General features: G+C 39.2%; 3 protein-coding genes across 4 annotated transcripts in view; 1 reads left to right on the forward strand and 2 right to left on the reverse strand.

Moving 5' to 3' along the window:
• Positions 1-14,855: 14,855 nt before the first annotated feature.
• ADAT2 (adenosine deaminase, tRNA-specific 2) lies at positions 14,856-32,581 on the reverse strand. The gene is made up of 6 exons (XM_004673906.2): positions 32,453-32,581; positions 24,733-24,837; positions 21,311-21,461; positions 20,102-20,208; positions 15,472-15,544; positions 14,856-15,373 (listed from the first exon to the last, which is right to left on the reverse strand). Exons 1-6 carry the CDS (start codon positions 32,546-32,548, stop codon positions 15,330-15,332), a joined length of 576 nt encoding a protein of 191 aa, XP_004673963.2. The 5' UTR covers positions 32,549-32,581; the 3' UTR covers positions 14,856-15,329.
• Positions 32,582-32,702: 121 nt separating this feature from the next.
• PEX3 (peroxisomal biogenesis factor 3) lies at positions 32,703-57,604 on the forward strand. Its single transcript, XM_004673907.2, has 12 exons — positions 32,703-32,979; positions 41,300-41,431; positions 44,985-45,066; positions 47,145-47,188; positions 48,351-48,475; positions 48,766-48,832; positions 48,938-48,992; positions 49,669-49,837; positions 51,491-51,561; positions 54,376-54,498; positions 56,818-56,914; positions 57,379-57,604. Exons 1-12 carry the CDS (start codon positions 32,907-32,909, stop codon positions 57,460-57,462), a joined length of 1,122 nt encoding a protein of 373 aa, XP_004673964.1. The 5' UTR covers positions 32,703-32,906; the 3' UTR covers positions 57,463-57,604.
• A 4,435-nt stretch (positions 57,605-62,039) lies between these two features.
• FUCA2 (fucosidase, alpha-L- 2, plasma) overlaps positions 62,040-72,089 on the reverse strand; it is an 18,157-nt gene continuing 8,107 nt past the window's right edge. Inside the window, exons 3-7 of one of the 2 annotated variants that reach the window (XM_012731457.1) lie at positions 69,560-69,899; positions 67,376-67,586; positions 66,961-67,151; positions 64,494-64,602; positions 62,040-63,153 (exon numbers count right to left, since the gene is read on the reverse strand). In XM_012731457.1, coding sequence (XP_012586911.1) covers positions 63,013-63,153; positions 64,494-64,602; positions 66,961-67,151; positions 67,376-67,586; positions 69,560-69,899 — 992 coding nt within the window. In that variant the 3' untranslated portion in view covers positions 62,040-63,012. The remainder of the gene's footprint in view (positions 63,154-64,493; positions 64,603-66,960; positions 67,152-67,375; positions 67,587-69,559; positions 69,900-72,089) is intronic. The other variant, XM_012731862.1, reaches the window with a different exon arrangement.

Raw genomic sequence — 72,089 nt, forward strand, 5'->3', positions numbered from 1 at the left:
GCTTCCAAATCTCCTTGCCCATGTCATGAGAAAGAGTCCAAAGTGATGGCTAAGTTTGCATGGTTCATAGTCAGAGCGATACGTCAAATGCCCTTCATTCACCCACCAATACTGTGAGCAGAGAAGTGATGTCCCTGCCTTAGACACCAACATTCCTCCTGTTTTGACTATTTATCTGTTTAATATAATGAAATCAACCACGAAAGCCTTAATCTACTCCAAGTATTTCTGCCTCCTCTAGAAAGATCTAGAAGAGAAGTTCAAAGAAACTTTAAACTCTCCTCTGTGGAGTGACTTCCCCAGTTGTTACACTCATATACTCCTGGTGTCAAAGAGAAGGTTATTTCACCCTCATGGGTGTTTAAGAATGCCTGCTTTTGTGGTCCCCCCTCCCCTCAAAAAAATAAAGCTGCTAAAATAGGTCAAGACATTGCACAGCCTAAAGCCACAGTCAGTCCCAATTCTCTTTCTCATCTCATGTACTACTCATCTAAGACATCCAACCAAGGGGGATGAACAATGAACACCAGATAAAAATATGGCCCAAATAATATGCCAACACTATAAAATTCCTGAAATTTATCATCACCTTATAAAATTTAGCAATATAAACTTGCTCCCATTATCAATTCAATCTGTTGCTCCCACAGAGAAATTTCAGTCTCAAATCTTCCCAGCCCCATTTCCTTCTCTGACTCAGATCCAGGCAGAAGAGATGGTATTTGAGCCTCAGGTAAGATCTGGGATCCTTCTTCAGCAGCTGCAACATAGGCTGTCTGCCAACATAACTGTAATAGAGCCTTGCACCTCCAAAGTTTGATTACTTCAATCCTAAAACTTTCATTTCCCTCTTGTCTAAAATATCTAAGAGTCAACAGAACACGTGAGAATATCCCAGCATCAACCTTAATCCCACAAAATTCAGAAGCACAAACAGACTCCCGGAAATATCTAAACATCAATTTCCAGCTGAGGGCAGTTCCCAAACAAAACATAGCATTTCCCAGAACCCATGTTCAATTCCAGACCCTTAATTCTAGTGCCAGCTACAGGCCATTGTAAAGAGCTGGTGCTACCCAGGTTGCCAGGAAGGAAACAAAGAGAGAGACTTTGCTCTAGATTTCAGGATGCCAGTAAATTTGTAGCAACTCTTGGAATGAAGGCCTGGGGAAGTCAAGTGCGCAGGGAGTTACCCTACATTGACATGAACTGTGCTACTTGCCATGTTTTGACCACACAGCTGAGCTGACATACACAATTAAAATGGCGAATTAAAAACAAAAAGGTGAAGAATGTATGGGGCGCTCACTGCTAACTCTGCTCTTGGTAGAGTGATCAGCAGTGAAAAGATAAAGCCATCAAATATTTGAATTTAAATGTCAAGATAATAATAAAGCCTACCATCTGCCCAAGGTTAGTTTATAATGAAAATAACTTCTTGATCCTGAAAACTTATCTGGTTTCTTTCCTCCCTCGTTCTCCACCTAATGACTGAAGTTATTATTTCCATGGTGGTCTCCAAACCACAGTTGGTTTCCATGTCGATTGGCATGTCACCTCCAACAATTTCACCAGCTGCTCTTTCCTCTCAGGAGAATATGATTAAAATATTAATCTAGCTTCTGGACTTATCTAGCAGGAAAGTTATATAAATCAATCTCCACACAACATTTTACTAGCTCCTAAATAGGCAATGTGTTCTCCCTATTAGGCATCATCCCTCCATAGAAAGTTTGATTTTAGCAAAGCAAATATAATTTTGTTGCCTCTTTGTCTCTCTGTTGCTTATTCATTCTGACTTTTCAACCTGAAAATGGGAAATTGGAAGCCCAAATTCAAACAGCGAGCTTCCAAGTGAGGAGAAACGAGCCGGAGGAAACAGCCAAGGTCCCAGTGGAGCTACCTGGTCACCCAGGTGTCCGGCAGAGACAACTCAAAGGTCCCCACAGCAAAGGGGCTGCTCTGGAAGCTGAGACAGCAGAGTCATCTCTGGGTACTGCCTTTGACCCGTGTGTCCTGCTGACTGGAAGCCATCCAGAACTGTACAGCCATCACTCCGCAAGCATTTGTGGAAACCGCCTCTGGGCCTAGCATTGGGCTACATCCTTGCTTTTGCGGAGCTTACAGCCTAATTACTGTAATTAAAGACCAAATGAGTATTAAACTCTGTGACATTGAGTAGGAGTTTGAAGAAAGCGATCATTGTGGGCTGGAAGTGTTGGAAAAGATTTCATGGAGATTGCAGGAGTTTGACGGGAAGAGCAAAAGAAGGCTTGAGGTTTAAGAAGTTGATAAATTGTGCTTAGGATAAAAAGAACACGGTGCAGTGTGCCCAGCTCACCTGCGAAGGAGACCTACCAAAGAAGGCAGATGTTGGCGTCCCTCTGGCATCCTGCCAAGGCAGCTTGTCACTAAGAAAATGGAATTTCTTTCAGGTCAAAAAGGAATTTTTTTAAGGAATTAATCTTGGCTGATTAATGAATTTGTTTAGCATTTGAATCCAGATGGTGGCATTGTCAGTAGAAGAATCAAGCTGATATCCTTGACTTATTTAGTCTTCCAATATAGAAATGTCATCGAAAGAAATAATTTTCCAGCTATTCCAGTAAAAGCTGAAACCACCACTAAAAGCTGAAAGCACTTTTCATGCAAAGTCAGGGTTACTGTGGGGCAATGGGTCATTCTCTTGTGACCATATTGAAAATTTTCTGGGGACCTCCCTCAACCTCTCCAACCACGACCCCCCCACACCACCACCATCTCGCTAAGCCACCTCTCCCTCCTCCACCCCCATGTAACAGGCAAGAGAGGAAAGCCATCTTCGTAGACTTAAAGTGTGAATAGACCTGTAGCCTATAAAGGAAATCTACTGTCTGAAGGTAAAACCAGGCTTTTCACACCCAGGATAACCAATATGCCAGATAAAGAAAATTTAACAATGGGCACCCAATCTTTGGAATGTTTTTCCAGGACATTCTTTAGAAAGAAAGAGGTTAAGTCTTACATTTCATTTGTCTTCTCTTCCATTAGCATATATTAAATCAGGCCAACTGAGAACCTGGAAACTCTCACTGTCAAGAATTATGACATTCTTAAAGACTCACTGTTCCTACCTATGTAAACTAAATTTGAAACTGTGTTCATTGGCACAGCTCTTATAGAGGAGAATCCATAGGACTGCTTTCCCCCGTCTGACCCCTCACTTTGATTATCTACTAAACCATCATTGAGACTTATCTCCAATGAACACACCAAAGGGCACCAACTAACCTTTGAGGATCAAGAAGTGAAAATGTGTTCCATTACTCATAAAAAGTCATATTGTAGGTTTTAGTTCAAGTAGTTAATGGAAATAGTAAGACTTTGTTTATTATCTTCCCTTAACGATTATCTCTGTACTTATCTGCCAATTTTAATTGACCTATATGTGTTTTGTAAGCCAAGCATCTCTGGAGAAACTACCTGGCCTCCAGCAATTCCCATGATTAATGACAAAACCAGTGGTCATGAGTGAAAGAATCTTTCAACACAACAAACTTGATTTTCCAAAAGAAAAACTTTCAAGACCCATTTTCTCCCACACATTGAGCTAAACTACTGAATGGATCACCTAGGACAGTGGATTAATTCTGACATCTTATTTCTAATCATTATGTTTAATTGAAATGGGCCATACCACTTCCTCTTTTAGGAGGGTTGGTGTTTTTTGTTATTGTTTGTTTCAAAGCACAAGAGAAATACTTGATTGTGTAATTCTCTTACATTAAATTGTGTTTTGGAAACAACTTCTTGTATTAACATTTTATTTCCAAACTATTGGGTTGGATGGAGATTTCTAATGTCTAATTTCTGTTTCTCTCAAAACTAGCTCTAAACCAATCACACTCTGATTGCTAGTCCCAGGACTGTGAATTCTTCAGTGTCACACACATTAATGTTATGATGAGCCTGAGTGATAGGAAAGGGGGAGCAATTATGATAGTGACCTAAGTTAGCAACAATTGTTTATGAAGATAAACGGCATGTGAATGGTAAGGACAGAGATTTACCCATCTGAATAGAGCCACCACCTAAACAAAAAATAACAGGTGGTCTTGAAAGGTGCCTCTGAGGAGTGCATAAATATAGGCACCAAAGTTGAGGAATTTGAGATGCTTATGGACTCATACCCCTAGCCCTGCAGCTTCTCCAGGAATTGGGGAGACCTATCAGGGACTCACCCTGTGAAGGGCTGCCCCTTCCTACCTGCAGAGAGGCAGACTGATTCCTCAAGCACACAAGACAGGTTCACTCGCTCTGAATCATCCTTCTCCCGAACTCTGCCAGGAGATTTGTTAGCTTCCCATCTTTAACCTGCCAATCTAATTGTAGCTTATCTTACCATAATGTGGATTCACCCCAACCAATTAATTCATAGTGTGGTTCTGTCCATTTGGCGTGAGTCCCAAGTGAAACCAACCTCCCTGCTTCTTGGAAGTTTGCACTCTGGAGATCCCAAACTTGATACAACATTCTGGGGCAGAGGGCTTTCAAAGCCCAGGATCCCTCACCTGGGGCTGGGCTCGGATATGCTACTGTCCCAGAGCCCAGGGTCACCAGGCAAGGAAGACTTCTAGGAACAATCCCAGGCCCTCCTGGCCAGTGGAGGAAAGGACTCCTAGACAATCTCAGGCCCGCTGAGCATGGGACATAGGAAAACTGGATCTGGACTTCGGTGCTTTTCCCAGGTGTTTTACAGCAAACCTTGGTACCCAGCTTCTGCGGATCCCTAATCAAGCCTAACACTAACGGAATTTCCTTCTATTTTAATTTAAGAAAGTGGCCTGGATAGTTTTCAAGATAAGATTTTTTTTCTCTTTTGGTGAAATAAAATAATCATAATTGAAAGCTGTACAAAGTAAAGGTGTAGTTTAACAAATTTACATAAAATAAAACCTAGACAGCTCCCTTTAATCCCCCAAGGTCATGACAGGAAACAATGTGAGCTTGTCAGAAGCCCTCTGACAACCACTGACAACCCCTCCTGGTCATTCTTGATCATAACCTGTATCCTCACTCCCAAATCACAGTCCCTCAGGGCGCAGCCCAAATGGATGTGTCTTCAGGGGCTTTGCCTAGTCTTCCCAGTCCCTGGCAGCTCAGAGCCACCACTCAGATCTTTCCTGGAGGTGAACAGCCTTTCGGGTTCCTAAGGCAAAGTGGTGGTGACGGTGATTGGTGACTGTCCAATCTTAGGGACACTGGACTCAGTCTCCCTCCCTCTCCACATCGGTCTGCATCATATTTCTGTACCTCCTATATCCCCTGCAACGAGTGATGCTCAGCTTTGTTTTTTAAAATTTACTTATTTATTTACTCATATAAGAGCTGGAAACAGGCCCGAGGTGCAGGGTGTAGAGGATTCACCAGAGAGTGGGGAGCAGAAGAGACAGATCTACTGAAATCCACTGCTGAGGGGAGCAGCGGGTATAAGGGGAGAGATCTACTGGGTCATGTGGGTCAGCTTCTGGCCAGGGATCAAATTCATGCCCAGTGGCTGCAGACAGCTTCATAGTGCAGAGTTAACCCTTTGAGCCAACTAGGAGGTCCCTCATTCCCCTTGTAATGAAACTTTTTTTAGCTTTTCTCTGTGTGTCTGCTCTTGAGTCTGGTTGTGCATTCTTAAGCACACCAGTGAGGACTCATACCCAAGGCACCCCATTTTCTCTGGGGTTACCCTGCAGCAAGACCGTATCAGAAGTTCGCAAGTATGGGCAGAGGCTGCAGACTCTAAGAAGTTGTTTCTCGGCCACCACCATCTGGGGAGTGAGTTTGGAGTGTGACCTGCAACCTAGGACTTCTCTGGCCAGTGACTCCAGCTCTGTGCAGCAAACAGTCGTGATCTATGGTGTGTGTGCGCACACAGGCCCATGGGTGTTCCCTGCTGGTGCACAATTCCGTATTTCACCCCACACTTCCAAAGCAAATGGGCAAGGCAGATTATTAGATGAGCACAAGAGGAGGATTGTATGTTTTCTTTTTTTTTAAAGATTTATTTATTTATGCTTACAAAGTTGGGGTACAAGTCAGCGGTGCAGGGGTAGTGAGAGGCTTCACAAGAGACAGAGTGGGGAGCAGAACAGGCAGGTTGATGAAGCACACTGCTGAGGGGGACGGCGGGCGGGCCAGGAGAGATCTGCAGCACCATGTGGGTCACCTCCAAGGCAGGGGATCAAACTCACACTGAAGAGGCAGCAGCCAGCTTGCAGTACTGCGTCCTAACCCATTGCACCACCAGGGAGGGCCTGATTGTATCATTTCTAATGTATGCTTTGGGCAAAAATAAGTAATTCATAGATGTTGGCACATTATTATTTCAAAAATGAAGTGAGACAATTCACAAAATTGTGGCACCATGTCCCGCCTCCGATACTATGGTGCCTGAGACCCCTGATGCCAGTGGCTACCCGGCTGGCTGGCTGTCAAGCAGGGCTGTTGCCATCTGGCTGCCCTGCTCAATGGAGACTGGATCGACACCTATGACAGTATAGAGCAATGATGAACAGCATACTCAAGGAGAGCTTGCCCGGATTCAAAACCTAGCTCTGAATCCAGGTGCAAGAGAAATCTTACTATACCCTTCTGGGTCCTATGAGGCTAGCAAAAAACCAAACAAGCATCTGATTAATAGGAGAGGAAACCAAAAAGAAGTTTAATAATAACATGAATTCCTCCTGTAGACATGTGTTAACTAGAAAGAAACCCTCGATGATAGTTAGGCGAAGAGTTTATTAGATAATTAAAGTGAGGATTTGAGCCAGCAAAGCAGTTCGACAGATTTTACTCTGTGTGAACTGTTCCAACAAACACAAGTTTGAATTTAGTTTATATAGATAGGCACAGTGAGTCACTGACATAAAAATATAATTTTCTTGGGGGGTTAGGGGGCTTCTAGATAAATTGAACTGAGCTAAAGATATGCTGATGGTCTTTATCCATGCACAGAAAAATTAATATGGGATTTCATCTTTTCCTTTAAAATAAAATGTATTTTAGAGAGCCAGAAGCTGGTATCCATGATCAGATCTTTATCGGACTCCTTGGTCAGCAGTGGGAGTGAAAAGTCTGGTTTTTCAGCCAGTTTCAGGCTTCACGTCTCTTCAAATGATCCTACTCTCTCTCCTATTACCAAGGGATGTGTCATTTTCCCCAAACATATTACAGGATGCTTACACATGGGAGAGACCCCATAAGACTGGGTGACTTGCCCATGGCTTCTGTCACCATCTTAAGTCACCTCAGCTAAGAAAAAACTTTGGGGGGAGGAGGCCAGTTATGGAGGCCCTCAGGAGAAGCATAATAAACAGAAGTATAACTTACTCAGTTCTGCCTTCTCCACTGGTAAGCAAAAATTAGGACATCCCAAAATAGTGAGAGACTCCCTTAGAGAGATTTTCCTTTACACATGTAAATGTCTTACTAGGAACAACCTCTACCCAGCCTTCAGAGTCCCAGCTCTACATGAAATAATCCTTTTGCCAAAGACATATTTGAGCATGGCAGATTTTGTTCCTCCACATTCAGAATTTGGCTTTTTGGGCCCTCCCTGGTGGTGCAGCAGGTTAAAGCATAGCACTAAGAAGGTAAAGCCACTTCAGCATGAGTTCTATCCCCACCATGGTGGTGACCCACAGGGTGCGGCAGACGTCTCCTCACCAGCCCACTGCTCGCCTCAGCAGTGCACTTCGTCAATCGGCCTGTACTTCAAATCGGCCCCACTCTAAATCTGGTGAATCCTCTCTGCCCCTGCACCTCTGGCCTGAACCCCAGCTCTGTATGCATAAATAAGTAAATTTTTTTTAATATTTTATTTATGCTTACAGAACTGGGCTAAAGGCCAGAGTTGTGGTGGATGAGAGAGACAGAGTGGGGAGCAGAACAGGTAGATCTACTGAAATACACTGCTGAGGGGAGCAGAGGGGAGACAGGAGAGGTCTGCCGCGCCATGTGGGTCAGCTCACCCTCCACATCTCTGGTCTGTACCCCAGTTCTGTATGAATAAATAAATAAATCTTTAAAAAAAATTTTATTTAGCTTACAGAACTGGGGTACAGGCCAGAGTTGTGGTGGATGAGAGGATTCACCAGAGACAGAGTGGGGAGCAGAACAGGTAGATCTACTGAAATACACTGCTGAGGGGAGCAGCGGGCGGGTCAGGAGAGGTCTGCCACACCATGTGGTCACCTCCGGGGCAGGCGGGTATCGAACTCATGCAGAAGCGGCTTTAGATTCTCAGTGCTGTGCTTTAACCCGCTGCACCACCAGGGAGGGCCGGGAGAACCCCTTTTTTTATTTAAAAAAAAAAAACTGTTCTTAAAGATAATAACATATTAACATACTGATAATTAAAATGTAACATTTATCCTACAAATGAAATTAGATATCTTCTCCTTGTTATTCTTTTAAGGAAACAAAATATTCTAAACTGGAAGAAATATTTTAATGTCCTGGGTCTCTTTCATATGTATAAACCTGAGACAGCCTAGGTGATGAAATTCCTAGCTGCTCTCATCCTACTAGTCCACTGGTGCCAGTGGACTAAATTGTAAGACGGTGATCCCGTCTAAATTATTTGGCCCATCACACTGACCATGAGGCACCATGACAGACAAAACATGCTAGATCCTGACTAGCAATTAACTCACAATTTGCTGGAGGGAGAAGGCTGAGAAACTGCACGTGTGACTGTAATGTGACCCATCTGTGTACGCCTGGGTAGCACCCAACACAGCACAAGCTGGGATACCACCTTTTAAGTATAAAGCCGCCTCCTAACTTCCTTCTCACCGCCAGGCTAATTCTCCTGCCCAGCACTGGTAGCCTTGCCTGTGCACCCTGCCTGGTTCTTTCCATTATACCTAGCACTTTCTGGTGAATTCCTTCTCCAGAGTGCGAAAGACTCCCTCTTTTAGAATGGGTCTGCAGCAAATCAACCAAAACAGAACTAAACACAGTACTTAAGCAGTTCAACACAACTACTCAATAAACTACATTCTTCAGTTCAAAAGTTCCAGCAATTAACAAGCTCCTTAGAGATCCAACCTCAACATTTTATATCTAGCATGGCATCCTCTTAAAGGGCCAGACAGTAACAATTTTAGTCTCTAGCAGCTAAAAGTTTCTATCACTACTCGAATTCTGCCATCTAGCACAAAGCAGTTACAGATGTCAAATAGGCCAGGGCTGTGTTCCAATAAAATGTAATTTATGGACATTGATATGGATTATATGTAAGACTCACAGGCCACTAAATTCCACTGATTATTTTCAACTATTTAAAAATACAAAATCAGGGCTCTCCCTGGTGGTGCAATGGGTTAAAGCACCGCACTATGAAGATCTCCAAAGCCACTCTATCATGAGTTCGAACCCCTGCCAGGGATCTGACCCACAGGGCATGGCAAACCTCTCCTGTCTCACCTGCTACTCCCCTCAGCAGTGTACTTCGTCTATTTGCCCCCCACTCTGTCTCTAGTGAATCCTATCACTGCACCTCTGGCATGTACCCCAACTCTGCACGCATAAATAAATAAATCTTTTTAAATATATATATATAATCATTTTTAATTTGTGAGTGGTACCAAAATAGGCAGCATGGTGTTTAGCCCGCAGGCCATAATTTGCCAATTCCTGCTCTAGACGCTCAAGTTCCTGCTTTTACAACAGCATCGAGCAGTTTCAGCTACATGGTGTATAAACCAATATTCATTTAAACTCAGGTGAGAGGGCCCTCCTTGGTGGTGTAAGGCTTAAGTCTCAGCACTATAAAGCTATCAGCAGCCACAGCAGAAAAAGCTCTATAGCTGGCCAGAGAGCTGACCCACATGGTGCAGCAGACCTCTCCAGTCTCACCCATTACTCCCTTCAACAATGTATTTTAGGAGATCAGCCTGTTCTACTCCCCACTCTGTCTCCGGTGAATTCTCTCAACCCCCCACCTCTGACTACCCCAGTTCTTGTATGCATAAATAAATAAATCCTTTAAAAACTTAAAACATAAACTCAGGTGAGAAATAATCCCATGAGCTTATTTTTATTAGCTTAACTTGTAAAACTTAGATGTCAAACTTCCACCAGAATTTCTGACAATCCTACCGGTGAAAATAACATCATCCATCACCCCTTTCCTCACCACACACAATTAACAATTTATGGAGTAAGAAAATAGTTGGCAGTTGTCTTCATAGATGAAGTCAATGCAGCCTCATTCTTTGGCCAAAAGGCAAGGGATCCCAGTTCCTGATGCCTCTTCTCCCCGAGGCTATTCAAGGCCAGTTGATACAAAAACCACTGGGAAGGACAAGCTCTGGCTTCCTCATGGACTTTTAACCAGGAATCTCATTACTTAAAATAAAAAGGAAAAATATATAAAAAAAATAAAAAGGAAAGAAAGTGTGTGTGTGTGTGTGTGTGTTTTAAGGAAACTTGGCTTCTACTATTTCTACTGACACTCATTTTGGAAGAGGCAGTGTTTAACACATTTTAAGTTTAGATGTCTCTATGGAAACCCAAGAGAATTCATTTTATGGCCAAATGACTACCTACCTAGCAATATACATCCTATAGGTCAGCCTGTATTACCAGAAATATCCTAGTCCTGTTTTTGCAAAACTCCATCGTATTGGGTATAATTAAACAGATGTAATTATTACTCTCAGAGAAGAGATCAGGAGAGAAAGAATGTATTTCTGATATTGTCCTTTAATTTGTATAAGGCATTTTATTTAATGTATTCTCATTAAGTAAAATATTGTAAATATTATCAGACATCATGGAAAAAGAAAGCTTAGTCAAATAATTGAATAATTGCTGTGAAATTTATATCATTAATTTTCTTCTCCTTCCCATCAGTGTGTAATAAACTCTCTTATAAAAATGTGGTAAAGTTCCTTTCCCTGATCTGCTTATTTGTTGCAAAGGAGAAAAAAAAAGTCAGCAGCAATTATATAGTAGAAAAACAGACAACATCTTCACCAAGTGACCAAAATTACTATCACCAGTGAGGGAAGGAACAGCTGGCTTTTGGGTGCCTCTAAAGGTGACATTAAGAAACACCTATGGGCCCTCCCTGGTGGCGCTGTGGGTTAAAGCACAGCACTGAGAAGCTAAAGCCACTTCCGCATGAGTTCGATTCCCACCTGCCCCAGAGGTGACCACATGGTGTGGCAGACCTCTCCTGGCCCGACCGCTGCTCCCCTCAGCAGTGTACTTCGTAGATCTGCCTGTTCTGTTCCCCACTCTGTCTCTGGTGAAGCCTCTCACTGCCCCCTGAGCCTCTGGCCTGTACCCCAGCTCTGTATGCACAAATAAATAAATCTTTAAAAAAAAGAAAGAAAGAAAGAAAGAAACACCTATCATCACCTGGAACACACAGACTGAATCTCATAGTGAGAAAAATGCCATAAAAAAGAAAAAGTAGGAGAGCAGGTTGGCACATTTATTTTTTAAATGCCAATGTCATACAATCAAAAAAACACTGTGGAAGTGTTCTAACATAAAGAAGCTAAAGATACATAACAACTAAATACAATAAGGCTCTTCGATGGGTTGGGAATTGCAGGAGAATAGGGGGAAATTATCTACAGACCATTACTGGGTCAACAGACAAAATGAAAGTACAAATACTAACTTAGATGAAAGTACCACTCCAGTGTCAAGTTTACTGCATTGTGATTAAAATATATATATGTGTGTGTGTGTGTGTGTGTGTGTGTATATATATATATATATATATATATATATATATATATATATATATATATATATATGCGCTTTGGAAATACTGAACTTTTTTCAAGGAAAAATTCATGACATAATGACATGTAACTACATATATACATACACAGAATAAGACAAAGGATAAAGCTGACAATATAACATGTTAACAGGTTTAAAGAATAATAGATATGGGTCTCCCTGGTGGTGCAAGGGGTTAGCACTATGAAAGAATCTGCATCACTGCAGCACAAGTTCAAGCCCCAGCCAGGGCGCTGACCCACGTGGCACGGCAGATCTCTCCTGTCTGCTGTTCCCTTCAGCCTGTTCTGCTTCTACTCTGTGTCTAGTGAATCATCTCACCTCCCTCATCTCTGACCTACGCCCTAGTTCTTGTGTGCATAAATAAAATAAATCTTTCCAAAAAAAAAAAAAGAATAAGAGATAGGTGGGTATTTTTGCAACTTTTCAGTAAGTCTGAAATTTTCCAAATAGAGAATTCAAACAAAAAAATGAATAGTTCTTGCCTATACTGGAGTTCTTGGCTATTTTTGTTCCATGATATTCCAATTACAACACAGGAAGAAAGAGATGCTTGTGCCAAGTAACAAAGAAGTGCAAAGATATTTTAACATGTTTTATCAGTGATTGAAGTCTTCCAAAGCACCACATACCACCATGTCTCCGTTGTAAAAATCAGCAAGCACTGGCGACTCTAGCAGTTTAGATACAATCATTCCCTACTAATTTCTCTAGACAGGACAGTGATTCTGAAAACTTGTTCTTATCCCACAAATTGTAGAATTATCTCATATGCAAAACAGGTCTTTCAACTGGTCCCTTAGACAGGCACCATTACAGCAATTGATCAATTCCATGTTTTGAACTGGGCATCTTCCTAATTTAAGCCTGTCAAAGTACCTGGAAGCGGGTCTCCTCACTGTGCATCCATAACTCGTTGCCAACACTTCACACTGCTGTCAGAATCCTGCAGCCTTTGTGTTCCTGACCGCACACTGGACCTACATTGGAACTAAAGGCACCGACTTCCAATCTGAACACACTGTCTAAACTGATTTTTCTCACAAAGTAATGGAGGAAACTGCCCACAACCAAAAATTTAGAAGCTACCTATTTCTCTAAGTCAGTCACTGGAGAGACACTCAAAAAGGTCATAAACCAAAATTGAAGTTTTCAGCCATACACAGGAATGTGGCAATTCCCCTGCTCCAAAGCTCTACAAGGAACATGTGTCTATTGATAAATATGTGCAGTCCCTTCCCTGTCCCAAGATATTTTCTTGATCCCTTATTAGTGACTGTGACTTAAAATACCCATGTACTATTTTTGGCTTTTTATCTTATTACTCACTTTCTTTCATATGTCAACTAATAATTGTCTTTAACAAATATTGACAAAGAAACTACTTGGTATAAAATGCTTACTAAGTGGTAGCCTCCAAGGAAAAGATTCCAGGTTGTTTGTCTACAAATCATCCCTAAGAAAATGATATAAAGACCATCAATGTGATGAAATCTGCTTGCAGGATGGCATAGGAGCCAGAAATGAATTATGAGCAACTGCAAAGAGGGATAAACTAGTCAAAGCACTAAAATTTAATGAGAAGCTAATTTTTAAAGTAGGTGAAATTGAAAAGAAGGCACGTGGAACATCATTATAGATTTAAAATCATGCATATTCTTCTCCATAAAACTTCTCAAATGCAGTTAAAAACACACACGTACAAAACCAAGCAATTATAAATCCTCTGAAGCATGTAACTGTGATTAGCTGCTACTCTCAGCAATATAAAAATACTTTCACCACAATTACATTCCAGCCTGTAATGTAATTCAAAACAAACAAGTCGGAGACAGCGCTCAAATGGCAGAACCAACAAATACAGATGCTTTCCATCAAGGAAATGAATCCACTGAAGAAATGCACCCCAGGAGGAGCAGCCCTGCAGGGAGCCGGGCCGGTTTCCCATGGAGCCGTGAGGCCCCCTTCTGGACAGAGGTGGTGCACCCCAGCCTGGCTGGCCAGTGAGCACTGGTCACCCCTTCCCGCTGTCAAGCGCAAACACCAGCACTCCTGCCGCTGAAAATCTTTTCCAGGGCTGTGTTCACATAGGAAAACTTTAGATTTGAAATTCTTCTTAAAAGTTGTCATCTGTAAAGCCACTTTGAAATGGAACCAGGGAGCTAGTGCAAAGAAACGGCAATGCTGTCTCATTGAACCGGGCAAAGACACTGGACTGGACCCAAACTAATTGTGTTAAAAACCAGCAAGAAAACCACTGGCTAGCAGTGATAATTATGGACGTATAACTAAAAGGTTGAATCAATCAATCAATTTCCCTCTTCATCCTTTCTACAGAATCAGAACCAATCACGTAGTCAGGAATTAACTTCACTTTAACCCCTTATCTCATTTTTCTCCTTTTCCCATTAACACCCCTGACCTGCCTCCTCCACGAACCCCCCCCAACCCCCCCACACACACACACTATGTCTTTCCAGGAGGCAAATCTGTGTGCTCCCAGATGCAATTCTTTGATCCTATGTACTTTGCTTTTTCAATTGCCATCTGAGTTTTTGTAAAAAGAAATCATTACCCAATTTCAGATTAAACTAGCCCTTTTATTTAATTCTGCAACCAGCATTTGCAACCCTGAAGGGACACCCACCCTTTTAACCTGATCTTTTTCTTTTTGCCATAATTATCACTAACATACTGTGTACCTAGTATGTTTGTTATGTCTCCCTGCTGGAATACAAGCACCATGAGGGCAGGACTCTTTGTTGGTTCACTAATTCAATGAACCAACAGAGCTGGGCACACACTGTCCAGCTGTTCAATAAGAAAGGAGGAATGGCCCCACTCAAACACTTGTATCTTCTAAGATTATTATCTTCAAAGAAGACATAAACGAGATTGTATGATAGCAATATGCTATCATTTTAGAATGACAGTAAAGCACTGGTTTTTATAGTATAAGTTTTCTCCAGACTTTCTAAAGAAAGTGAAACTGAAGCCAAAAAAATAGTTTCCAAAGGCTCATGTAATTATGGTTTATATTAAATAATTCATATGCAATATCCAAGGAAGTCATAGGCCCCTGACACCTTGGATGAAAATAGCTGCTTCAAAAATGAAGAATTTGATTCTAAAATACCAAGCCCAAAGCAGGTGTCCACAGCGTGGCGCACGCCAGTCCAGACGCACACACCAGGACACCAATTCCAGACATAGTCTCAAAAAGTCAGCCCTTTCCTGGGCTGGATTTAAAAGTTGGAGTAAAAAGAGCATCGACTGCTTACTCATTTCTAAAACCTCAATGTTTAATTTTTCCCCTTCTTAAAATGTTTTTTCAGGCTGTGGAAAAGCTAACAGGTGTATAAACTTGTCAAACTTTCAGAAAGTGTTCATTTCTTCCTTTACAAGAGCAAATGATGAGAGACCACTTTCCCACAGGTTAAGAACAGCATATATATATATTTGCTTCAATGATATCCACAGCTTTCAGTCCAAGAATTTCATTCCAGGAGCATCAGTCTTTCATCAGAACAAATTCAAGACTTTTGACATTCCTTTTTCCGAACTTTTGATTTTGGTGCTGTGAAAAGAATAAAGAAAATGAAGAGACAGGTTCATGTCAGACACTCTTTAAGCTGTTTTAAGTGACCTGTGTCATGTACAGTAGGGGAAACTGACCGTTGGGGTTTTCTTGTTTGTAGAAGGTCTTTAGCATGGCCACAGCTTCCTCAGCCCGATATCCTGGAATGCACTGGAGAAATGAGAAATCTAAGAATGAATGCAGACCTATAAAATATGTACTGACTCCATAAAAACAAAAACACATGAAGAATTTGTAAACATACGTGAGATAATGTTAGCACACTGTGGAGATTTTTCTAACACAGGCAGAGAACTGCATTTCCAAAGGAGTATGGATATACAGCATGTACTAATGACATCAATACAAAACTATTATTAAACAAAAGGACATATAACACCAGGTCCCTGAGCTTCATTCATTGGTAGGGATTTCTTTTTAAAGAAGTAAATGGGGCCCTCCCTGGTGGCACAACGGGTTAGGACACAGCACTGCAAGCTGGCCACAGCCCTTCCATGTGAGTTCCATCCCCACCCCAGAGGTGACCACATGGCGCAGCAGACCTCTCCTGTCTCTCCCACTGCTCCCCTCAGCAGTGTACTTCTTCCACCTGCCTGTTCTGCTCCCCACTCTGTCTCTGGTGAAGCCTCTCACCACCCCTACACCTCTGGCTTGTACCCCAGTTCTGTATATGAATAAATAAATAAATCTTTAAAAAAAAGAAAGAAAGAAATGTGCTAAAACAAGGTCATTTTAAGATCTGCTGTATTGCCGTAGACAGATGTAACTGTCAAACCACCAATTGTTTCTCAATCAACTATTATTAGTTATTAATTATTAGCTATGTGATCTTTGAGAAGATGCTTGATAAAACTTTCTATGCCTGTTTCTTCATATGTAAAGTCACGCTAATTACAGCACTTCCCTTCAGAGGAATTTTGTGAGGATTAAATGAGATTAAATAAAATACCTGTTGAAGAGCTGGCCCATCCTAATTGTTCATTAAGCATTAGCTACTTTTATTGCTATTATTTACTGGTGGCCCAATAATTGTTTGCTGCTATAGAGCTAGGGTTGCCATTCCATAACTAAAAATGATATTATATTTCTTTTAAAAGTTGTTGAAATATATATATGACAGAGCTGTAAGAGACTCATGAAGGTTAAACAATTTACTAGCATGTCTTAATATTATTTTTTAAAAATGTGTCTATCCTGACTATAGAGGTTTCGTTTAAGTATTCACTTTATTCTACTTTGGTATCTAACTGGAGAGAAGAGATTGACACATATGGAAAAATAAGAAATTGTGTCAACACTCAGGATAAATAATATATGAAACATTACATGGAGAAGATGAAACTTGAACTTGTCCTAAAGGTAGAGGACATCTAGAGAAGCTGAGCACAGCAGGTCAGAGAACAGTAGGAATAAACTTGGGTTGTGTAGAAGGAAGCCCCAAGATATGGGAACTAGAAAGGCCTTACTCTGGGCCTTGGTTCTGGGCCTTTGTCTTCTGCCTTCAGTCTGATCTTGTCCATATCTACAAAACGCTTGCAGAGACCTTCCCCATCAAGCAATGAGGGAATTTATCTTTCTCTATCTTAATACAATGCCCTAAAGGTCAAGTCATGTTATCCCAAGCACTTACTGCCTTTTCTGTAGCTGAGTAATATTCCACTGTGTGTGTGTGTATGTGTGTGTGTGTGTCCACACACACATTTTCTTTATAGAAAGAGTGTAGCTGGCAGCTGTATTTGGGAGCCACACAGGATGGGAGGAGCAGGGAGAATGATCGCAAGGTATGAAGGTCCAATAATTAGATGAGTAAAGTCAGGTGCTGTACAGCATGGTGCATATAGTGTGTGGATACTATAAGCATTGGAACTTGGTATGAAAGCAGAACCTAAATTTGCTTACCATAACAACAAGTTGGTAACTATGTGAGATGAAGGATAGGGTAACTAACCTAATTCTTAACATTGGTATTGTAAACCACAAAACATGTGTACCAAATCATCACAATGTGCCTCTTAAACTTACAAAAGGTTATAAGTCTATTATATCTCAATAAAGCTATAGGAAAAGCAAACGAAAAACTACCTTCCACTTTACCCTCCAGACAAGCTTTAACCCTAGTCTTCCCTGAGAACGTTGCAGACTCAAAGTTATAAGTGTGGTTCTCATTTCTTCTTCAACCTCATCCCTCACTGCTTGTGCTCCCAGGATATCACCACAGCTGCCCTGTCAGGACCCCATAACCCCCTACAGACCAAGCCTCTGGTCTCCTTTCCATCCTCCTCAATTCTGTGTAGTCACAGTAATTACTGACCATCCTTCTTGCAAGTTGGCTCCCTGGGCTGCTAGTCCTTAATCCTTCCCAACAGTCCCTTCTCTTGCTGCCAAGTGAAGTATGTGTTGCCCAGGGGGCCCCATCTCTCCCCTTACTCTTTCATAGCACTCACGTGCCAGGTCCCAGTGTTCACTTCCATGGCTCTCAACCTGGCTGCCCAATACAATGGTCTAAAGGATTGCCTCCTTCCCGCCCCACCCCCATCCTGCAGATGCACTGGTCCAGGAAGGGGTCAAGTGCAGGTGTGTTTAAAAGCTCTCCAGGTGAGTCTTATGCACAGTCAGGGACAAGGGATGCTGAGTTTTAGGGGAAGAAAGAAACAGCATCTCTCTGAGATATCAAGATAAGATTTTCAAGCATCCATAGGGAATTTATGGCTTTAACAGAGAGCACATTTATTTATTAAATAAATTTTTAATGGAACAGGTTAAACAATATAAATTAATCACCATCATTGCTGAAAAGAATGGTTCAGAAGGTTTCCTCTATGAACTTTAATGCTACCTGTAACATAGTATTAAAAGAATTTATAGCTGCATTATAAAAACAGCAGTCCACCGCCCACAAACCCAGTCCTCACTCTTCCTCTTTGACCCAGTCAAATAATAAGAAGAAAATATAGCCTTCAGAAGTCTGAAGCATCAATGGTTTCTTGAGCATGTCAAAATTCAAAATAGCTCACAGCATCACAGCTGGAAATAGCACTTCAAACCATGGCCATTCTTTTCAATGAGTCCATGTGGCCAGATGTGCGTACCGCAAATGAACTTAGTGACTAGCCAGATCCATCCTGTGTGGAGATGAGTCCCACAGGACTGTTAGTGCCCTTGATGTCACTGACACATAGGGGAGAAACAGTCTAATCCCACCTGGTAACTAAGGGCTCATCTTTGTTCTTTCTCCAAAGTTTTGTGAAATTCTTTAAAAAAAAAAAAAAAAAAAAGATTAAGCCCTCCCTGGGGCACAGCGGGTTAAAGCACAGCACTAAGAAGTTGAAGCCACTTCAGCATGAGCTCGATCCCCAGCCCTGGAGGTGTTCCACATGGCATGGCAGACCTCTCCAGGCCCACTTGCTAATCCCTCAGTGGTATACTTCATTGATCTGCCCGTTCTACTTCCCAACTCTGTCTCCGGTGAATCCTCTCACCACCCCTGCAACTCTGGCTTGTACACCAGTTCTGTATGCACAAATAAAAAATCTTTTAAAAAAAAAAAGATTTATTTATGTACACAGAAACTGGGGTACAAGCCAGAGGTGTGGGGGTGGGGGATGATGGTGAGAGGATTTATCAGAGACAGAGTGGAGAACAGAACAGGCAGATGTACTGAAGCACACTGCTGAGGGGAGCAGCAGGGAGACAGGAGAAGTCTGCTGCTCCATGTGGGTCAGCTCTCTGGCTCACATTGCAGTGGCTGCGGAGAGCCTCATAGTGCTGCACTTTAACTAGCTGCACCACCAGAGAGGGCCAGTTCTGAAAAATTCTTTACCTCTTTCTTATCAATGAAAAACCGTCAAGAGTGATCTGCAAAGTATCACATAGAGGTGAATGAAGCTCACTGTATTGCTTACTCTCCATCATTCTAATATAATTTCTTTTCTGACAATGTTAAAATCATCTATTCTAAAATATTCAGAACTGGCTAGGACAGGTAATATACAGCTGGTAACACTCAAAACAGGATGTCTTCAAAAACTTATTCTCTTTGGAATTCAGTCTAATTTAGTCCTTACTTATTTAATATCTGCAGTCTTTGACGTTAACTGCCTCTACTCACGTGCTTTTCTTATGAAGCATAATACTTTTAGAGTTACTCTTATATCATGAAAAGAAAAATAACCAAACAAGCTGATGAAAATTGATATGCATCTATAGTTCAAACTATGAAAAACAAATTCATACTGCTCATAACCCTAAACAAACATAAAACTAGGACAAATGACAAGATTAAAATAAAGTACAATTTCTAAGAGAAGATGAAAGAAATGTGGTCTATTCTATCTGGTGGAAATTACAACAATGAAGTGGTAGGGGAAAAAATAATGAAAATATAGGTTTAATGGCCAGGTACTAAATGACTTTATGTGAATGGTGGGAGTGGTTTCACACCTACCTGAAGGCCTTGGTGATGACAGAGGCAACTCATTAGGCTAGGGACTCTCCTTCAGGACAGTCACTTAATTAAGATCGCAAGGCATTCACCAACCAACCACTACCTGTTGTCATTTACGGAGGTTTAAATGAACTTGACTAGAGATCATGGGAGCCTTACTGGTTCCATGCTGGCTTCTCGATACACTGATCACACACTAACTGTTCACAAGCTCATAATGAGATGAAAGCAATTAGAATGAGAGGAAAAGCAAGTCAACTTACCTGAAATGGTCTCCCAGTGTTTGGTAAATCAGCAGAGGCAATATTCAGAATAGAGCCACAACCACCAAAGCGTTCGTTCTGACAGCCGTATACAACCAGTGGGATTTATAGGAAAGAATTAAGGTTCTACAGAGAATGTGCCATTCAAGTGTGTATCACGACACATGAGGTGGGCTTTTGTTTATTCCAGCTGCAGAGTAAAGTTCGTGCCATTCTTAAAAGCCATTACGCTTACGCTGAGTGTTAAAAACACGCAATCCAGTTCCACAAAAGAAAAAGATTTTAAAGGATGTATAACCAGCATCTTGTTATTGCAAATAGAATAAGACCAAACATGCAGCAGATAAAAGTTCAGCTTGGCGCATTCACTGGTCTCTCCCACATCACTTTTTCAGAATCATTAGAGAATTGGAGCCAGAAAAGAGGAAGAAATTTAATCCAGGGTTTTTCACCTTTAAAAAACAACAAATGGCTCCCTGTTTTTCTCCAGATAGAGTATTATCCTGCATCCCAACACAAAACAGATGAAAGCTGAGCTGAGAGGCAGCATGGGAAGAGAATTCTGAGGTGATCATAATCCCCTTTTTAAAGAGTATACACATTATCAGAATCAAAAACTTCCATATTATTTTTAACATGATGAAGTGATTCACACATACCCAGTAAAGTACATAAAGAATATGAAAGTGTGAAACTAAGTTTTTGAACTACCAAATAATTTTTTTAAAGATCTGAGACTAACTTGTTACAGTCAATATTTGTTACCACTTATTCTACTCAAGGCACACTTCAAGGAGCTATGACCTTTCAATTTCCCGTTTCCTTCCAATTATACTATGAATTATTTGTTTATTGCACCATGATTATTTCTGACTAAAACTTTTCACACTTTGTCACAGGTAGTCATGGCAAAAATAAACAAATACATATAAATAAAAAAAATTCAAATCAGCTATAACTATTGTCAAAAGGCAAATATTCTTCATACCTTTTCCAAAACAAAGTTTTATCACCTACCATAGGATTTACTTTTACCTAACAAGTTAGTTGGATGCTTTTTTCCTCTAATGTACTTAATAATTGCAGGTTTGTTAATATACTTTATAATACACATTTTCTATAATGGGCTTGATAAATCGGCTTTCCTACTCTAGAAGGTAGCCACTGTCCAGTTCACGGGCAGAGGACAAAGATGACGTCAAAGGATACTCATCAGGCGCAGAGCGGCCGCACACATGACGCACGGCTCCACCGTGACGTACAGCACCGTGTGCTCAAACACCTCAGCCGCGCTCCTCCCGCAGCCCTGGCACCAGGCGAGGACCTGATCGATGGCCACCATTTCTGCATGTCGAGTAGCCTGAAAAGAAAGATTTGCTGGCACTGATATTGTTTGCAGCATGTGACTGTTCTACAATTTTCAAAAGTAAGTACAAAGCAATGGGCTGTTTTTGCCAAGGTTTTGATGAGTAAAGGTTTCTGGACACCTTAGGAACGGACAATGCACCCTTAGCTCAAGGTCACAGCCTCGCTAACTCCAGATGTTGTGAGATGTCACACGGAGGAAGCTCTTTTTATATGTAAGTACCGATTACAGTGGGAACACTCGATGATAATGCCATAGCGATGCTCAATCTCAAAAAAAAAAAAAAAATCCAAAAAGATGAGGCAATGGTTTCTGAATATTTTATAAAAAGTTTGAAACTTTTCTAAGCTTGTGCTCCAGTTTCCAATGGCAGTCAATGACCTCACTCTAAGCAAATCTATATTTAGTTTACTAAGATGTCATCACTTACATTTTCTTTGGGATCAGATTTAATACTCTGGCTGGCTGTAGAGAGAATCAACCTATCTAAATGTGAATCCTGACCATGATTTCCAATTATGTGGCCTTTAACAAATTACCTCGGTTCTCTAAGCCTTGGTTTTCTGCATGGACCGTGGGGTATACTGCTATCTATAGCTCATAAGGCAATCTGAATTACATAAAGCACCCTGCTGAATTTTACTATTTGTGATCACTGCCTCCATCAGCAAACTTAACACTGAATGCAAGCTATGTATAAACCACCACATGAAAAAAAAAATCTCAGTCTTCATTAACAAACAGAAAAATGCTCTTTTACCTGGGACTTGAAGCAGGGTGTGGAATAGGCTGCAACAGTGGCCCCAGATGACTGGAGGCCAGAGAGGGAGGGGAGGGACACTGCCCCAGAATTACAAACTCAAAGCTGGAAAGTACTTTAGAGAAGAGATCCCAAGCCCAGCTGCATCCAGAACCAACTAGAAAATTAAAAAAAGCTTCCCCTAGTCGAACACTTAAAAATAAAAGAATTATCAAATCCAATCTCCCCACTGAAGAGTTCTCAATGAATAACTGGGATGAGCTGAATCATCTCAATCAGCGCCCTCTGCTACTGCTGCAGAACCAGAAACTAAGCCATGTCAGGATGGATTGACACAGCCAGGCAACAAGGCAGTGGGGGAGGCATGAATGGAGCCCAGCGTGGAGACATGAATGGAGCCCAGCAGAACTCAAGTCTCCTCACTTGGGGCTGAGTCCGTCTATATTATGTTTATATAGTAATCTTCTTAGGATACATATGCCAAAATAAATCCAGGTTAATATCAAGGTATTGAAGAAGCCAAGTCATTAAGCATGGTTAGAAGGCTCTCATTAGGAAAAAGTTCTCATGTTAAAGCTATAGAACCAAACCATCAAATACAAATAGGGAGATAAGACAAATATTTAAAATACCCAATTTCTGCACTACCTAGCATTAAACCAACTCATTGGAAATGGAAAAAAAAAATCACAGACTTCTACTACCACATAAGCATCTGTATATTCACTAACTGCTGCTCTATATGTTTATTTCATGAATATTCACACAATAGCTGCTTTGTGAATCTGGCTTTCTATTTTGCATGTGTTTTCCTAACTATTTCCTTTTTGATAGATGTGATGGATGAACTTTAAAATCCCATAACACTAAAACCAACATCAGCTTTTTATATGGCTTTCAAGATTGAAGTCTCTGAGAGGTGGTTTTCACTACCCTTGAGTCCACTACTATAATCATAAAATTTAACACTTCAAACTTACCATTAAATACGGTTGTGCTATGTTCTAGAAGCACTGCATTAATTCATGGACTTCTTAGCCATAATAAATTAAAAATTACATAACTATTCAGTTATTACATAACTATTCTTTGTTTCCTTTACACTACCACAGATTATAATTGAGGCTTTAAAACATTTTATTGATATGTTTTTACATCATTGTGCACTTTTGTACAATCTTTGATTTCTCCTTTCAGGTGTACTCCCCATAAAAGTCCCTCCACCAAGACACCCGCGAATCTTCACCATAGACTCTTACATGCTCTTCCCTCCCATTTTGATCCTTCACCCACCTGAATGTCACCGATTTATAGTTTGCCTATTAGTCTTATCTATCTTTCCCCTCTTGTATGGTTTCCCTATATTCCTCCTATAAGTGAAATCAGACATTATTTCTCTTTTTCCTTCTGACTGACTTCACTGACTATAATCCCTTCCAGCTGTGAATGGCATGAGTTTATCTTTCTGATTGCAGAGTAATATTCCACTAGGTATATATATATCACATCTCCTTGATCCAGTCACCTGATTTTGGGCAGTGAGGTCCTTCCCATATCTTAGCTATTGTAAACAGTGCTGCAAGGAACATAGGTGTGCAGGTTTCCTTTTGAATTAATGTTTTTGTTTCCTTTGGGTAGATTCATAGGAGAGGAATTATTGAGTCTTCCACATAGGTTTCCAGAGTGGCTGGACCAATTTGCATTCCCCCAGTCAGCGTCAAAATGCTGAAAATTGAAGATGATTTCTTACTTTGAGGAACACATTATTTAAAGAATTATTAAGAATGCCATACAAGTTAAAATGAAGTTCTAAAAATCAAAACTTGTGTATATGAGTTTGTTTAAAATGACACTGTGAGGTTATTAAACTCTTCCTTACATTTCACTCAAGTCTTAAAGCAAAACTCCATGAAAAGGAAATTAGTCCTGAAGATCTAACTGCTTCATTACATATTTCTGAATTTCCAAAGGTAAAAGGATAAACACATGCCACTTTCAGAATAAAGAAAATAAAAGGCACACAAAAAAGTAAACAATGGAGGCCCTCCCTGGTGGCCCTCAGCAGGTGAAAGCACAGCACTAAGAAGCTAAAGCCACTCCAGCAGGAGTTTGATCCCCAGCCCCGGAGGAGATCCACATGGCGCGGCAGACCTCTCCTGACACACCTGCTGCTCCCCTCAGCAGTGGACTTTATCGATCTGCCTGTTCTGCTCCCCGCTCTGTCTCTGGTGAATCCTCTCGCCACCCCTGCACCTCTCGCCTGTACCCCAGCTCTGTATGCATAAATAAATAAATCTTAAAAAAATGCAAACAATGCACAAAAATGAACAATGGAGTAAAATATATATAAATAAATTATATTATTTTTTAAAAAAGAGCTGCTACAGGAAAGCCCTTCATGGGACTGGGGCTCTCTACGAGGTCGGATTCCCACCAACCAGTAAGCTGACTCCACCCTCACTGTCACTGCCACATGCTTGCCATTACACCATGCAAGTCACTCACATTTTTGGTCTGATTAACTTCATTTCTTCCCTTCCCGACAACTTCATTGTTATAGACCATCAGGCAGCCAACAGGAACCTCGGTATTTTCTAGGGCATCTTTCGCCTGAAAGACAAAGTGAAAAATCTAACATGTAATGTTCACTACTTGAGAAGACCACTGGAAAGAAAGAAACACAGATGAGCATGGATAGAGCTAAGGAAAAAGTAACACAAGCAGCAAGACTGCATTCCTCAGGCCTAATCACAAACTACCCATAGCCTCATTCGGTCCCGGTTCTATAAAAACCATTAAAGCATTCCCAGTGGATGCAAAGGTAGAAAGTCTGAAACACACGAAGGTTTGCAAATACATAAAAATAATTTGCAAATGCACCATAGTCTACTATAGAAAGGAAGGCCAGGAGGAAGAGTGACAGCTAGGGAGGCGGGAAAGCTAATCAGCAGAGCAGTTCAGGCCATCATCCCACTCAGGAAGTTATTTAAGGTAAGTTTAGGATGGCACATCACCCCAGGTACACAAGTCATTTACTCAGCCAACAAATATTTGTTGAAGATTTTGAGATCAGAAAATTATCTGAGATTAGTCAAGTGGTCCTCAATGCAATAACAAGTGTCCTTATGAGAGAGGCAGAATGAACTTGGACAACGAAAATTGAAAGCAATGTGACAATGAAACAGACAGCACGATCTGAGGATGCTACACTGGTGGATTTGAAGGCAGAGGAAGGGGACCTGGGCCAAGCAAGGAATTGACTCTGGAGCAGGAAAAGGTGAGGGGCCATACTCCTCTGCACCCCCAAAGGAATGCAGTCTTGCAGTCGCGCTGGCCCAGATGAACGGACTCCCGACTCCTGGCCTCCAGACTATGAGAGCATGAGCTTGTGTTGTTTTTTCTTTTAAAGACTTGTTTATTTATGCATACAGAACTGGGGTACAGGACAGAGATGCAGGGGTGATGACAGGATTCCCCAGAGATAGAGTGGGGAGCAGAACAGGCAGATCAATGAAGTAAACTGCTGAGGGGAGCAGCGAGCAAGACAGGAGAGGTCTGCTGTGCCATGTGGGTCACCTCCAGGGCCAGGGATTGAACTTGCACTGAAGCGGTTGCAGCTTGCTTTCAGTGTTGAGTCCTAACCCGCTGCGCCATGAGGGAGGGCCAAGCTTGTGTTGTTTTAAGCAACTAACTGGGTGGGAATTTGTTCACAGGAAGCTAATACTCTCTGCTAAGAGGAAGAAAGGACAAACTAAATAGGATGTTTGCAAACTTCCTGTCAGTCACATCAGTCAGTGTCCACTGCCATAGTACTGCAGGCCCAATGTGAAGTCATGGGCAACCCAGCTCCTCCTCTAGGATGCCCTCCTGAATTGCCATGCCAGTGACACACAGAAGTACTGCATGGAGAGTACCATGCTTTTGAGATTTTGCTTGTTTTGATAATGTTCTGAGACAGCCACCTTCCTTTGATTGGTTTCTGCATACCAATAACAAAGTGGTGTTTCTCCCACCAAACACTACCTCTTTTTTTCACATGGATCAGGTAGTTAAAGCAACATGGAAAGCCCACCACCAGAGGGGAACTCTGCCAGACCAGTGCTGCCACTGAGGTACTGCTGCTCTTTTGGATTTCAAGCCTCTGTGTACCAAAAACCTTACTTAGGCTCGAGGTGATGTCATCAGGCCTAGGTGGCAGCATCTGAGAGAAGATGCTCAGGAGGTTTGTGCGTGACCTAAAGGATTTGCCAAGGCTGAGCAGCATGTCTGTGGTTGAGATGGTGAACAACTGGCAGCCGGGCTAGATGAGGAAGCCCTGGAGGAATTGCAAGAGGTAGTTCCTGAGGAAATGACCAATGAGAAGTGGTTGGAACTGGACAGGCATGCCTAATGAAACAAGAGAAAAAGAAAGTGCAGGAGAAAAAGAACCCCAAAGAAATTTCCCAAGAAAGGGGTTAGCAGCAGCTTTTACTGACCTCAAGTGTGAAAACAAGGCCCTCCTTGTTGGCACAATGGGTTAAAGTGCAGCACTATGTAGTGATCCACAGCCACTGCAGCACGAGTTTGATCCTCAGCCACAGCCAGGGAGATGACCCACATGGCTCAGCAGGCCTCCCCTGACCCGCCCACTGCTCCCCTCAGCAGGGTATTTCACTAGCCTAGATCTGCCTGCTCTGCTCCCCACTCTGTCTCTGGTGAAGCCTCTCACCCCCTACACCTCTGGCCTGTACCCCAGTTCTTGTATGCATAAATAAGTAAATCGTTTAAGAAAAAGTTTAAAAATTAAATATATATGCATATATATGTATGAGTGCAAGTATGTCTATATACATTCTATCAAGGTCAAAATAGATTTAACTATGCTGAAAATATTTTCATTCCATCCCGTTTCATACTTTCCAATGATGCCACCAACACTTTTGTAAACTCTGATCATTTCTTTATGACGCAAAAGGACTTCGGCAAAATGGATCTGAAATGTGTGCAGTTGGGATTAAGCTATCCTGTCTCTAGAGGGAGAGCCTAAGGCCCAGTTACTATTTAAGATATCAACTTGGTCTTACGTAAGTTAACAAATAATCACCGTTCAAAATCAAGGAATGAAACCTCTCTAGCCCATCCAAACTACAGTCTTTGCTGTCTGTAAATGCCATTTCTTTCCCTCTAGCCAGGGCCCGCCTGTCCCAGATGATGGCAGTTCTAGGAGAGAAGAGACTGTCACTTCTCCGGAGCCATCAGTCCCATAAATTACTTTCTTATGATGTGGTGATAAGGGGAAGAATGGCAGACAGCTTGCACTCTGCACCAACCCTTAAAGAGTTCCCAGATAAATTTCCTATGAAAAACAAAACAAAACAGTGGAAAATGGGCCCTCCCCGGTGGCGCAGCGGGTTAAAGCACAGCACTAAGAAGCTTAAGCCACTTCCACATGAGTTTGATCCCCACCTGCCCTGGAGGTGACCACAACTGCCCCAGAGGTGACCACATGACACGGCAGACCTCTCCTGTCTGCCCACTGCTCCCCTCAGCGGTATACTTCGTCGATCTGCCTGTTCTGCTCCCCACTCTGTCTCTGGTGAATCCTCTCACCTCCGCATCTCTGGCCTATACCCCAGTTCTGTACGAATAAATAAATAAATCTAAAAAAAAAAAAAAAAAACAGTGGAAAAGACATATTTAACACTTCTGAGGGAAAAAAATAACATCCAAAAAGTTAAATCCAAGCTCTAACTGTTACTATTAATGGCAATTTGTCCTCCATCTATTTATTTTATTTATGCATACTAGAACTGGGTTGTTAGCCAGAGGTGTAGGGGGGTGAGAGGATTCACCAGAGTCAAAGTGGGGAGCACAACACAGATCAACTGAAATATACTGTTGAGGGGAGCAGTTGGTAAGACAGGAGAGGTCTGCCAGCCATGTGGGTCAGCCTTGACCAGGGATCAAATCATGCTAGAGGCTGCTGATAGTGTGATAGTGCTGAAATGTTAACCCCTAAACCACCAGGGCGTCCCCCTCCATCAATTTAAATTGCTCAACCTACAATGAGAGCCTCCCACTACTGCCCACTCCACCCCCACCCCTGGCTCTTTGAAACATGGTCATGTTCGTTTTTTCTTGTAGGTCTCAGCCTTTTTGGAGCCAAAATCCCTTTCAAGAATCCCTTTCAAAGCTATATACTTTCTATAAGTCTGCAAATCTAAAAGGTGCACACACAACTACTTTTCTAGATCCCCTAAAACTTGGATGCCTAATTAGTAGAGGAGACATGTAGACACTTAAAAGAAACACGTGGATGAGATATTCTCCTTAATATTTTGGTGTCCTTGGGTGCCCACTGGTCATAGACTATGAATATCCATAATGATTTTAATAACAGCACCTTATCCTACACAGTGATACGCTCCAATTTCATTATTTATTTCCCTTTATGGGAAGTTTGGAACGTTTCCTGGTTTTCACCCATATACAACTCAAATAACACTGAAATAACAATGACTACTTGTATCTTTTCAACTGTTTCCTTAAGATATATACCACCGCACCATATTGCTGAGTCAAATGATACCATATTTTTATTGTGACTGCTAATTAACTATATTATGCCAGGATGACTTCCAAACATATTGTACCTATCAGATGAGTAGGGTTGTGTTCATATTTTCACAAAACCTGGTTAACTTTAGTAATAACTCCTTATGTCTGTATTGTAAAAGCAATGATTAGGACAGAAATTCTAGTGTAATCCCTTTCTTTTAAACATCAAGAAAGTAAGGCCCAGAAACTGTTCAATTCCCTGGTCACATGAGAGCCAGACATTCTAGTTATTTATACTGGAAACATAAATACGCCTACTCTGTACAAATGCAATGAGGATGTTAGTATTCTCCTTATGACATAGCCACTGATCACGTGAGTTTCAGATTCTTCAACATACACCCAAGAGTAACTTGCTGCCTCCAGATACGCCTCTAACCATGCTTCTGCGCTAACCTTAAACTCCTCTCAGAAGTACAAGTACACTTGTAGATACTCCAACAATTCTAATTTCTTTAGGTACAAGGGCATGGTCAACAAAGCACAAGATTTATGACAAACATATTTTTCCCTTTGTTTAAGGCCTGGAAGAAACACATACAAACCCAAATGAACAAAATATGCTAAAGGTCTCCTAAAGTCTGTGCAGGAATAGATAAACTACATTATCACACTTACATGTCTGTAATCCATTCAGAGACAAAACTGTCAACGTTAGCAGCTCCTGTCCCAAGATTCTCTGCCTGTGTCCATGTGGGTGTCTCTTTTAACAAACTTTTCCCTTCCAAAAGCAGAGCAGCAGCACTTATATCTATGCAGATGCCTCTTTTTTCCTTTCTCTTTTTCCTAAGAAATCTGTCCCGTTCAATTAGGAAAAAAAAAAAAGGTGAAGGTTACAGAGATCTTAGAAACTATTTGGAGATTTGGAGTTCAGCTATCTCATTTTATAGGATAGGAGTCACAGCCTTAGGGGGAGAAGTGACTTATCCAAGGTCACCTCTGAAGGAAGTAAAAGGATCTTGGCTTCTTTAGCTCACAGATCTGCAGAACTTGACAGAAGTGAGTGGATGAAATGTTCCAAGGTATTAGAATGGATGCATGAGGGGGAAAAAAGTCTCAAAATAAGAGGTTAAAAAGAAAAGTGTCTGATCCTTAAGTAGAAAAGCTCAATGCCTGATTAAATCTGTTTTTCAAACCACTGAATCCTATGAAGGAGCAGGTCTGAAAATTTCATTTAGGCAAGTTCCACATATAAATACTTTGGAGTGAATTCCTGAAGAAAAGGGAAAATGGAACAGATCACAGATAGTGAATTTCCAGTATTCAGCCATGTCTTCTACAGATGCCTCACCCATAGATGGAAATGAATGCAGCTCTCTAAGATATCTTAGCTTCCAGGTGCCTTTATTATTTCATCATCCTACTATTTAGTAAGAAGAAGCTGTCTGGCATATATTATTGAAGTGCATTGGGGTGGGATATTGATATCACATGAAAACTCACCTCCAACTTGGAGACTTTGGTAACATAAGAGGACTTCAAGACACACAAACCCATGTAACAAATGACACAGTTTTATGCATAAGTGAATTTTTTAACTTTATATATTTTTCACATCATTTTTCATTTTGTACAATGTATGCTCTTTCATGTCAGTTGTAGTTTGGTGGTATTCCCACTGTAACTGGGGGGCCCCCAGGAAAAGGGGAAGTTCCAGGTTCACTGCCCCACCTAGAAGGAGCCTGGAGCTGCGCAGAGAAGGGATCTGAAGAAGGAAGCAGGATGGAGAGCCAGAAGGAGACCTGAGGAAGCCACATGGAATAAAGAGAGACATGTAAAGGAACCATGCTTGTTTCTTGGCCCTGGACTGGTTGAAAGAGATATGGGTGAGAGACCCATGGGGAGGTTGACTATGATTTTGATTGTGCTCTTTATATTGATTTTGTGTTTATATTGATTTTGTTGTGCTCTTTTCCTCCCAGACTTGTCTGGTCATATCTGACCCTTTTCTATGGGTCCCGGCCAGAAGGTACTTTAGGCTTGGGGAGGCTTTCAGGCCTTGCTCTGGGTCAATCCCTTTTGGGTGGATTTTTACCCACGAGGGGATGGGTCACTTCAGGTATTTGATTTAGAAATTATATTCTTTGTCCTCTGTATTTTACCCTCATTGTATTAAAGTTCCTTTCCATTAAAGCTCTTATGCCTTGTATTGATGTGGCAGATGGCAGAACCTATTTAGTGCAGGCAGGTTTGCAGACTCTCTGTCTTGTAATACCACCACCAATTCACCCATATGCCATCACCATAGTCCCTTGTGCTCTTCCCACCCTTGTTTTGATCTTACTCTCCTCTCCCCATGCAAACTGGTAAGTATCAGATAGAAGATTATGAATTCCATGTTTATGGAGGAAATAAATTTTAAAGTGGACTTTAAAAATAAGTCATGATGTCATGAAATCAAGTTAGTGAGTCATGACCAAATTTTTTTTTAATGAAATAAAAAACATACCAGGAAAACTTCATAGGGAGAATGAATACTGTTGCATGAGATTTTTGCTTCAGTTATAAGTGTGCATGTATTACCCAGTAAGGTTATAACATAAAATAGAATTTTTTTTAACTGAGTCACTTTCAAAAAGGCATGAGAATCAACTTTGAAAGAACATTATGTCAGTAACAAAAACTGACCTAATGCGTAATAACTTAGAGGAAAATATTTGGCTGTAATATGAATGAATGCAGGTGAAATAAGGAGAACAGAAGGAACATACAGTGTCCGTTTGAATGCTGATTCCCCGAAGCAAAGCACAGCGCACTCAACAAATATTTGTGGAACGAATAAATGAAAAGATGATTTAGATTTAATGAACTAAGTTAATTAACAGAGACCACTGAGGAAGGACATGATTTAAAAAAAAAAAGCTTGAAAAATTTTACAGTCGCATTAGAGAAATGTAAAACTGTAGGACATTTCATAGCTGCATGAGTCTGTATTCGTATACATATATACACACATACACGCGCCAAACTGCATGTGTATATATGCAAATGCACACGTTTATCCCTATTAGGGAGCTCGTTGGCACATACAAATTAGTAACGCTCGGATTATACACAAATCTGATCAGAGACCTTAACCAGAATTACTGATGGGATAGAAAGAAGGAAATAAAAGGGCAGAGAGCAAGAGGGTGGATGAATGAATGGTAGAAACTGTACAGGGACTTGTTTTTAAGCCTGCTGTCTACCAGAAAGACATCCTCGATGTTTTCCTGCCTTCCTTCCACCACCAGGTATGTTCAGGGGTCGGAAACAGAACACATTAGTTCGCTGATTTGCTAGTGTGTCCAGGACGCAAGAGGACGCAGCTCGTACGTGCCTGCGTGCGCCGAACAGGGTCAAGTTTGGACACACTCCTTGCCTGTGAAAAATAAATCTTGTCTGTATTTCTTCTTCCTTCCTCCTAAGTCACCGTGAGAACTCAGTGAAGAACATTTCAGGGCAGTAAAGGCAGCTGTTAACCCGGGGCATTTTAGTGTCCATGAGATGGGGTGCGGGGGCGGGGGTGGGGGGGTGGCGAAGGAGGGGAGCGAGAACGCACCCCCTAGGCGTTTGCGCGAATGATCAGCTGGGGGATGAGGGCGGGAAAAAGTTCTCACCCCCGGCAGCCACGGCCCCAGCTCCTCACCATGTGCATAGCCTCCTCCATCCACTTTTCGATCTCCTCCGCCGACACAGATCGCGCATCTCGGGTCACCAGCGCGGACTCTGCCTTCGCCTCCATGCAACCCCTCAGGCCGCGGCGCACGGCGGCCAGAAGCGGAACGCAGCGGTGCGGGCTGCTGTTTCCGGGGGGAGTGAAACAGCGAGGCACCCGGGAGCGAATTCTGGACGGACCTGGGTGCCCGGGACCAGTGAGCGGCGGCGGCGGCCGCGGCAGAAAGCGCAGCTGCTCGGCTGTAGTCCACGCCCCCTTCCCGCTCGGTGACAGTCTCTGCGGAAAGTCGCGTTTGTGGTTTCTGGAGCGCACCCAGCGGGACAACGGCGCTCCAGTTGGGTCGTCCGGGCCAGGTGACGAAGAAGCGGTTTCCTGGTGAGCCACCCTCCTACCTCTACACAGCCCGCACCTCCGGGATCTAAAGATGCTGAGAGCTATGTGGAATTTTCTGAAACGTCACAAAAAGAAGTGCATCTTCCTGGGCACAGTCCTCGGAGGTGGGTGACATCGTTCTTGGGAAGGAGCAGTGGGAGAAGGCAGTGGGAGAGAGGTGACTGGCTCCTAGTGGGGGAGGGGGGGTGCAGGCAACCACAGCCCGGGAATAAAGAGAGGTTTTGTTCAACCTTAGAAAGAGAAGCAAGCAGGGTGACACCTCCAATCTTCTTTAAGTCTCTGCAATATAGTATCTCTGCCCATGGCTCCGACACTGCCCCTTTCCTCGGTTTCTCTCCTGTCCATTCTTCTCACGGACCTTGAAGGACCCGCCACAATTAGGCTTCTGTTTCAAGACACCATTTTCTTACACACGTTTTGTAACACACGTCTGTTGTTTTTCCGTGAGGTTCTTCGTTTCTATTTGGCACTCCCGCACTTAGGCTGGCTGTCACCTTTGGCAGGAGTTTCATAATATCCCAGGAGAGTTCCTATGCACACACTTCGCGTGTTCTTTAAAGTAAATGTGAATTATTTTAAAACAGCACAATTTGTACAGGACCGAAAGAGACACACCAAACAAACACAAATCAGTGTTTTGATTCTGTTTCTGCTCCTTCAGAAGTCTAACTATGAGTCAATTATGCTGTAAGAAAGTGCTTGCAGGCGGTTGTGCAATCATTCTTTCTTGGGATCCTCAAGCCTGTCTAGCTGACACAACTTAGTTGCACCAAGCTGAGAGATTTAGAAACAGATAACAATCTTGAGAGCCTTTCCCCTCCTTTGACATCAGGGTATTATATTCAGGGATTTCAATTAGAAAAGGAAAAAAGCTGTGAGTAGTAGAAGAAAGAAATGGAGAAATGTAAAGAGAGAATTTTTAGAACTAGAGTTTTTGAGAAATACAGACAAAAAGACAAGTTTCCCAAAGAATTTGGTTGCTTGTCTCTTGCGACCACATTCTATTCTATCCACCATCACTATCACCTCCAACAATTTGAAATTAAAATACTCTTTCGCATCAATTCAAATTTGATTTCTGAAAAGTTTGAAATATCTGAGGTCTATTACAAATTAATGGTGATCATGTGTATATTTTTTTTAATTCTTTGAGAAGTTCCTTATAGATTAAAAAAGTGTTCTGATCGCTTCAGCCACTGAGTACTGATATCTATTATATAGTTAAAGTTTGATAAGACTACCAAGTCCATTTTATTTGTAGAAATGTTAAAATACACGTGATTAGAATAAATATATTTTTGCTGTTGCAGAAGGAAGGAAAATAGCTCTTTAGCAACTTCAGAAAGAAAGTGTAGCCCTTCAAACTTATGCCACAACCTAATGGTAGCTAAAAAATGACCACAGGGGGAAGCAAAAGAATATACTTAGAGGTAATTGTAAATAATTTTTTTAATCTATTAGAGCTTTATATTACAAATTAAAAGGAATGCAAAAAAAGGGGAGGAGGGATTCAGAGGGACAGAAAGATAAATCCTTGCAAGGAAAAGATAAGAGTAGAAGGCCATGACTGGCTTAAATTGAACCTTATGAAAGATCCTATATGTTACATTTTAGTTAATCTAACTTAAGAAGTATTTATTTTGAGGCTGTACATTGAAGATAATATGGTTGGAGACACAAGATTTACAGATTTTAACATATTGCCTCCCATTTAGTGGGTGCCCACTGTACATTGGACTAAGTTATTTCTGATAAATGAACATGATAACTGGGTAATTATTCTTACCCTTGTTCAAACACATGGGTGACACACCTCAAAACATCTCTCAAAATATAAGAAACTTGCCCAGAGTATCAGAATTAGTAATGAAGCAGCTAGACTTCAAACCTAAGTGTGTTCATCCCAGACACATTACATTACACCACTGCAACCACAGTTTATTTCTCACAGTTACAGAGGCTGGAAGCCAAGATCAGGTGTCAGCATAGTCAGATCAGATGGAGAGAGGCTGGGATGTAGACTTTGGTTATAGCCTCACATGGTAGAAGAAGCTAAAGAGCTCCATCCCTTTTACAAGAGTACTAATCCCATCCATGAGGGTTCCACTCTCATCACATTCACAACTCCAAAGACCTCACCTCCTAATAACATTTAGTATTAAGATGTCAACATAGAATTTTGGGAGAACAAACATTCACACCATAGCAACAAATGTACAAGTAATTAAATTACAAAATAAAGGGAGCTGGAATAAATGTTACAGATCAAACTGGCAGATAACACAAGCAATTGTAAAAATTTAGGAAGAACTAGTGGATGAAATAGCATATTTTGACAGGCCTGGAAGCTAAAAAATATATCAGCATGCATACTCAAAGAAGTATGGCCATTCATACTTTCCCCATTCATGATGGGGAAAAACACAAGTGAAAACTCTGAGTTACAGATCTTCTTAAGTAGCCATTTCATGCATTTTGGATGAGTAATTGCTTTAGATCATTTTGTACAATTTGACCAATTTACCTAAAGACAAAAGTAGTGGTTCTCAATTCTTTAGGTCTGAGGTTTCCTTTACACTTTTAAAAATAAAAGAGCTAAGGAACTTTTGAAAATTTATATCTGTTAATAGTTACCATGTTGGAAATTAAAACTAAGAAAAATTTGTTAATTTTAGAATAATAATCAACCTGTAAATATAAGCATAAATAACATTTTTTAAGTGTGAGAAGTCTGGATTTCTTACACTTTTGCACATCTCTCTATTATGTGGCTTAATTAAAGGAAACTGGTTTCTACTTTCACTCACATTAGGTACCACATCACGTGGCCTCTAGAATACCCCACTCTACACTCAGGAGAGTGAGAGTGAAAAAGGCAAGTGATGTTTAGTATTATTATACATATAGTTTTGTCTCACAATTGCCCTAAAACAGAGTTTTGAAGACTTCTAAGAGCATCTCAGCTATACTTTGAGAGCCACTACACCAGAAAAAGTGTTGCAGAGCAGATAACAATCATATTCATAGTTACCTTGTTACCTGGTCTTAAAAGCCCAGAGTATGAAATTATCATTTGTATCGTATCCCTGTAATTTCTGGTCTCCAGACTTATCATCTGTCCATTCTCTTATTCAGCGAACATCTGAATGAGTAAGTGTCTAGAGTCTTACTGTATTATATTCTAGGAATACAAAAAAAAAAAAATAAGACACAGCTCTGGCTTTGAGAAAGTCCTGCTGCAGTCTGAAAAAAATGAAATAAAAATATAGAAGTGGAACATTGATGGTATTATAGGACCATAATAGAGCAGTGTGATATGGGAGCAGAGTGGAGAGGAAAAAGGTGAAGTTGCAAGTTTAGAGGAAGAACATTCCCTTGAGGTAAGTGACAAAGCTAGCAAAGGAGAAGTCACAGCAGGGAAAGGGACTGTTGCTGCCAGTGTAGAGACAGTGCTTTTGATGAATCAAAGCTAAGCACAGAGGAACAAATGTGAGTTGGTAAATGATGAATTTGGATAAATACTAGAGCTCAAATTATGAAGGGTATTCCTTGTTATTTTACATTATTTTATATATACATATATATACTGTCGGAGACCCTTTGTCCCTGATCACGGGTCATTGGGGGACAGAACAGGCAGGGTCTCAAGGTGGGAGCTGCGTCGGAGAGTGGAGATTCCTAGAAAAGGGGAAAAGGGCACGAGGAAGACAGGTGAATCAGAGTTGGGTACAAGTCTTCCTGCTCTGCCTTCAGCAGAGGTTTATTTTATACATTTCAAGCTAGCAGTGGGATGACATTAGCATATGAAATGGGCTGAGATCAGTGTCACCTTTTTTCTAAAATAGTCTGGGGTCCTTTTGACCTTTAGTTGATATTGCAACATTTTTAAAATCTATCAAGGATAATCAGGTACATAGATTTACAAAGTTTAAGACTATTATTACTATATTTACTACAGTGAAGATTAACCAAAATAAAGTACCTTAAACCTTATCTACTACTTATCTACTACTTTTATTCTCTTTGAGATATCCTAGGGGGTAAAGTAAAGTGAGGGCTGGAAGAGGAAATTTTCTTGTAAATCAAATTACAAGAAAGTTCTTTTGAAAACTAGTTAGTTTAAGTGAATATCCTTGAAGTCTAGACAATAGAAAACTTAATTAGCTCTGAATAGGAGACTTGGGTGAATTTCCTTATCTAAAGACTAGATTGTAGAAAGTTTGAGTGATTCTTTAGAAACTGAAATAGAAGGCTGTGTGGAATAGTAGAATGATGAGACTTGGGTTTTCCTCCATCCAGGCTATAAGAGAGTATATGCTAGTACTGCCTTAATATTGACTTTGCTATAATAGCCAATTGCTTTTATTAATCAGCTAATTGTAAGATCACTTTTGTGGACTTCAAGAGGAATTTCTCAACCTGGTGTGGTGCTTGCCTATCTGGGCAAGGTAGCTCCTTATGAGGCTAAGGCAATCCAGTTGTAAATTGAAGGTTGTTCAGAATATTTTGATATTATGATTAAACAAGAAAGGGAGGTCATAACATAAGTAAGCGTGGAAAGTCTGATTTTTCAGACCATTTGCCCTCCATCCGGAACCGTGTCTGATGACAGAAGTTGCATAGCTCTTGTCAACATATGCTTCTCTGACTTTAGTGTGGATTTTTTAAATAATGCAAAGAACTGAACTTGCTAAAAACATAGAATCCTTTTAATCAGACTATGGTTCTTTAAGTCCAAATTGCAGTTCATTAATTCATGCATTAAGTGTTTATTAAATGCCTACTCTGTAGCAGTAGGTACAATATCATACAAGACCAGACATTTGAGGATGTCTTCAAGAAAGTTCTTTACTGGCTACATTTTAACAATTACACCCAAGTGATTCTGATGTAAGTGGAACAGGGGATCCAGTTAAGAAGTAATGGCAGAGTATTAAAGGATTCTAAACACAGGAATGATGCAGTCTGATTGACATTTTTTTTGAAAATCACTTTGCATATAAAAGGTGGATTAGAAGATTCTGAAACCAGAAGTGTAAGAGAGTTGGTAAGCTGTTAAACCACTTCCAGAGTATGAATATTCAAGATGGAAATGAAGACAGAGTAAAGGGTTTGGAGTAAAGTGGAAAAACTTTAGAAAATACTTATAAAATAGAATCCAAATAGGAGATGGTTATATACTTGATTGGAAGAAATCTTAATTTCTTAATTTCAAACTTACTGAAATTATTAACTTAGTAAAACAGTTGTATTGCAAGGATTCAAATTTGATAATATGATAAGACTAAAAGGTATTTTGCTTTACCAGCATAGCACAGTAAGGAAATGTTTAAACATTTTACATTTCTTTCTTGAGGTGTTTAGTAATGATTTCGTCATTCATAAAGTCATAGCTACAGAAGAAATTTTAAAGCTCTTGTAAACCCTTTCATTTAATAAATAAATAAATTTGGGCCCAGAAAGAAGAAGAAAATTGCTCAAAGTCACTGAACTTTGAGCCATCAATATATCTCCTGTCTTCCAGGCCAGAATTCAGCTCCATATTTTATATGAATTTTCTGCCCATATTCTTATTTCCCTAGGAAGAAAATCTGACTCAATTAGAGCTTAGGAATTTTGGAAATGAGAACCGGGGTAAATTAGACTTTCTAAGGAATTTATTTAAGTGCTAATGCAACAAAAAAAAAAGTGGATTGTGAATTTTAGCCTTAATTCCATGTATTATTTGCTAGGGCTGCCATGACAAAGTACCACAGGCTGAATGCTTAAGAACAGAAATTTATTGCCTCACAATTATGGAAGCCCGACATCCAAAATCCAGATGTTGGCAGGGTTTACTTATTCTTTCTGAAGGCTTTTATAAAGTATCTGTTCCAGATCTTTCTCCTTAGCTTGCAGGTGGCCACTTCCTCCTTTGCTGCTACATCTTCCCAGAATGCCTGTCTGTATCTAGATTTCCTCGTCTTATAAGGAAACCAGCCATGGACCCTAAGGACTTCTTTTTAATTGGATTATCTCTGTAAAGACCTTGTCTTTGAAATAAGATCACATTCTGAGGTACTAGGGCTTCAAGATGTGATGTTTGCTGGGCAAATTAAAGTAGGAGGTTGGGTAGGACACAATTCAATAGTTTTCTTCCTTTAGCATTAGTTGGAACATGCTACACTTATCAAACATATATAGTAGTTCCTTTAAAAAAATTAAGACATTGTGAAGAATCTTATGGAAGCAGTGAAATTTCTCCCTAGGAAAATACATATACCAGTCAAATTTACTGCTATCATGAAACATGCCCAGCTGTGCAAAGAGCATTTTTTCAGTGTTTCATTTCAGGAAGAATAATCATTTTACACAAAAGTTTAGACTCTGTTGTGCAAATAAAATATAAGCTATTTTTAAAAGTTGCTATGTTGGTGAGGCCTGTCGACAGGTTACTTTGTCAAAGTCACTTTCTTTATACTGTTGTTACTATGGCATTGTCATCAATTTATTGAGGATGTATTACCAAAAAAGCTGTGAAACCATTTATATGAACTTTTATTTTTCTTTAAGTGTGAGAATCATACACATTTATTTGTATATAAACATAACAACAGTAATTATATTTTATATGTAATTATTTGTAGCACACAACCTTATACTGAATTTTTTTTTAAGATTTATTTATTTATTCATACAGAACCAGGGGACAGGCCAGAGATACAGGGGTGATGAGAGGCTTCACCAGAGACAGAGTGAGGAGCAGAACAGGCAGATCAAACGAAGTACACTGCTGAGGGGAGCAGCAGGCGGGTCAGGAAAGGTCTGCCTAGCCATGTGGGTCACCTCCAGGGAGGGGCATGGAAGCGGCTGCAGATAGCTTGCAGTGTTGCACCTTAACCTGCTGCGCCACCAGGGAGGGCCCTGAACTATTATTTTTAAGAGTATTTAACATACCATCATTTCATCTATAGAGCCTGTATTAATTAAAATAATTCAGGATGTGTTTACTTTGCAGGTTCTAGAGGGCTACATTCTCCCTTGTAAAAAGCCAAATCTAATCATTTAGATAATGCAATGTTCTTAGGTTCTTTTTGGTTGAGAGATGAAGGTAGATAAAGATTAGCTATTCCCCTACAATCATGTTGCCAAGTTATAACAACATAAACTCTGCAACACATGAAAACATGTTCACAAGCATAGTTAAAACAGTATCATAACCTGTTGGATAAGCTCATTGAAGTTCCAGTACTCAGTCCTTTTTTTGGTCATACAACAAAGTTAATCATAAAGATTTACTGGAAGCAAATGTAGCAGCAAACTAGTGGTAGGATTTTGCTGGCTGACTCCCTTGAGTAACTTCTTTGACTAAGAATCCTTTGACCTAGTAGCTGAGAATCCAAAGTTGAGTCATTCTGAAAAGTGAAGGAATTTCAAGGTTCATATATACTTGTTCATGTGAATATATAATCAAATATCTTAAACACCATTTACATCATCTGTGAAAATCCATTTTTTATATTCGTGGTGCTAAAAAAAAAAGTGTTGAAATGCGTGGAGTGTGATTTTTTGCTCTACAGACAACTAATAACACTGAAGTGTTCACCTGACTCTATAGGGTATTGACCAAAATGTGCACATTTATATCCTCTTGTCTATGCTGAAAGTAAATCACAGGCTGCATGACCTCATTGGTATTTTATAGTTTAGGAACTATACTTCTGTGCCTGCATCCCCTTCATTTCCACATTAGTTGCTAATTACAGATGTCTGCTGAACTACCTTCCTTTCTTTCATTCCTTTTTAAAATATTTACCTTAGATATTTTTTAGGTTCTTATGCTGATTGAAACAAAAAAAATAGCCCCTGCTATTCTTCTATGCTCATTATTTATTTTTTTTTTCATTATTTATTTTGTTAGAAATTAAAATCCTTCTGTTTTTCTGTGTATCTACACTAAAAAGCAAAACTTCTGGGATCTGATTTTATCATCTTAACAATATAAGGTTGAGATTTCCTTTAGTCATTGCCTATTTAGCAGTGTGACTTGCAAGGGCAACTGTGATTCCATTGTATGGATGGACCATCATTTCCTTAAACAGTTTCCTGCTGTTGGACATTTAGAATATCTCCAGTTCACTATGAAAGGCATTGGCTGGCTCCATAGCCTTAATTTCTCATTCTTCAGATACACTCCTTATCTGCCTATTTGTCATTGCTGTTAAAATGTCACTCTCTCTTTTCCTCTCTTTAGTTCACAATTTTTCTAATCACTTTATATTTTTTATGTAACATTTCTTATGCAATTTTCAAGTTAGGTTTTTAAATGTTTTGATTTTGATATCACTGTTATATTGAGATAAAGGCATTTAAAATCACTACTTGGAATTTTAATATATAATTAATAGAATTAATATACTAGCTTGTTTTTTAAACTTATGTTAGGTGTATATATCCTGGGAAAATATGGACAGAAGAAAATCAGAGAAATTCAGGAAAGAGAGGCAGCAGAATACATTGCCCAAGCACGACGACAGTATCATTTTGAAAGTAATCAGAGGACTTGTAACATGACAGGTAAGGCAAAGAAAACTACATATATATGTGTATATGCATTTATACATATGTAGAAAGTTACAGGACTGAAGAAATTAAAGATGAAGGCAAAGTACGATAAGTCCAGCAAATAATTGATATGATTTAACTGAAATAATATTATTCAGTGTGAATTTTAAATATCACTGCACATCAATGTACAATATACTTTTTTATTCATTTTATTTATGCATTCTGCAAATACTTGAAATACCCAGCACTAAGAAAACAGAATGTGATCAATTAAAAACCCTTACCTTCAGAATTTATATGTCAGTAAGAGAAAAAGATGATAAATGACAAGTGAATAACTTCCAGCAGTGATTACTTGCCATAAGAGTAAAACTGAAGGGTGAGGATGCGCTTCAAGATGTGGCAATAAAAGAGTCAAGCCTCTTTGAGGAGGTCACATTGGAAGAGAATCAACAGTACTGGAGGTGGCGATGCAAAATGTTTGCGGTGGAAGGAGTTTGGCACATTCAGGAAGTGTCCTAAAGGTTATGTGTGTGACTAGAGAAGAATGAACAAAAGCAGAAGAATAGAAAGTAAAGCTGCTGGGGCAGACCTGATCCCACTGGGCCTTGAAGTCAGGAGAGCGCTAAGCTCGTTAAATTTTATAGTAGGTGACCACATATCTGTAAGTTTAACGCAGTGACATATACTCAATTGATGTTAACTCTAGGTAATCATTTAGCCTCCAGAGCTAGCAACTGCTAACTGCCCTATTTGAAGAGAAGGTGTTATGTGACGATTGGTATAGTTCTTGAAGAATTAGTTCTCAAATCTATGTCAACCTGTTTTCTTTATTTTATTGTTTAAACCTTAATTCTTTAACATTCTTTTCGATAACAGCTAATTTGGAAAGAATTTGTAAAAGTAAATTCTCTTTGTTCAATTTAAATGTAGAACTTTCTTCAGCTGAAAGGAATTTATTATTAGCTCAACCCATTTAACAGATAAAAAAAAACTGATATCAAGAAAGTTAAGAAAATACATCCAAAGTTACATTTGGAGTATGATTTTTAACATTGGAAGGAATAATGCTTAGAAAACTACCTTCCTTCTATAAAGCAAATAGTAATCATAAATAGGTGCATAGAATGGCAGCGGGATAAGACACAGTGAATGAGATCAGAGGCTCAAGGATGAGGAGGCTCTGCTTCAATTCCCAGTTTTGCCTCCTGTCTTACTTGTACATCTTTGAGCAAATCTAAATTTCAATTTCCTCCAGAAAATGAAATGTCGTAGAACCCAATTTGCAAATGTTTCATGAACATTTGATAAAATAATGGATATAAAATACTGGATGCATAACAATCAAGGAATAGTGACTTTTTTATAATTGCATGACTCCTTAAATTGATATTCAGTACAGAGTAGTGGTGCTATGAAGACAAGATCATGAATTTTTAGAGACTGAAATAGCCCATTTCTAGGATTATTATTTGGATTTCCAGAAAACAGATGGCTTTTAAAATATATCTCAGTCTGGCATAGGCCATTGTATGCTCTGCAAAGCAGATTCTCAGAGGGCATTAGGGGTGCACAAAACTTAAGAGGGGAGGAGGGACCTATGAAGAAGAAAGGAAAGAGCAAAGTGTACACAAAAAGCTTTGGGGCCACAGAGCACTTTGACAGGAATGAAAAGGAAGAAGGAAGGAAGACTAGGTAGGAAGAATCTCAACACAGTTCTTGGTTAAACCTACAACATAGTTTTAAGAAGTTCCATAGACAGTGGGGAGTCTACATACCAAAGGTCCCTGGTGGAGTACAAGGCCCATCCCCGAGGAGTGGGTCTGCGTCAGTGTCCCCACTGAGTACTGTCACTGCTAAGATCAGTGCATTATCCGTATTGGACACAGAAAGAGGCAGCTGAGCTCTCAGTTGGCTGTGTTCTTCCCAGGCAAAGTCATGAATGGCACAACCCTAGGTAAATAAATAGCTTTTCTGCTAATTAAATAATCATAACAGTGATCACAAGGATCCAAAATACAGGTTCCTATAAAGTTTCCCAATTCAACCTCTGACATGTTTACTTACAAACTGGAACATACAAGGGTAATAATGATGATACTAATAACTAATGCTTACAGAACATTTCCATGTACAAAGAAACACTGCTCTAAGGTGTATCTTAAACCTTAATAGTGATCCTATAAGGTAAATCCTGTGTTTCCTCAGTTTACGTATGTGTAAACTGAAGCACAGAATGGTTAAGTGACCTGCCCACATTCACACAGATTCAAGGCTGGTGAAAATGTCATAGTCTGATTTGTGGGGAAGTTTTTATCATGAACACCAGCTAGCTAAAGAAAAACCTGACTGCTGTCTTCACTAGCCAGGAGGAAAGTGGACTTATTTTTGGTTGAATAGGTTTAAGTGGAAAGTGAAAAGCTCTTGTATCTCAGAATTATTGACAGACTCTTCTCATATCGTGTTGTTATAATACATCATCTTTGAGTTTCATGTTACCTCCACTTTCTGAATGTAGCATTCTAGTTTGCTTTTTCCTGGTAAGGTACCATGCTGTGATTGGGCTACATACACATGTTAAGCACACTAGAGGTGAGCCATCTTTCACATGGTCTCCGAACTGCCACTTTAGTTAATGGTTTGAATAACTCAGGCATTGAATCAGACAGCTTGAATACGGTGAAGCTGTGTAATGCAACATTGAAATATATGTGAACAATAGTTTAAAAATAATTTTCTATAGATAAAAATAATACGAGTTTGTAATTAAGGTCTTACCAAATCAAAAGTAAACGTTATGCACTTAGGTTTTCCTTTTTAGAATGCAGCGTTTATAGTCAATTGATAGGTTTTCATTTTGTTATCATCACTTATTTAGTATTAAAAACTCACTTTACATTTGCACAAGTACATTTCTCTAACATTTCTTATACCTTGTACAGAACCATAAATAAATTAACTACTATAAATCTCATGCAGTCTTTGTTCCATAATATTCTAAATCTCATTTTATCTTTGAGTTATTCTTAGGTGTTTCAAATAATAACCATTGGAAAAAACAGAACTAAAATTCCTAGTCTGCCACTCTTTTTATCTTGATTATAATAAATGCATATGAGTTTGTGTTATCTATAAAATTTTTCTAAAATTAGATATAAAATGCAAAGATAAAAATACTCGACCATTTTTATTATATTAGAAATAAGTATTTATTTTAAAAATTTGGAGAGTGCATAAAAAAAGCAATCAACTATAATCTGTAACTTAAAGATCACTAATGTTAGCATTGGTACTAATTCTTCTTGGTCTTCATTCTATGTGTAATTGCTACATTGCTCTGACCATGATATATGTATAATTTTTGTTAACATAGGCAGATAAATGATGTGTTAATTTATAATTGCTTATTGTTACTCATAGTAAATACACGAATATGCTACCTGTGAACTTTCCTCCCACACCTGCAAGATGCTAGTCCTGTCGCCACGTCTAAGACAATGGCACTTCTAAGTGAGGTCAGTCAGACCAGCTCATAGCCTCTTCATTTTCTTTGTTTCCACAGTGCTCTCTATGCTTCCAACCCTCAGAGAGGCCCTAATGCAGCAACTCAATTCTGAAAGCCTCACAGCCCTGCTAAAAAACAGGTAAATACAAGTTACAATGTGTTTAGTTTGCTCACTATCCTGAAAGTTTATAGGATGAGCTGAAATACCTTTCAAAATCTGTATTTGCCTTCTAAGGACATCTTATATAGGCTCATTTACAAAAAAAAATAAATAGTAACTATATCACTTAACTCAATTTTTCTTTGATATTTTTTAATGCTCTATCATATGTACAAAGAATTTAGGACAACAATATTTGTATGTATTCTGGATTTCATATAAATAGACCCTATATTGCTTTGACATTACTAAGAAATGTAGTTCTTGAGCGCTTGTGGAATGCATTCATAAACCAGATGTTCGACAACTGACAAAGTTACATTAACTCTGCTTCTTGAAAAACTTATGATGTAGTAAAGGCTGTGAACATACATTTCAAGTAAATAAGATATATGAACTTGTACTTTATATTATGAACAAAATGAAGTACAAATCTAACATGAGCATACTGTAATGATAATCTACTTACCTTGACAGCTCAGTGTGGACTTCACACTATGGCCTGTATGTGGAGTGTAGCAAGGGCTGGGGTATTGTTAGTTTGTTTTACTTTTAATTTTAGTCTGGAAAGACTTCAGAAGGAAATGGCTTGTTATTTTAGTGAGCAAGATAGAGAGAAGGGGTCCATTCACTATGTAAATTTTAATCATTTTCTGTACTAAACTGCTCACTTTCCTTGTAGTCACCTTCCAATAACGTGGGAAAGGAAATGTTATTTCTCGAGTGTGTCTCTGCTGGGGCAAATGCTATGTGCCTATATATTTCCAGTTCTCATAGTGTCATTGTGAACTAGATACTATCATCTCTATTATGCAAGTAGGACATTAGGCCATTTGTGCTCAGACAGGTTAAATAAATGACTGAAAATTTTCTTTAATTACATATTCTTTATTCAGAGATTACATACCAAAATAATAATGGATATGTGTGCCTGAGGTTTTAAAAAAGTCTAATTAAAGTATAATGCTTGCGATAAGGATTTATTCCCCTAAATCTAAAATTTTTAGAAGTTGCTTCACTTTCATAGTTACTTACAGATAATAAGATTTAGCTTAAATATTCCTTATAATTATATGAAGAATAAGCATATGAGTAGGCTTTTCTCAAATACAGAATTCCCACCTATATATACATAAGTAGGGGATAAAAAATACATAAATTTTAATATCTTACATTTGAAGCTTATTGGGGAAATATGACAAAGGAGATAAGAGAACAGCACTTCTATAAAAGCAACATAATAACAAATACAATAAGCATGTTTCCAGGGATGTTTCCCTTTTTTTATGTCAGAAAGTAAGAAAACTACTAAAGACTAATAGGGCATGTCAAAAGAACCCAGGAGCTAATCTCAGTAGCCCCCCAGTGGACCTCCCTAGTGGTGCCAGGGATTAAGTCTCAGCACTGTGAGGCTGTCAGCAGCCACTGCAGCACAAGTTAGACCCCCAGCCCAGGAGCTAACCCACATGGCGCAGCAGACCTCTCTTGTCTCGCCCACTGCTCAGCAGTGTATTTTAGTCGATCTGCCTGTCTCTGGTGAATCCTCTCATCCCCTGCTCCTCTGGCCTGTACCCCAGTTATTAGATGCATAAATAAATTTTTTAAATAGTCCCCCAGTGCGCAAAGATGAGCAATTTGAACATCAATAAGAATAACTACCATGGTTGGTTGAAATACAATTTAAACATATTTAAACTCAGGTATTTATACTCATACTTGAAAATAAAAAATATATCCTTAGAAGCATTACACAACCTACCTTATTTGGAAAACAGTAAATATGGGAGTGGGGATGGGTAAGAAATATTTCTCCTGTTTTTCCTAGTGATTTTATGCACATGTACATCTGCCCAGAGGGAGAAATAGACTGCAAAGATTTATATAGATATATATTCCTGGAGATTATTGTAATTAATTACGGAAATTTATTGTTTTTATTTTATTTTATTTTGTGGTCTTTGTTTTTTGTAGTAACCTATAACTAGAGCTATAAATTCAAAGTTTATCTATTTGATTATCTAGATTATTATATATCTTCTGATTTTCTTTTTCTTTAGGCCTTCAAACAAACTAGAGATATGGGAGGATCTGAAGATAATAAGTAAGCCTACATATTCTGTTAACAGCACCTTCTTTAAGTATTTATGAAAAAATGTTTCTACTCCATTATGTGGATGACTCTTCTTTGCCCACCTCAGAGTCATCAGGATTAAATAATTCTTAAAAAGCAAGTAGATCAATGTCTATAGAAAACACTCAGTAAATGTTGGTAGGATTATGACTACTTGTAACTTCCTATGTCTTTATTAGTTACTGATATCTGTAATAGCTTTGAGGACAGTTTTCCCTTCAACACAGATAGTAACTGTACTTTTATATTATATGCAAACTTTGATGACAGTTAAAAATTTGAACAGAGAGCTGCCCTGGCTAAGTGTAGACAGAAGGATGGATGGATGCATACATGTCAGAGTTTCATATTCTCAGTTGTCTTGTTTTCCTGATCTTCAGTTGATCCTTGCAGCTGAACCATACTTAAGCGTTGTCCTATTGAACTTAAATGAAACTTTTCTTGTTTCCTTTCAGCAATTGGACTTTCTCAAGTCCCTTATACTTAATACCAGAGATTTTACATTCCTTTCTACTCTTACTCACTCCCACATGTTCTTGTACATACTATAAACTGGCTTCCATTCCTGTCTCCACCCAAGTATATCTCACAGCATTAATAGTAACTTCTGTATTGCTAAGTCCATGGAACATTCTGCTCCTACTAAACCTCTCATCAATAGTAAACACCTCCCCCATATTACCTGATGATAAGGTATTACCCTATCTTGTTATACCTTCTTCCAGCACTTTAATCAACTTATACTCCTTTATCTGCCCTTGAAACTCAATTCTTCCCCACTCAGCCTTCTTTTATTTTGAGCTATCTCCTCAACATATCGTAGTTCTGAGGCTACAGCTCTTCCCAGTCACCTCTAGTTTTCTTTTCTAAGCTAATATAAAACATTTCACTCAATTTATGGTTATGGGTTTAATTGGTTATTGTGTCAATAAAGAGTCCATAGTTAATTTATATTAAATAAGTTTTAAGGAGATCAACTAAAAAATAGTATGAATTGATATTTTTTTGTACTGAAAATGGTTATAATTATTTCTTTAAAGTCATCGTATGAAAAAATCATAGTATAGATCATGATTTTACACATTTGTTTCTGTTTTAATAGTACCAAATGGCTTTCTTTTTCTCTATGAAGGTTTCACAAGAAGTATCGTAGCTGTATATAGTACTTGTATGCTGGTTGTTCTTTTGCGAGTCCAGTTAAACATAATTGGTGGCTATATTTACCTGGATAATGCAGCAGTTGGCAAAAATGGCACCGTAAGTTTTACTAGACTTAAATAGGTATTGCCTTGTCTTTCGAAAGGCTTGAAATTAAACAAATATGATTTATCGAGATAATTTCTATAAAGTTACTATCTTTGTATTTCATGTGACTATTAACTATTAGTGATTTTATTTTTCATAGTTTAAAACTAGGTCTTTTGTTATATTAAAGAATATTACTTTTCCTGTCACTCCAGGTCCTGAAAAATTTCAGCTCAAGTTATACTGAAAATATTTATTTACTACTAATATCAAATAATTTGACTTTTTTCTATTTCATACAGACAACTCTTGCACCCCCAGATGTCCAACAGCAATATTTGTCAAGTATTCAGCACCTCCTTGGAGATGGTAAGATTTTATCTCTGACCTATAGACTAATTTTAATTCATTCATTTATATTATTGGGGAATTCAAACAGTAAACAGGATTTTATGTTTGTTTTTCTTTTCACAGGTCTTACAGAACTAATCACTGTCATTAAACAAGCTGTGCAGAAGATTTTAGGAAGGTAAGGCATTTTGCTTTGGCTGTTTCTTTACTTCCTAGTTCTGATGAATGAAGGAAAATAAGAGTCCTTCTAGTGAAACTAGTGACTTGGCAAATGGTGGTTTGTAAAATTCTTTGTAACCTGATGCAGTTTACAAAGCCTTTGGTGGGGGAGGGTAGGCTGAGAGGGTAGTATTGCTTTGTGGAATCCATTTTCTTCATCAGTATCAACCACTTGATACTAAAGGAAAAGTTTTCATGTTTCACTGTTCATTCATTGATTTCTTAACAAACCAGAAATATTTGGATAACCATATAAAAAACGTACATCTGCCTCTGAAGTTCCTTATCTCCTGTTAATGCTTCACTGTTCATTCATTGATTTCTTAACAAACCAGAAATATTTGGATAACCATATAAAAAACGTGCATCTGCCTCTGAAGTTCCTTATCTCCTGTTAATGCTGGTAATATAATTGCAATGGAAATTTGTGAAATCTGCTGCAATGTTTTTCTTTACTTTATATTAAGCACCCAAACTGGTAGGTGATTTCTTAGTCTATGCTAGTGATTTCACAGGTAGCAGTTTCAGGTTTGACTAGATGAAACAGGATCACAAATGGTAACCTGTTAAGAGTGTACGTACGATATGTTGTGTAGTTTCAGTTTATCCCAGTTCCCTCTCTCTCCCTTTTTCAGTGTTTCTCTTAAACATTCTTTATCCCTTTTGGACTTGGAACAAAAACTGAAAGAAATCAGAAGCCTTGTAGAGCAGCATCAGCCTTCTTCTTTGATAAATAAAGATGAATCCAGATCTTTGTTATGCCATTACATGATGCCAGATGAAGAAACTCCACTAGCAGCTCAGGTGATTAATTATATAACCATGTAACCAAACCAGTTACTCTGTTTTTAAATTTTGTTTTTGTAATATCTCTTGAAATTTAGGTTGCTGAGTCTCTTGAAAGGTAAATGAATAAAATCACATATTTTCAGTACATAAAAAAAAGTCTTGTTAATTAAAAAGAAAACTGTAAATATGGCTGGTTTCTACTGCAAAACATTTAGATACTCAGCAATTTTTTTTTGCATCTTAGTTATGTGAAACTACAGTGTATGCCTGGGATATAATAGGAATAAGACATGTTCGGCACACTTGGAAAGCTTAGGAGACAAATTCAGGAGTTCACATGGCCTGGGCATACCTGCAAGAGATCATGTAATAGATGGTTGAGGAAAGATCATGAAGAGCTTTGTATGCCAGGATGAAACCTGAACATTCATTTATTTGTAAACAAATAAATTACATTTTAACCACATTTACTTTTTGAGATAAATCAGTGATGGTATTATCCAAAATGTGACTGGAAGAAGTTATAGTCACCCAACTGAGAAAAAAAAAGGCCCAATCCAACAATTATCAGGCATGTTGTTGCAGTAAAAATATATTGGACACACTGGTGTGTCCTAGGCAATTAAGATGTAAGTTGTCCATTGATTTTTTTTAAAAAATGCCAAAGGTTGCTGGTTATATACTTGTTTTAAAATAGTTACTGTTGGCCCTCCCTGGCGGCACAGTGGGTTAAAGCACAGCACTGCAAGCCAACCACAATTGCTTCAGTGAAAGTTCGATCCCCAGCCCTGGAGGTGATTCACATGGCATCGCAGACCTCTCCTAACCCGTTCACTGCTCCTCAGCAGTATACTTTGTCAATCTGCCTGTTCTGCTCCCCACTCTGTCTCTGGTGAATCATCTCACCACCCCTGGCCTACACCCTGTTCTATAAGCATAAATAAATAAAATCTTAAAATATATACATTTTAAAAAATCCTATGCAACCTTCAAGCACATGGGATTAAAAAATAGTTGGTTTTTTTTTCATTTATAAACAGATTATACTCATTCTTTACAACTGAGAAGAGTATACTCTTACTTGATAGCTACAAAAACTTTTAACCAGAGAAGCCACAATAAAACAAAGAAGGCTATGATTTTCAGTGATAGTATGTTTCCCATACCCTAGAGGCCCAAAGATCAACCTGTTTGCTATTTGCAAGTTGAAAGACCCTATACTCATGTATAGAGAAAGTTTCAACAAAATTTTAAGGAAATTATGTGATCAGCAGAATAGAGTGGCATGTAAATTGAGTAAGCAGAACACATGGGACTGAATTAATGGAAGAAACAAGAGAAAACAGGATCTCAAGGAATTGCAAGAAGGGCACTTAGAAGTTTTTTGTATGATTAGAAAGAAATGTAAATTTTCAAGTTCAAATTGGAACTAAAAATGAAATCAGTTCCAAAAACATGTAAAAATAAAAATGAACCAAACTTGAATTAAAATCTGAAAATTTAGTCTACATAGAGTGCAGATAAATATATTTGAGAAATGTGTCCAAGAGTGTCCAGGTAAACAAAAGACCTTAGAAAGTATAATTGTACCTTGCTCATGTATGATTACTTAATGATAGCCCTTTGCTAATACTTGAAACCCTGAAATGTGGCATTTTAATTTTACAGGCCTGTGGGCTTTCTCCTAGAGATATTACTACTATTAAACTGCTCAATGAAACTAGAGATATGTTAGAAAGGTATGTATATTACACGACAAAAAATATATTTCTGCTTTGTGTGTACTTAAGACCATTTTGTAGTAATTCCTGAGAACATATTCCATATCATGTTTCATTGAAATTAAATTTTGAATCTATTCCCCTACCTTCCTACCTAAAATAGTGGTTTTCTTGTTAGAGAAAGAAAGGAAGCAGGGGTTTATTTTCAAGATACTAAAGACTACTCTAGAGACGCTAATATAATAGTTGAGGGGCTAGAGGGTAGATAATTAACATTTATATTTTGAAAAATACCTTTGAGGATGATTCTCTTATACTCACACATACTAGGTCAGTTTAAAAAAAAAAATCAAAAACTGAAATTGCAGTCACAGCTGTTCGAACCACCAAATTGAAGTCGCTCAGTGCTGAGCTGGGAAGAGGTGCTCTGAGCCAGCTTCAGCTGACCGTCTTATGTAGATACCTACACATAACTGCTAATAGGTGCCCACAATTTTAAGAAATATTTCATTATCCCTTTTAAGGTAGACTATAATGTTCCTAAAACTTTGAATGTTAAAAATTTCACCTTTCGGGCCCTCCCTGGTGGCGCAGGGGGTTAAAGCACTGCACTAAGAAGCTTAAGCCACTTCCACATGAGTTCGATCCCCGCCTGCCCCGGAGGTGACCACATGGCGTGGCAGACCTCTCCTCGCCCGCCCGCTGCTCCCCCCAGCAGTGTACCTTGATCATCTGCCCTGTTCTGCTCCCCTCTCTGTCTCTGGTGAAGCCTCTCACCCTCCGCATCTCTGGCCTGTACCCCAGTTCTGTATGAATAAATAAATCTTTAAAAAAAAAAAAAATTTCACCTTTCCTAAATTAAGTATACTATTTTTAATCAGCCAGAAAAGATTTTACAAATGGGAAAAGCACCAACTTATGCAAGCTGTGCTTTCAAAGACAACCAGAAAACCCTAGATTCAAGATCTCTGCAGCTCCTGTTGTGTTACCGGTCAACCTTAATTGAGCCACTTAAACTCTCTTGAGCCGCGTAAACTCTCTAGGGATTTTTATCATTGTAAAAGTCTGACTTTACCATTCCTACTGAGCCTCCTTGGTGGCTCTAGGGGTTAAATCTCTGCACCATCAAGGATAAGTTATATTCTTGGCACAGACCTAACCTACGTGGAACAGCAGACCTCTCTCTTGCTCCCTGCTCCCCTCAGCATTGTATTTCAGTAGGTCTGCCTGCTGTGATCCCCACTGTCTCTAGTGAACCTTCCCACCCCCCTGAACCTCTGCCCTACACCCCAGTTCTTGTATATGCATAGATAGATAAGAATAAATCTTTTTTTAAAAAAAATACCACTCCTGGGCCCTCCCTGGTGGCGCAGCGGGTTAAAGCGCAGCACTGCAAGCCAGCGGCAGCCACTTCAGTGCTGGTTTGATCCCTGGCCCTGGAGGTGACCCACATGGCGCGGCAGACCTCTCCCGTCCTGCCCCTTGCTCCCCTCAGCAGTGTACTTTGTCAGTCTGCCTGTTCTGCTCCCCACTCTGTCTCTGGTGAATCCTCTCACTGCCCCCATCTTTGGCCTGTACCCCAGTTCTGTATGCATAAATAAATAAATCTTTAAAAAAAAATACCACTCCTACCTACCTTTAGTCAATAAAAATATCAAAGCTCTTTTAAGCTGAATATATTTAAACCCATCTTCTCTCATTCTGTTTTTTGAGGAAATGATGTCATATACCTTTTCAACGATTTTGAAGAAAATCAGCAAATTACTCGGTTAACTCAGCTACTGAACCTGCTGTAGGCATTTATCAAGTTCTAGTCGTAATCGCTACCTCTTTCTTATTCATATTTCCACCAGATCACTCCACCAAGCTCTAGGAAAGATTACAGTGTTCTTGCCAAATCTGCTCAACCTATAGAGTTCATCTGCTTAACCTTTCTCTGATCAAGCCTTTTCTAGAAATTATTTTTTCATGTGGCTTTCATTGCAGTATAATTTCCTAATTTTTCTAATAATTCTCAAATCACTTTTTCTTAAGTTCCTCTGTCTTTCCTTTAAACATCAGTATTTTCCAGATATTTGTTCTTATTTTAATCCTCAACTGTTCCATGAAATTTTAAGCATGCATCCATTGTTTTAACTCCTGTCTGTACGGTAGTAAGTCTCAAATGTATAGACCTAACTCTTCAATCCCATGAGTTGATATTAAGAATTTCTGCATGTAAAGATATAACTAAGTTGTTAAATGAGGCATATTTCTTTCACAGCACACATATATTGTTCTTTGTATCAAAAATGTTTTTATGAAGTACTAATATACTACAATGAAAAGAGCTTGAATGTTAAGCTCAAAAAGACCTGGTTTCAAATATTAACTGACCACTTATTAACTACATACCTTTAGACAAATTTCTTTATCCCTTAAGTATCCAGTTTCTCATCTGTACGTGATAATAAAATTTTCTATCTCACTGGAATGTTACAATAGGCATATAAAGCAAACCATAATTTGTGACTAAAGGATTTTCTTCAAGAAAAGTAACATTGATACTTGTCTAGCAGTCTAAGAAATATTGTACAGCATACTAATGTAAGAAAATCTAGCAAAAGGAATATCCCCATTTTGTTGTGCTAAGCAAATAAGCTCACTTTTTATGTTTAATTATTAAGGATTGACTTGATATCCTTACTATGTTCTAGACTAAAAACTAGATTGTGACTAGGAATATATATGTAGATATATCTATAGATATATCAAAGGTAACCACATAGTTTCTGAATTTATTTCCTTTTTGACTGAGAATCTAAAAAGTAACATATTTCTTATTTTGTACAGTCCAGATTTTAGTACAGTTTTGAATACCTGTTTAAACCGAGGTTTTAGTAGACTGCTAGACAATATGGCTGAGTTCTTTCGACCTACTGAGCAGGACCTGCAACATGGTGACTCCATGAACAGGTAAGATAATAATAAAAATGTCACCCATTTACTGAGTGCTTTAAAAAAAAATGTAGAACTTTGGGTGTGTTTATTTTTTTGTTCCAAGTAACAAAAAATTATCTTAGTGAATAAAATTTGAATGCTTATTTTTCAACAAATTAAACTGTTAAACTAATGTTCTCATCATTAGTAAAAGCTCCTTTTATATTTAATATTAAAGCTCATATTTTTTCCAAAAATTTTGCCACTATTTAAAGTAGGTGAAAATACCTATCTGAGGCCAACTTGCAGCTGTTATTTTTTCTAACTCTTTAGAAACACAAGACTGACATGGTATTTATTTTAATTATTTACCTTAATTATTATTTAAGTACTCTGAGCCATTAATTATTTACCTTAATTATTTAAGTACTCTGAGCCATAAATGGCCTATATAATAACAGTATTTTGGTAAATGTAATAATAAGGCATTTTTGTTGAAGATTCCCATTATAAATCATTTCCTAGTTCTACAACTATATAAATGTGTTCATTTTCACCCTTCATTATAGGATTGGAGTTTTGTATTTAGTGCAATTATTAATTTTGATTGTAACTATTACTAAGTTATGGATTCATGATGCCAAGATATCTCATGATTTCATTTTTTTAAACATATCTTTATCATGTCAACATTAGCACTTTTGATCTACTACTAGAATTTACACTCTGTAAGGATCTCAGTTTTGTAAGTTTTTACATTAAACTCAGAAAATAATAGGTACTAAATCAATGTTAATTGACTACAAACTCATCCATGAAAATTAGTAGAAACAGTGACTTATATAAAATATGGATATGCAATACCCAATTTAATTCTTAAACACATAGGGCAAGAAATTATTTCCCAATTTTTTAGAACCTTTATTTTATAAAAAAGAGTAATTTGCAACAAACCTTGAGAATTTGGGATGCTTCAAGCCATAGAGTTTGTTTTCTAAAGCATTTTATATATAATTCTTTAAATTATACCAAAATAAATTTTCACTTCTTTAGACTCCCCAAATCAAGGTTGTCCAGTTAATAAAATTTCAACTAGTTTTTATCTAGTAAGGTATTACTTACTTCCTAAGTAGTGGTAGCAAGTTGTAATAGTTGATTCATCATGTTTTAAACATGAAAAAATATTTGATCTTACACACAATAAAATTATAAAAACTATATTGCAGTTACATCAGCCACTGTAAGTTTTCCTTCTCTGAGCTCCCCTAGTACTCATTATCTGTACTTTCATGTGCCACCTGCAAGTGGGATCTTACTTCTCAGTTACACTTCACTTACTTTACATTAACATTACTCCTCAAAATCAGAGATTTCCTTGCGTCCATTCAAACTTCGTTACACAGACTTTGTCTTCAATGATATTTACTATCTTGTTAATGGCAATAACCACCTTCATATTACATGACCCAACTCTAGAAACAGTCCCATCATATGTGTTGTCACTTCTGTTATTAACCCACATCGTGGGAACTCTGACGTCACAATAGAAGAAATATTTAGAATTGTGGGGGAGTATGATATCGGTAGAAGGAAGTACCAGTGATGACACCAAGAATTTCAGCTCACGCTGCCAAACAGATAGTGGTGTGCAGTTCACTGAAGAGGGAAGAAAACATTTAACACTGCTACCGATTTAGAGAAATACAGATTTAGAAAAATACAGATCCCAGTTTCTGCTGTCAGACATACAGATACAGCTTGATGTAAAAAGAAAGCATGATGGAACAGATATTCTCCCCACTTCTGGAGAAGCAGAACACATTTAGCAAAAACATCCATGCCATTTGATGTAGCAATTCCATGTTTACACAAAACTAAAGAAAATTAGACATAAACTTAAATTCTCAATTCTAAGAAGCTGATTGTCAGAGAATGAATTACAATGTACTCATTAATTCCTGAGGAGAGAAATCCTGTGTCCGGGAAAAGTTAACAAGGATAGAAAGTAATGGTACTGCATTAAAAAAATCTTTACAAATAAAAAATTGTAAAGACCCAGACAAAAACTTTGGAAAAACTTGTAATGAGATGGGAAAATGCCTGTATGAATAAAAAGGCATAATAGCTTTGCCTCAGATGCGACTTTATGTGTAAAATACACAGAAACATAGATGTATTTCTGTAAAGATTACTAGAACAAATTAACTATGATATAATTACAGTTTTTATTTTAGATGGTATGGTTTTTATTTTCTCCTATAAGTATTCTTCAGTGACTGTTACCTTTGTCATTAAAATGTAAAATTCTTGTAAGATAATTTCAGAAAATAATTATTACTATCATAATTTTTTCAGTCTTTCCAGTGTGAGCCTGCCTTTAGCCAAGATAATCCCCATAGTAAATGGACAGATTCATTCAGTTTGCAGTGAAACACCTAGTCATTTTGTGCAGGTAAGAAGCAAGTTTGGGGGCATTATTAAAGTTTGTATCTGGGGTTGTGCCCCTGTTGGCTAGTGTAAATTTACATTACTTTCCTGTGATATTTGTTTAGTAAAACCAAAACCTGAAGCCACATGTAGTGTGTGATAGAGTGAACCATGAGTGTAGGAGTGTATCTGTAAGGTAAAATATCTAGTGGTCTTAAGAGAATTTAACCAAGAATTTGTTGGTATCAAAATAAAACTAGTGCTCACTTGAGTTTTCTAATATTTAAGAGAACACCAACCTTCATTTAAGAACTTAGCCACTATCTCCTAGAATTTAATGTAAGAAACAGTATTCCTCTCTTTAAGTGGGTTTCTTTTTAGCCTTCTTGCCAAAAAATGTAAAAGTTAATTCATTGGTTGATTACAGAAATGGATTTAAATTACCTATATTTTTTACAAACTATAGTGTTTTATTGTCATTTTTGCTAGGATTTGCTGATGATGGAGCAGGTGAAAGACTTTGCTGCTAATGTGTATGAGGCTTTTAGTACCCCTCAACAACTGGAGAAATGATTTTTTTCTTCAAGAAAAGCTACAGTGGAATGTATTTACTTAAAACAATACACTGAATAAACCAACTATATATAGGGTAATAATTTGTTACCAAAATGCCTAATAAAAAAATATATTCTTATCAAAGTCTTCATTTCGTAATAAAATAGATTTAATTTACATCTTAATATATTTTTTTAAGTCATCCACAAACTAGGTTTGTGGGTGTATTTGAGTTTACACAATGCAAATATCTGAACTATTAATAATGTGTCATATCATGAATAGTAGTTCCAAGTTATCTAAAAGCTACTGTAGATTTTTTTTAATGAAATAGGAAATTCAGTATACTCTCATATTAATACTGAGTAAAAATCTGGGGATTAGATGAGAAGTTTGGAAAATATGCTATTTAATCATAAAGTTCACTAGACTGCAGTATATGGAAATGAATCAAACTTTCTCCAATTATAATTTATAGGAATAAATTATTTATTTCAAATATAGCCTAATGAAGGACTTTTTTTATGGAAATGTGTGAATTTAACAACTGAACAATCATGATCAACAATTTTTATCTACTGTTGTTAACTTTAGAAAATTATAGTTTGACTTAGAGGTAAAATTGTGTTGATGCTGTTTACTTACACTTAGTGTTACTGATTCCATAGTTTCATTTGTATGTAAATAACTTTAATAACTTCGTTTGTATTGCACACTGAATATCTTATTGCAATAAAATATTTTAGTAAAATGTGGCTTTTTTGAATTAATACATTATAGCCATTAATTTATTTGTCCCATAGCTTTTTTGCTGTTATTTCAGGAGAATATTCTAACTTTCATTTTATTTTAACACAAAATTGATGCTTTCTTTGAACATGTTTGGAAAAAAATAAATGGCATTTTATCTGAAAAAAATTCACTATCGCTATAGTTCCGTATTTATAAGGATATTTAGGGCAGAAAAAATCAAAAAGTATCATCAGAGTCAAAATGTTTTCAGTGACATCATTTTATGTTCCTCCGATGTAACATACAGCTAAATAAGAGAAGGTAGAAGATGGACTGTACGATCTCTCCTAAGTTTCGGGTTGTCTCAAAACAACTGCTAGGGAGTCTGTGTCTAGAACATTTCTTAAGCCTAACAAAAACTGATGTAAAGGTGAAGAGAAGGGCAAATGCTTCTTCCTAAAGTTTGATGAAGATAATGATATTATTTTTAATATGGTGATGGAAAAGTTGCATTTTAAAAAATTAGTAAATGTATGTGTGTAATAGGGCAAGCATCTCTTTCAGCAATGTTAACCCAGGATTTCATCCAGGGAAAATTTGAGGTGAGCAGGCATTGCCTTGAAAGGATACAAAGCTGATCAACTGAAAATTATTACTTGAAATCATCTGCATATGGAGAGTTGTGGCAATTGGAATCATGACACATGTATTTGAAGCTAATTGAACTTGACATGTAAATGTGCCTTCTAATAGTACAAGAAGAGCCCTGTTCTCTGGTACCTGGTTGTTTGATTGATCCCAAAAAGGCACTTAAAGTAAGAAATAATAAAAATAACACAGGGCTGGGGGCTGCTGCTGGAACATATACAGATTAAGCCCATAAAGAGATGTCACCTTGGAAAAATAGCACATATATTCTACAATATTTTGACTTAAAAAATTTAAATATTCTTTACCATTATTTAATGTAGGATCCAGGCCTTTCCCATATTTTCTTGATTGGTCTCTTTTTAAACATTCTCTGTCTTGTACAAATCACATATATTACATTGTATAGTTGTGAACCACATTTTACTGTTTTGTCCCCACAGTAAACTAATACCTTCCCAAAAAAATTAATCTTTCCAAAATATTCAAGTTGGCTTTCACAACTCTTCACACTTAGATTATCAAGTTTTGTATAATCATGATTAAAAAGTTTGTTATTGTTAATTTGTTTAGCAAGTACTATTAGTTTCTAGAGCTGCCATTACTAATTACTACTAGTTGTGTGGCTTAAAACAACAGAAATAATTCTCACCATTCTGAGCTCAAGGTGTCAACAGGACCCTTGCTCTCTCTCTGATAATTCTAGGAGAGAAAGCCTTTGGCTCCTTCCTTGGCTCATGCTGCTTCTCAGGCAGGTGTTCTCCGTCTGTGGCAGCATCATTACAGTCTCTGCCTGTCTTCACACGGCCTCTCCTCTCTGTATTTTCTTCTTTTCTAGGATCTATTCATATCTAATCTGATCTTATTTCAACACTTAACTACATCTGCAGAGGCACTACAGAGGCCAAGTAAAAGTGCCATCTGAGCTTCTGGTGGACATAAATTGTTGTAGACTATTCAGTCCACTACAGTAACAAACCCAACTGACCCTTGGGAAATATACTGCAAGTGGAAACTGAAGTCTAGGGTGTGCCAGACAGTCCTATCTGAAAGCCATAGTTAATAAAGATAGGCAGCCTATGGCATCGATCACTTGGCTTTTCCAAGAAAACAGTATCAGTTAATCTAGTGAATTGCTTAAGTGGAGATTACTTACAGAGCATCTACTTTTTATTCTTTAAACCTAATGTTTGTTAAGTGTGTGTATATATAAAATTTTGATGAGTATTTAATTATTTGGAAGGTAGGAGGAATTTTACCTGGAAAGATCTTCTACTTACAAAATCTAAATGAATGGAAGACAAAATATCTGTCTTGTTTTTGTTTTCCTAATTTCTGTTTATTTGAATACCTGACCTTTTAGGGCAACTGCATTGCTTCACTATGGCATTTATAAGAAAATGAGATAGGGACCTCCTTGGTGGCCTAGGGGTTAAGTCTCTCTCAGTGCTCTCACTGCTATGGCCTGAGTTCCATCCCAACCAAGTTGCTGACCTGCATATGACTGCAGACCTGTCTCACCCACTGCTCCCTTTAGCAGTATATTTCAGTAAATCCACCTGTCCTGTTTCCCACTCCATCTCTGGTGAATCCTCTCATCTTCTCGTAATTTTAGTAATGTCGATATTCAATCTAATGACCTAATTTGGTTTGCCCTCAACATTTCTCTAGTCATTGAAAGAAAAATTAAAAGTGAAATTCAACTAAGGCAATTTTTACCTATTAGTAGCTCTGGGAAAAGGGTTAATTCATTGGAGATAAGAAAACAATTGCTTTAAAATAGGTAATGAGAGACTTGAATTTTCACTAGCCTTACCATAATTCTTGCTTTTCATACCAATGATAACTGTCAGAACTTTGTATATATTTTTTAAAGATTTACTTATGCATAGAAGAATGGGGTATAGGCCAGAGGTCTGAAAGGGTGAGAGGATTCACCAGAGACAAAATAGGGAGCAGAGCAGGCAGATCTACTAAAATATACTTCTGAGGGGTGCAGCAGGCAAGGTTTGCTGCGCCATGTGGGTCAGCTCCCCGGCTGGGGATCAAACTCAGGCCATTGTAGTGACAGCACTAAGACTTAACCTTTAGACCAGCAGGGAGGCCCCTGTTTTTAAACCTTTGTTAAGAAACCCAGTTATGGTACATTTCACATGTATGAAAGATAAACCTTAATATAACTTTAAATTAGGTCTCTCTTATTTTTCACATACAGTTTCTGGTCATTCACAAAGCATTTTATCAGCACCTTTGTTGAGTTATATTTTATCATTTAGCTTCTTCAATAGCTACTCATTAAATAAACCCTACATGTAGCTATAATTGGCTGAAATACTTCCTTTTCTTCCTTGATTTTGAATGTGTAAAAATAAAGGTAAAGAGAATAGGAATCTAAGTAACTGACAGGTTTTAGTCTCAAAATTATTTTCTTCAACAGATGACCCTACTTTTTATATTGTTCCTTCTAATATTGTTTATTTGGAATTGTATGAGTTTTTTTTTTTTTTCCCCACTTTTTTTAAGTCTAGTTTTTGGAATCATATACATCTATTCACATTTGGAATTCTAATAAGATGTCAATTGGGACTTAATGCTATTCACTTAAAACAGTACTTAATACTATTAATATTACACACACTGTTATATTTATCAATGTAAAAATATCAGCATGGTTTCAAATCATGACCATAATAACAGCTTCAGCCATGAGTAATTTTTTAAAAAGGTTTCCAACTTTAGCATGATTTTAGGAAATAAAATAAATTGTGTTTTATTTCACTCTTTGAAATATTTTTGAGAAAAGTAAGATTTCTGCATTTAATTGCTATAAAAATGTCAAACTTGTAGTACTTCAAATAAATACCTGGCCTTATGGAACATCTTTTATTGAAGAGTATAACTTAAATTTACATGACAATCAGTTCTTTTGCATCATCAGTTATTTGCTTCATCTTTAGGGAAGATTCAGACTAGACACCCTAATTTTTAACTAGTTTTTCAATGTTTGCTGATGGCAAATAGAGTGAGCAGATCTAATTAGCCCATCTGCAAAAATAGGCCCCCAAAACATGAATATATATATTAAAACATTAATAATAGGAATCTGAGCAGTGACTTTTTTTCAAGCATTTTTTTAACGATTTATTCATTTATGCTTACAGAACTGGGGTACACACCAGAGGTGTAGGGGCGGTGAGAGGTTTCACCAGAGACACAGTGGGGAGCATAACAGTCATATTGACAAAGTACACTGCTGAGGGGAGCAGGGGGTGGGTCAGAAGAGTTCCGCCACCCTCATGTGGATCAGCCCCCTGGCAGGCCTGGGATCAAACTCCTGCTGCAGAAGCTTCGGAGAGCTTCATAATGTGGTGCTTTAACCCCTTGCACCACCAGGGAGAGCCCATATTTCAAGTATTTTTAAACATCTATACTGGACATTTATCAGTTTTAGTACCAAGAGGAAATTTTTTATAAAAAATTATGGGAAGCATTGTAAATACAGATTAAGCCCAATTTATTGTGTGTGTGTATATATATATATATACCACCTGTACTAGTGTGCGAGGCTTGCCCTAACAAAGCACCACAGGCTAAGGGACTTAAACAACAATACTTTCTCAGGGTTCTGGAGACTGATAGCCTGAGGTCAAGGTGTGGCAGATGCAGTTTCTCTTGAGGTCTCCTCAGGGCTTGCAGGTAGCACACCTTCCCCATGTGTCCTCACACGAGCTTTCCTGTGTGCTCGAGTCTTTGATGCTCTTCCTCTTCTTCTAAGGATGCCAGTCATATTTGATTGGGCCCCACCCTTGTAACTTCATTTAATCTTCATTACTGTTTAAAGGGCTCTGTCTCCAAATACAATCACATTGGGCTTCAGCACATGAAATTCACAGGAGGCATCTTGAGTCCTTTCAACCACCAATTCTTAGCTACTTCCAAACAATAATTTCCACCTCTGAGTCACATATGGAAATGAATTCAATACAAAAGGACTTCACATGGTAAAATGCCATGGAGAGAGAAAAGTTATGTGCTAACTTAGAGAAAACCTTAGGAGGGAGAGGAGAGGGGGAAGGGCTGAATTGCCTAATAAAATAATCATTTTGGCAATTCTACATTCGCTTTCTCCATGGGCTACAATTATGGAATCCTGGTCATTTAAAATCTAAGCTGTAACTGAAACACAAATTAGGTCACGTTAGTCAGTGCCAGAGTCCAGCCCCACTTACAGGGCATCTGATGAATGGTTAGCTGTGGCAGGTCTATCATAATGCCAGTTTGCTCCAAGGAACTCCAGTTAAGTGACTGTCCATGTCCAAGTAGTTTTACCTGCAATTAAAAGCAAACATACAATTGTCTCCAAATATATCTCTGACTACTCCACACACACACTTTATTTGGAAGGAATGCACTTAAAAAGTGCTGTACACAGGAACTTTATTTTTCATTTTCATTGAGTGGTTCACAAACTGTTCTAATTCTTGCTGCAAATGAGTCCATACATCTGTCCTATGTCTATATTACTCTCATAGGAGATATAAAATTGTGCTGGAGTTGGGGAGAAGGATTGTCTAGGCTGATTAGAGGCAGAAGAAGGAGAACGCCACAGAGCGGGTTCAGGGAAAGTGATTAATCTGCTGCTCAGCTTTTAAAGCAGCATGTTTGGAGAAAGGCTCCCTCTAAAAGGCATCCCTTCACTAACCTGAATCCTTACGATTATTCCTGTAACTGTTTATACCCTAATTTTATACTAAATAAATTTATGTAATTTTCTACATGTCTAGAGTTATTTTTAGGTCAGAAAATTTTGCTTATTAGAGCAATACAAGAGCAAAAGTGGTAAGTTTTTAAATAACAACATTAATGAAGGCCAAAGAAATTACAGATAAAATAAAATGCTTTGGGGCCCTCCCTGGTGGCGCAGCGGGTTAAAGCACAGCACTGAGAATCTAAAGCCGCTTCCGCATGAGTTCGATTCCCGCCTGCCCCGGAGGAGACCACATGGCGTGGCAGACCTCTCCTGACCCGCCCGCTGCTCCCCTCAGCAGTGTACTTCGTAGATCTGCCTGTTCTGTTCCCCACTCTGTCTCTGGTGAAGCCTCTCACTGCCCCTGAGCCTCTGGCCTGTACCCCAGTTCTGTATGCACAAATAAATAAATCTTTAAAAAAAAAAATAAAAAAAATAAAAAATAAATAAAATGCTTTGTCATATCCAGGGCAATAAGTTATAAATGTTTTTGTTTTTTTTTTTAAGATTTATTTATTTATGCATACAGAACTGAGGTACAAACTAGCGGTGCAGGGGCAGTGAGAGGCTTCACCAGAGTCAGAGTGGGGAGCAGAACAGGCCGACTGACGAAGTACACTGCTGAGGGGAGCATCGGGCAGGTCAGGAGAGGTCCCCCACACCGTGTGGATCATCTCTGGGGTGGGGATCAAACTCATGCTGAAGTGGCCCTAGCTTCTAAGTGCTGTGCTTTACCCCGCTGCGCCACCAGGGAGAGCCCAGCACCTTACTTTCATTCAGATGTTAGAGGACACTCTTCAAAGTTATTGTTGTACAGTATAAGAGGAACACATATAAGGCTCTCCTTAAATTTAAAAGTTATATTTTCATCAGGATTGTCTCATCATCAATTTAAAAGAGTAAAGATAAAATTTCCTCCTACCTCTGTTGCCCCCAGAATGGCTTTGGGTTGTCCAAGAAGCAATTGTCCTGATATGGGCCACTTAAGAAACATGGCATAGACTAATTTTTCTTTTGGCTTGGATGTGTACCTGATTAAAAAGGGGGGCAAAGCATAGTAATATTTCTCATTGTTTGTAGGTCAGACTTAGAATTATTTTATAGAACTATTTTCATTTAGTGTTTCCATTAATAGAGGGAAGAAAAATGACCCCATGGTGGAGTAAAAAACACCTTCCTCCTTCCCCCCCAATTTGTGGACGGTCTTAGAACAGAGTTTTCTGGGCTAGTCCTAATTTTCATCTTATTTTTCTCATGGAGTTGAAAATAGAGAAATATGAGCAGAGCAGGTCAGATGCAAGAGCAGATGCAAATCTATCTTCCTTCATCCAACAGCTGTGTATACATGTTCATGCTGTGTTCCATGTTAGTGATAACAGTAGAAAACGTCTATGAAGCTTAGACTAGTGTAAGGAAGGCAGACATTAACTATACAAATAACATAAAAGTATAAGTTCTGATATACACAATGTAAGAAAAGGACATTAGGTGGCTGTAATAAGTTTAGATCATCAGCAAGAAGCCTCGTCAAGAAAATAACATTCAATCTGAGAGTCAAAAGCTGAATAAAAGCAAAATAAAATGTAAGCATAAACTCTAAGCAAAGAAAACAGAATTTGTTCAATTATTCAGTTAATGATTCAACACATAACTGAATTTGTAAAATGCTAATTGCTGTTTGAGAATTGAAGGTATCGCACAGAACAAATTTCCTCTGGAGCTTATTTTGTAGTGGGAAAGTTTAGAAAATAAATAACATCTGGTGATTATGAAGGGCTACATGATAAACTAAAGTCAACAAGAAAGACAGCATGCTACGTTGTCAAGGAGTGATCTTTTATAAGAAGTAGTCAGGAAAGACCTTTGAAGAAGGGGTATCGAGGAGACCTAAAGAAGGGAAAACTATGTGAGTATCTGGAAAAAGAGCCTCCAGGCAGAAGACAGCAAACAGCTGTCCAGATGCTTGACTGTTGCTGGAACTGAAGGAGAGGACACATGAGCACTCTCTGGCACCAAGATCAGAGACAGCTGCGCCTCAGCTTTTACAGGACCCTTTAAGGGTCTGCGGGACCTTCAGTGAGGAGAAGCACAGGGCCCCTGGGTTCCTGAAGAGAATGGGAGTCAGACACAGCATTAGAGGACTTTTTAGCATGTCTTGGCTTTTATCTTTATTGAAAGGTATTGAAAGGTAATGCTAAAGAGCATGAAGTCACAAATCAGTCACCCTCAATTCAAACACAAACAGAAGCAAATTCAAAAACCAGATTCACACTTGTCTGTGAAAAAAGGCTTGATCCTCAGCGCTCTTGGTGACACTGCTACTCAACCTTCACTTCCACATTTGCTTCTGCTTTATTGCCTCATTCATTAAGTTGCCTCATTCAGTAAGTTGACAATTTCTCTTAAATCATAAGTCAAGTGAGCTCAAGGAACATTTAGTCTAATCTTTTGATTTAGAGTTGATTGGGTTTTAAACACGTTAGTGGCGACACAAGATGAAATTTGAGTTTCACTAATACTACTCATTTCTCTTATGTTCACGCCCCACTTCATCATATTTGCAACTCCAATTCAGACCCTCATTGGTCCACACAACTTGACCAAATCTAGACAGGGCCTGACACTGAGCTTTTAAGAAAACACTAGTTAAGAGAAATAATAGCAAGATAATTTTCAAGGAACTTCATGTTTACGTTTTACATGTTTACATTTAGAGTAATATGAGCAAGTTATAAGTTTTTTAATTGAAATGATGCTGTTATTTTGGTTGTTTTTTTAAAGATTTATTCATTTATGCATACAGAACTGGGGTACAGGTCAGAGGTGCAGAGGCGGTGAGAGGCTTCACCAGAGACCAGAGTGGGGAGTAGAACAGACTGACTGGCGAAGTACACTGCTGAGGGGAGCAGCAGGCGGGTCAGGAGAGGCCTGCCACACAACATGGGCCATCTCTGGGGCTGGGATCAAACTCATGCTGAAGTGGCTTTAGCTTCTTAGTGATGTGCTCTACCCCACTGCGCCACCAGGGAGGGCCTTGGTTGACTTTTTAATATTTTTCTGACCTCTGGCACCTCTTGTTTACTAATTTGATGTGATATATTTAAATGACTAAACCATCTTTTGGAATAACTTATAAGCATATTTCTGAATGACATAATTTTTGAAGGAACTGAATACTTTTCACTAAAATTTCCCCACTATGAGGAGGTATTTAGGGATGATTTAAGCTCAATTTGATAAATAGTGTTCAAAACATAATAAATAAATTGTCCTGTGCTCTGGATTGGATATTCATCCAATTTTATTTTTATCCTATATCTTTCATTATATCTCTGAGAAATTTAAATATTTTCCCTTTCAAATAGTACTTAGTAACACAGATAACTTACCACACATCTGGGGTGACAGTGTCATTCTGGGATCTCCATGGATGGGTTTCATAAATGGCTTCTCCATTGACTTTTAGCCAGGTCCCCATTTGCCTTAATCGTTCCTCAAAAATTGCAGAAATGGTGCCATCTTGTGTGGGCCCAATATTCATCAAAAGATTTCCACCACATGAAACTGTTTCTACAAGTTGCTGTAAAGTTAACAAATAAATGTAGTTCTTAGATAAAATAAAGTGATTCCATGGCGAATGTATTTTAATATCTATCGACACATGCATCTGTAGTCACTAACTAGGAGGAAAAAATACGAGGGTACAATAGCATCTTATGTACAGGTCACCCTCAATTCCCAGTCATTCCCACACACCCACTTTGAAGCTTCTTACCATCACAGTCACCAGAAATTTCACTGTACCTTTACCAATTCTTCGATTGTCAGATAGTCACAGATGTCAGCATTCCTCCTATAGCCCCAGGAAAGCTTGTCTATTGTCATGCAGTTTTCCCACTTGTGTGGCAAAAGATGTCCTGGGTTGTAGCGGTCGCTGCACGTGTAGAAACCCCCATGCCTGCAGATGCTAGCTGCTCCCCAGCGGTCATTAGTCACTACTGAGTCCCGAACAGGGCTGAAATGAAAATGTGTAGCTTTTTCAAACCAAAAGTAAAATTATTTCTACACAAAATGATGTCACTGGAACGTGGTCTAATGAAAACCAACTTCTGAACTATAAACATAGCACAAAATAATGCAAACCCCACGATGCTGAAGTCAAATACACCTCAGCTGATTGCAGCCTGGTTCTGGCACTTTCAAAGCAAACTTTTCCTAGAACGTGTTCCTAGCTCTTCGGCACAATCAACTTCTACAGAAATAATTTATGTCAAAACACCTAGCCCTGTGCCCAGCCCATATAGCACTTAAACTTATCACTATGCTATTATTTGAAGCCTCCTCCCACATTCTGAATGAAAGCCAAAACTGAACTTCCACTCTAGACATCCAGACATCTAGGACTGAATAACCTTATACATGTGTTTACGTTCTAGATTTTCTTTCTCTTACAATGGTGTCAAATATTGAGAAACCTCAGAAAACTTGGCTGGTGCCATCATGGGACTCACTGTGACATGAAATATCCCACAGTATCTCACATAGCAGAAGCCAGTGCCTGCATCCTCCATCTCTCTACCTACAGGGGAAGTCTGCATTCACAGCGGAAATGGGTCCTCTACCTCTCTCTTTGCTTTGGAAGGAGTACCTGGAGAAACCTGCTTTCAGCATAAGTTGGTGCACCCTTTGTGAACCCAGGGAAAGTAGGCAGAATGTCCCCTGACTTCCTAGCACAGCATCAAGTACTTTCTCGTAAAAAAATAAATTTGTCCCTGTAGTTTAAACCTAATAGGGTAGTTCAGTCATTTAAAACCCCTTGTCTAAGGGTACAGCCTGGGGCATGCTAAAAAGAAATACAGAAGAACTGGAAGAGGTGAGAATGCTGATGATCAAGAAGAGGAGACTGACCGGGTGATACTGACAAAGCAGTAATGATTATCAAAAGGTAAGAGGATGAAAAGAAGGAGCTAGAGGAACTTTAAAGCATTTAATTAAAAATAGTAATGAATAAGCCAGTTCCTAGAATAGGGGTCATAAAAGACCAGCATAGATGAAAAGGACAACCCATATAATTAATGTCTGCAGGGCCTCCCTGGGGGGACAGGGGTTAAAGTCTAGCTATCAAGTCACCAGCCACAGCGGCATGAGTTCGATCCCTAGCCAGGGAGCTGACCTGCATGGCGCAGCAGACCTCTCCTGTCCAGCTCTCTGCTCCCCTCAGCAGTGTATTTCAGTAGATCTGCCTGTTCTGTTCCCCACTCTGTCTCTGGTGAATTCTCTCACCCCCTGCATCTCTAGTCTGTACCCCAGCTCTTATATGCATACATAAATACAAATCTTTTTTTAAAAAGTAATGTCTTCACTGCTCTCATTCCTGTGATTTTTAGTCTGATTTCAAAATCAGACTATTGAGTTGAAATTGATTCCTAATGTGCTCCTCTTCATTATTTTCAATATGATACAGCTAATCAGCAATATCTACAATAATTTCCTGTCCCACCCCACACCTGATCCTGAAAGGAAACATCAAGAAGCAAGTGGAGCTAAATTCACGCTGATGGAGAAGGTCCTGGACTGGATGGGACTGCCGGGGACCTGAAAGCTGGACTAGAACAATTGCAGTCCACTCACCTTGTTCTAGAATGTGGGGTCACCCACTGTTCCCCAGCGGGAGCCATACTCAAGAACACACAGGGAGCAACATGTAATTGAGACCACCTGGACCACACACACACGGAGCCCGGTCAAAGGCTTCTGTGAAAGCTTTAATAAGATGCTAGCAGGCAGGTACTGAGAGCCATGTGTCTTGCTGGTCCGCTAAACAAGCCTTCTCTGGGTCCCTACCAATCTGGAGACTCTACCTCCTTCAAGTTCTCCTTGCCTTCTGTGAAAAGGGGTCCGTTTCAGGTTTTACCCAGAAAACTACCAAGGTTGCGGATAAAAACATACATGCAAAAGGTCTTCTCAGCAATCGCACTGTGTACACACCTTTCATTGTACAACCAGGCCAAAAAGCCTGTGCTGTTCCAGTAGGAATCGGGGGCCCCGCCATCACCATCTGCCCACAGGACCTCAGGTCGATACTTGTTCACTAACTCGTAGAGCTCAGGCAGCATCTTGGAGAATGGAAATTGTCGCTTCTGGAATGAACTGGCTTTATCCTCAAGGAAGAGCGGGTGAAACCATTCAAACAGGGAATAATAGAGTCCAAAATGCAGGTTCGTCCTGTTCCGAATGGCTTCTTCAAGTTCCTGGACAATGTCCCTCTTCGGCCCCTCATCTACAGCATTCCAGTTCCAGGAGTACTCAGAACCCCACAAGGGGAAGCCTGAAACAGCAAATCCATCCTACAATCTTAGTAACCTGTCAGCTCTGAAATATGAAACGAGATACTACAACTGATATATAAATAGCTGCTTCTGCAAAGGCTTTTCAAGGCAGGTTTTTCCATAGTGTATTTTCTCTTTTTATGAGAAACAAAGGAAAATTCAAACTAGGTAGAACCAAGACCTTTAAAAGAAATTCTTGAGCCTTCCTTGTGGTGCAGCGGGTTAAAGCATAGCACTAAGAAGTTAAATCCACTTCAGCATGAGTTCGATCCCCGCCCTGGAGATCCACAGGTGCGGCAGACCTCTCCTGACCCGCCTACTGTTCCCCTCAGCAGTGCAGTTCATCGATCTGCCTGTTCTGCTCCTCACTCTGTCTCTGGTGAATCCTCTTACCACCCCTGCTCCTCTGGCCTGTACCACCCCTGCTCCTCTGGCCTGTACCCCAGTTCTGTATGCATAAATAAATAAATCTTAAAAAAAGAAAGAAAGAAAGAAGCTCTCAAGGTATCCCTTAAAGCAGAATAGTCAGGGCCACCGCGTCTATTGTCCCTCATAGAACATGTACTCCTTGAGCTACAGTGTCCTGCCCGCACCGTTCACTGCTATGGCGGGTCCTGCACAGAATCCTCCGTCACCCTCAGCAGACAGATGCTAAGCTGGTAACACCATCCACGTCAGTCCTGCTTCACTCTAACAACTCCCGCTTTCACTGAAGTGTGGCCTCTTCCACCGAGGGCCTCTGCACTGCATGCCACAGTCTCACTGGGCACCTGTGTGTGCAAACCGTCTGGACAAGGCGTTCCCGCAGGCCTGCCCTGAGACAATGGCCCACGTCACGAGGTGGCCGGTAACTGCTGACTGACTGGGTGGTCAGGGTCCGAGACAGCCTGGGAGTGGCTCGAAGTTACACCAAGCACCTGCACGGGAAATCCTCCCTGTCATGTGGCTGACATGGCTCCCAATAAACTGCTGACCCTTCGATCCCTTTGAAGACCTGTTCCCCATAAGACGAAAACCCCTTGCTACTCCTGGACCTGGCTTCTCCTGCTATTGTCGCACAGTCAAGCGTGCTGGTTCACTCTTGCTAAATAAATAGCAGGAGCGCTGCTCATGGGCAGCAGTGTCTTGCCTTGCAAACTGGCTCCACGACTCATCGCTCAAGCGTGACCCAGGACATGTCCCTGTCTGCCAGACTGAGGACCCTGTGGTGCACTCCTGTGAGATTCTTACTTGTCTTCTGAACAGAAGATAAATTATATACCCCAGTTTTCGGGTTGTCTATTTTTTATAGTATGATTTGTAGAATACTGGTGATTTACATGTAGTAAAGCTTCTGAACCTTGTTGTTCATTTAGCAGAGGTGGGGTGGGGAGTGGATGGGGGTAGGACACTATTCCTCAGTAGTTCTGCACTTCAAAATATCCCCTCTGTACTGCAAACTGTGGAAAACATTGTGCTGCCCCTGTGGAAAACACTGTGGAGGTTAATCAAAATAGTGAAAATAGAACTACCGGGGCCGTCCATGGTGGCACACTGGGTTAAAGCACAGCATTATGCAGCCACAGCCACTTCAGTACGAGTTCGATCCCAAGCTGTGGAGGTGACCCACATGGCGTAGCAGACCCCTCCTATTTCGCCTGCTGCTCCCCTCAGCAGTGTAGTTGGTCAGTCAGCCTGTTCTGCTCCCCACTGTCTCTGGTGAATCCTCTCACCACCCCTGCACCTCTGGCCTGTACCCCAGTTCTGAATGCATAAATAAATAAATCTTTAAAAAAATTGAATAGAACTACCATACGATCCAGTAATTGCCATCCAAGCTATCAACAAGAATAATGCGCAGATATCAATGGGAAGGGACATAGGCCTCCCACACTCGTCGTAGCAATATTTACAACAGTCAAGTTCTGGAAACAACCTCTGTGGCCAACGCCAGATGAGTGGATTAGAAAGATATGGTATATTCAATAAGGAAATACTACTCAGCTATGACCAAAAATAAAATGGGGAACTCCTGCCATTTGCAACAACATGGGTAAGACTGGAGAGGAGAATGCTACGTGAAGAAAATCTGACTGTAAAGCTGAGGCTCCCTGAGGGGAGGGTGAAGGTGAAGGAGGCAGGGGCACACAGACCCTGGTGCAGGAACCTGGGTGCATGGTGGGGTGCGTGTGGTGTGGTGTACCTGGCGA

This window comes from Condylura cristata, unplaced genomic scaffold (genome assembly GCF_000260355.1).
Source record: "Condylura cristata isolate star-nosed mole 26May11 unplaced genomic scaffold, ConCri1.0 scaffold00001, whole genome shotgun sequence".
Classification (NCBI taxonomy): domain Eukaryota; kingdom Metazoa; phylum Chordata; class Mammalia; order Eulipotyphla; family Talpidae; genus Condylura; species Condylura cristata.

Bases quoted from the DNA above. Each gene is read 5' to 3' on its own strand.
- PEX3 (XM_004673907.2), top strand. From the start codon at position 32,907: ATGCTGAGAGCTATGTGGAATTTTCTGAAACGTCACAAAAAGAAGTGC. The intron at 45,067-47,144 runs GTAAATACAAGT...CTTTTTCTTTAG, and splicing joins ACAGCCCTGCTAAAAAACAG to GCCTTCAAACAAACTAGAGA. The intron at 49,838-51,490 runs GTGATTAATTAT...TTAATTTTACAG, and splicing joins AAACTCCACTAGCAGCTCAG to GCCTGTGGGCTTTCTCCTAG.
- ADAT2 (XM_004673906.2), bottom strand. From the start codon at position 32,548: ATGGAGGCGAAGGCAGAGTCCGCGCTGGTGACCCGAGATGCGCGATCT. The intron at 24,838-32,452 runs GTGAGGAGCTGG...TTTGTCTTTCAG, and splicing joins TGGAGGAGGCTATGCACATG to GCGAAAGATGCCCTAGAAAA. The intron at 20,209-21,310 runs GTATCCTTTGAC...ATTCTTTCCTAT, and splicing joins GGCCGCTCTGCGCCTGATGA to AAATCCCACTGGTTGTATAC.